The sequence below is a fragment of the Periplaneta americana genome, chromosome 5, assembly GCF_040183065.1.
Source record: "Periplaneta americana isolate PAMFEO1 chromosome 5, P.americana_PAMFEO1_priV1, whole genome shotgun sequence".
NCBI classification, from domain to species: Eukaryota; Metazoa; Arthropoda; class Insecta; order Blattodea; family Blattidae; genus Periplaneta; species Periplaneta americana.
In genome coordinates this window covers 12,386,440-12,458,528 of record NC_091121.1, presented here as the reverse complement: position 1 = coordinate 12,458,528, position 72,089 = coordinate 12,386,440, and the positions used below count along the sequence as shown (strand labels likewise).

At 35.3% G+C, this 72,089-nt stretch overlaps 4 protein-coding genes and 1 non-coding gene across 11 annotated transcripts in view; 3 read left to right on the top strand and 2 right to left on the bottom strand.

Moving 5' to 3' along the window:
- Positions 1–10,039: 10,039 nt before the first annotated feature.
- LOC138699471 (E3 ubiquitin-protein ligase TRAIP-like) lies at positions 10,040–20,838 on the top strand. Its single transcript, XM_069825378.1, has 6 exons — positions 10,040–10,289; positions 11,016–11,228; positions 12,746–12,904; positions 14,860–14,973; positions 16,728–17,073; positions 19,554–20,838. Exons 1-6 carry the CDS (start codon positions 10,177–10,179, stop codon positions 19,941–19,943), a joined length of 1,335 nt encoding a protein of 444 aa, XP_069681479.1. The 5' UTR covers positions 10,040–10,176; the 3' UTR covers positions 19,944–20,838.
- A 6,362-nt stretch (positions 20,839–27,200) lies between these two features.
- On the top strand, positions 27,201–27,274 carry TRNAR-UCU (transfer RNA arginine (anticodon UCU)). Its single transcript has one exon. It is a non-coding gene; the product is annotated as a tRNA-Arg (tRNA).
- A 6,314-nt stretch (positions 27,275–33,588) lies between these two features.
- Positions 33,589–53,655, bottom strand: LOC138699466 (calcium-independent phospholipase A2-gamma-like). 4 transcript variants are annotated; one of them, XM_069825363.1, is made up of 9 exons: positions 53,428–53,655; positions 51,117–51,579; positions 50,884–51,021; positions 47,868–48,022; positions 44,674–44,792; positions 44,367–44,572; positions 41,677–41,868; positions 37,296–37,494; positions 33,589–33,872 (listed from the first exon to the last, which is right to left on the bottom strand). In XM_069825363.1, exons 1-9 carry the CDS (start codon positions 53,481–53,483, stop codon positions 33,616–33,618), a joined length of 1,785 nt encoding a protein of 594 aa, XP_069681464.1. In that variant the 5' UTR covers positions 53,484–53,655; the 3' UTR covers positions 33,589–33,615. The 4 variants fall into 4 exon arrangements, with proteins under 4 accessions (XP_069681464.1, XP_069681465.1, XP_069681466.1 ...); XM_069825364.1 differs by lacking the exon at positions 53,428–53,655 and adding an exon at positions 52,805–53,079; XM_069825365.1 differs by lacking the exon at positions 53,428–53,655 and adding an exon at positions 52,856–53,079.
- A 226-nt stretch (positions 53,656–53,881) lies between these two features.
- On the top strand, positions 53,882–59,284 carry TBC1d7 (TBC1 domain family member 7). Its single transcript, XM_069825367.1, has one exon. It carries the CDS (start codon positions 54,084–54,086, stop codon positions 55,014–55,016), a length of 933 nt encoding a protein of 310 aa, XP_069681468.1. The 5' UTR covers positions 53,882–54,083; the 3' UTR covers positions 55,017–59,284.
- Positions 59,285–62,019: 2,735 nt separating this feature from the next.
- The window catches only part of LOC138699469 (RNA polymerase II-associated protein 3-like), a 25,250-nt gene continuing 15,180 nt past the window's right edge, over positions 62,020–72,089 (bottom strand). For 3 of the 4 annotated variants that reach the window (XM_069825371.1, XM_069825372.1, XM_069825368.1), the window contains exons 6-10: positions 70,809–71,028; positions 67,919–68,305; positions 64,206–64,550; positions 62,313–62,505; positions 62,020–62,234 (exon numbers count right to left, since the gene is read on the bottom strand). In XM_069825371.1, coding sequence (XP_069681472.1) covers positions 62,143–62,234; positions 62,313–62,505; positions 64,206–64,550; positions 67,919–68,305; positions 70,809–71,028 — 1,237 coding nt within the window. In that variant the 3' untranslated portion in view covers positions 62,020–62,142. The remainder of the gene's footprint in view (positions 62,235–62,312; positions 62,506–64,205; positions 64,551–67,918; positions 68,306–70,808; positions 71,029–72,089) is intronic. The other variant, XM_069825373.1, reaches the window with a different exon arrangement.

The window sequence follows — 72,089 nt, the reverse complement described above, 5'->3', positions numbered from 1 at the left end:
CGTGCCCAAACCGTTTTAATCTTCTTTCTTCAATTCCTTCAACAGTGTTCTTTTCTACCTCCCAATTTCTCTAATTTTTTTATTTTTAATTTTTTTCTTTCGTTGATTTCCTCCCTGCTCTCTGCCATAAGTCCATTTCAATAGCTAATACCTAATCGTTTTCATGTATTCTATCTTATGCCCCCTATAACATAACACCAATGACTTGTAAATTAGGATTTTTTTTATTTAAAATATCCCTACTTCAAAGAGCTGAGTTGGTCATACTTCTTCCTTCACTTATTCTTTATTTCAGTTTCAGCCTTTTCCCATCAGCTTCTAAAATTGACTTTAAATATTTAAATTTATTGACCACTTTAATTTCTTCTTCTTTAGTCCCTAGCTTTCCTTCATCTTTCATCTTCAAGGTTAGATATTCGGTTTTTTATCATTTATATTTAGCCCCCATTTTTTATACTCTCCTACCAGTTCTCTCATCATGTACAATGCATCTTCAGTGTCCTGATTTGGTCAGCCACATAAACTAGTTGGTGTAAAAATTGTTGGTTCATTGGAATTCCCATTGTGTTATACTTCCTGGACCAGTTCCTAATGCTATACTCGTAGTTTAAAAAATAATGGTAATATACGTAGAACATTCTTGTAACAATCCCTTTGTTGTATTAAATTCTCTGAATAAACTATTTCCTGTGACATGAAGACATCCCTGTAGAACTTGTACATACATACATACTTACTTACTGGCTTTTAAGGAACCCGGAGGTTCATTGCCGCCCTCTCATAAGCCCGCCATTGGTCCCTATCCTGAGCAAGATTAATCCATTCTCTATCATCATATCCCACCTCCCTCAAATCCATTTTAATAATATCTTCCCATCTACGTCTGGGCCTCCCTAAAGGTCTTTTTCCCTCCGGAATCCCAACTAACACTCTATATGCATATCTGGATTCGCCCATATGTGCTACATGCCCTGCCCATCTCAAACGTCTGGATTTAATGTTCCTAATTATGTCAGGTGAAGAATACAATGCGTGCAGTTCTGTGTTGTGTAACTTTCTCCATTCTCCTGTAACTTCATCCCTCTTAGCCCCAAATATTTTCCTAAGCACCTTATTCTTAAACACCCTTAATCTCTGTTCCTCTCTCAAAGTGAGAGTCCAAGTTTCACAACCATACAGAACAACCGGTAATATAACTCTTTTATAAATTCTAACTTTCAGATTTTTCGACAGCAGACTGGATGATAAAAGTTTCTCAACCGAATAATAACAGGCATTTCCCATATTTATTCTGTGTTTAATTTCCTCCCGAGTATCATTTCGAGTTATGTCTCGTGACGAGAATATCGTACGAAATGGAAATATAAAAATTGGAAATTTATCTTTTGAAGAGGTGGAGAAGTTCAAATATCTGGGAGCAACAGTAGAACTTGTACATAAAATTTTTAACCCAGAAGTTGTAAAGTTCCTTTCATTGGGCTCTCAGAATAATTGGTTCCTCAAAATGCAAATGCTACCAATATAAACTTTGTGTTGCAGAATGATCACTGATGTCCAGTTGGCGGTGTTCGCCAATGTTCTGGGAGTGACACTGTTCCTACTTGTGGTTCTGTACCATTACATTGCTGCCAACAACAACAAGTCTTAATGTTCACATCTGCATCTATGAATGAATGTAAGCTGGTGCACTTCCCACAGAAAATATTCACTTTTTTTTCCATTTGTATATAGAAGTACTAATTTGTTTTCTCTTAATCTTTGCAGGTGTAATGGAGAATGTGTTTTACCTCGTCATATTGTAAATAAATTCAACCATCTTGAAGGACTTGCGTTTTGAATTAATGTTGGTTCTGTTTGAAATTCTGTGTAACAAATATAATGTGAGCTGTTAAGTCTGTGTGTTTTTATTTTATCTGGAATTTATTTTCATATAGCTATTTACTGTACAACCTTTTCAGTAGAATATACTTAGGAAAGAAGTATAGCAAACAAAATAATTCTAGACTTCTGTGCAAAAGGAACAGGCTAAAAAATTGAAAACATTGTTTTTTTAACGAAAGTCATTCGAAATTGTAGAATTTTAAGAGTAGAGTCTAGGCATTAGTGATCAGCTAATTTCTAAGGAAAATGGCCCTTGAAAATAGTGGTATCATTAGATTTCATCAGTATTGCCAGAATGTGTGAAATTCCACAAAATGTATGGAATTTTTATTTCCTTGTGGAATGATTGGCTGTGTGGATTCTGTGTGCAATTCACACAGCTAGGTCCACAAAAATTTCGAATTAATTAAAAAATAAATGTGCATATCAAAATACCAGTACAGTTGACTCTAGATTAATTATCTTAATCTGTAGGAGTAGCTTGGGTCTTGCCATTCTGTTTGAAGGTTTTTTTACTCTTACTTAATAAACTTTCTCCTGGCCATTCGACGTTAATGAAATACTAAACACTGCTCAAGGACTCTGACAACTGTCTGACAATGAATTTGAGAGGAATGGTGTTGGCTTGGAGAACAGATTTTTTTCACGAGTCATGTTAGGAGGGTAGGTGAGAAAGTAACAATAAGCTTAGTCACTTGTCTACTTTCTGGTTTTTCCTGTCTCTCTAATCTGTTCCATATACGACCTGTAACAAATATACTTTCTATTAGCCTACCTAATAAGTTACAGGAGAATGGAGAAAGTTACACAACGCAGAGCTGCACGCATTGTATTCTTCACCTGACATAATTAGGAACATTAAATTCGGACGTTTGAGATGGGCAGGGCATGTAGCACATATGGGATATGATGGTAGAGATTGGATTCACCTTGCTCAGGATAGGAACCAATGGCGGGCTTATGTGAGGGCGGCAATGAACCTCCAGGTTCCTTAAAAGCCAGTAACTAAGTAAGTATTAGCCTACCTAACATTAAATTGCTTAATGTACACTGTATTTAAATAAACAATACTTACAAATGGCTTTTAGAGAATCCAGAGGTTCATTGTCGCCCTCACATAAGCCCGTCATTGGTCCCTATCCTGAGCAAGATTAATCCAGTCTCTACCATATACCCACCATTCTGAAATCCATTTTAATATTATCCTCCCATCTACGTCTCTGCCTCCCAAAAGGTCTTTTTTCCCCTCCAACCTCCCAACTAACACTGTAATGCATTTCTGGATTTGCTCATAATGCTACATCCCTGCCCCTCTCAAATGTCTGATTTAAACAAATAATACTGAATATAAATAGGTTAATAATATATTATATGCACAATACACACATAAGTTTAAACACTATATAAACATCTTTTATGCAATGAAAGATAGACCTATTTTTTTAAGTATTGTAGTGATAATAAAAGTGTGAATACCACAGGAAGACTAGACCAGCATTGGATCTAGAAAGCTGCTATATTTAATTGATTAACATAGCTATATATTCTGCATGATTATAGTGCACAAAAATGTTGTTGTTTTCTAATGCCAGGCATTTGACAATAAAGTCATTTGACCTCTTGCACTCCAATATTTTTCAAGGATATTATCATGACCAGCCACTGACGCACAGATTTTGAGATGTTCTGAATCCATTTCTTGGTTTGAGTTGCACAATGGACAGTTAGGAGACTGATATATTCCAATTCTATGCAGATGCTTGGCCAAACAATCATGGCCTGTTGCCAATCTAAATGCAGCTACAGACGATTTGCGTGGTAAATCGGGAATTAACTGTGGATTATGATACAGAGAGCTCCATTTTTCCCTTGAGATTGTGTTATCAAATTTTGTTTGTTGAAGTCTAAGTATGTAGATTTAATAAATCTTTTCACAGAGTAATATGTAGATTTAGTAACAGGTCTGTAAGTAGCAGTGCTGCCCTTCTTTGCTAAAGCATCCGCATTCTCATTTCCCAGGATTCCACAGTGGGATGGTATCCATTGGAATACAATTCTTTTATTGAATGTTATTAGTTGAGAGAGCATTTTATTTATTTCTGCTATTTGAGACGAAAGTGTGTGTTTAGAGACTATTGATAGAATAGCTGCTTTGGAGTCTGACAATATAACTGCATTTTTTAATTTATTGATGTGGCAGAGAAGATTCTTGAGACTTTCACTTATTGGAGTGATTTCTCCATCAAAACTTGTTCCATACCCAAGAGATCTATAAAGTGAGAAGAGACAGCACGTACCACCTGCACCTTGTTCCCTGGAGATCAAGGATCCATCGGTGTATAAATGAAGCCAATTTTGTGGAGGGTACCTATTATTAATTGTCTCTAAAGACAATTGTTTCATTATTTCATTGTTTACTTCTGATTTCAGTATTTCTTGTGTTATGTATTCTGAAGTCTTGTGTGAAATTTGGTTGTTACATGAGTGGATTTTAATGTTGCTAGTCTGGCAACGCTGGATTTCGTGATTATCCATCAGTTGCAGCCATAGCAATGCGGGAGGTGGGGGAGCTGCTTTCTCTAGATGCTAAATAAGCATATAATAAATGCCTGTGATTGTAAATAATTGATCATGATCACTCTTTTAGTATATATGATATATATATTTCGTCACAGCACTTCTTTACATGTAATGGTGTACCTCACATTTCTGTATCCGGTGCCACCATTAACATGTTATTACAATAACACATTATTTGCAGTACACGTCTACACAAATACTCTCAATTACACTATGTACCTTTTTTGTTATTTGGTCAAACTCTCCTTCAGTATTTCTCCTACATTTCATTTGCTATTCTCTATTTGTTCCTTAATCCTAATACATCTAATATTCCATACTACTTTCACACCCCCTTTATCCTCTAACTACTATTCACTAAAATCTCAATTTCAATTTATCTTCATAAATTATCATATTGAATTATTTGTCCTATTTGTTCTTTGACCTTTTCTCCTGTCTTTCTCTTATATTCATTTACTGTTCCAACGTTCAAATGTTAGTACTAATTTTATGTTGTCACTTGTTCACTTCTCTTAACCCTTACTCACTATTTTCTCTCATTCCTATTTGCGCTCACTTTCACTTTCTCACTATTCTGCTTACACTTAATCCATTGTCACTATTCTCACTTCCTATAAATAGCCTACTCGGCTATATTTTATTCTACACATCTGCTTATACACTTTTTGTCTCCCCTATACTTCTTGATCTTTTCTAGTTTCACTTTATTTGCATTTTTGATCACATCCACATTTTTTTAAACGTATCAAATACCTCTGCTATATCCTCAGCTGTCGCAGGTTCTGACCTTTCTTTACTGTTCGTCTCTGCCTTATTTCTGTTTTTGTCTGTCTTTCTATTTATTTCTTCTTCTATTCCTCTTTTATTTTTTCCCCCACGCTTTCACTTTCACATACTAGATGTCCACTTACACTTGCACCCTTATTCTTTTCACTACTTTCTTCCCTATCATTTCCTGAATCTTGGTTTCTCTTTCTATCACAACTCGCCTTTTTTCTAGCGCCCATGTTACTCTTTTAGTATGCCAAGAAGCTTTTATGCTATCCTAACTTTGCCTGCAGATGGTTGTGTTTTGAATTCGCGGAAAGGTGAAGAACCTTTATGCCTCCACTCCATAGTTTCCAGTTCAATCTCCAGGTCACAGTAGTGAACCCAGGTTTCATACATGGTTACAAACCAGTCAGTGAAATTTTGCTTGTTTCCCTGTATATTGTTAGCAGATGCCAACATATTACAAATATCACTTTTGAGTGAGAGTTAACATTCGCATACGATTACCAAATGTCCAGATTTTGCCGGACATGTCCTGCTTTTTAGGTGTGTGTCCTGAATCTCGCCAGGCATTGTAGGAAATCATAAATTACCCTGCTTTTCTCTCTTGTCAATTCTTAGTGGACCAAAGAGAGAAACTGTCTATGTCTGGCCTCAGTTTGAAGGAGTTATGTTTGTAAAATTTAAGAGATCTACCTCATGTGGATTTTTTCACAACTATTTACTGGGATACAATTCTTGCACATCGCTACAAACATCGGATATGACGTCAGGAATGTGTTCAGACCAGGTATTTGAAATGAAACCGATTCAGAACTACCATTATCGACAGATAATGGAGAGAAAAAAATGGGAGTATAAGGGTACAGTGCATCAGTTATTCATAGATTTCAAAAAGGCATATGACTCGGTTACGAGAGAAGTTTTATGTGATATTCTTATTAAATTTGGTATTCCCAAGAAATTAGTTCAATTAATTAAAATGTGTCTCAGGGAAACGTACAGCACAGTCCGTATAGGTCAGATGCGTTTCCAATTCATTGTGGGCTAAAGCAAGGAGATGCATTATCACCTTTACGTTTTAACTTCGGTCTAGAGTATGCCATTAGGAAAGTCCAGGACATCAGAGAGGGCTTGGAATTGAATAGATTACATCAGCTGCTTGTCTGTGCAGATGACGTGAATATGTTAGGAGAAAATCCACAAACGATTAGGGAAAATACAGGAATTTTACTTGAAGCAAGTAAAGAGATAGGTTTGAAAGTAAATCCCAAAAAGACAAAGTACAGTATATGATTATGTCTCGTGACAGGAATATTGTACGAAGTGGAAATATAAAAGTTGAAAATTTATCCTTTGAAGAGGTGGAAAAATTAAAATACCTGCGAGCAACAGTAACAAATATAAATGATACAGGGGGAGGAAATTAAACACAGAATAAATATGGGAAATGCCTATTATTATTCGATTGAGAAGCTTTTATCATCCAGTCTGCTGTCAAAAAATCTGGAAGTTAGAATTTATAAAACAGTTATATTACTGGTTGTTCTTTATGGTTGTGAAACTTGGACTCTCACTTTGAGAGAGGAACATAGGTTAAGGGTGTTTGAGAATAAGGTGCTTAGGAAAACATTTGGGGCTAAGACGGATGAAGTTACAGGAGAATGGAGAAAGTACACAACACAGAACTGCACGCATTGTATTCTTCACCTGACATAATTACGAACATTAAGTCCAGACATTTGAGATGGGCAGGGCATGTTGCACATATGGGCGAATCCAGAAATGCATATAGAGTGTTGGTTGGGAGGCCGGAGGGAAAAATACCTTTAGGGAGGCTGAGACGTAGATGGGAAGATAATATTAAAATGGATTTGAGGGAGGTGGGATATGATATACTGGATTAATCTTGCTCAGGATAGAGGATAGGGACCAATGGTGGGCTTATGTGAGGGCGGCAATGAACCTCTGGGTTCCTTAAAAGTCAATAAGTACAATCATGTTTGACGCAATTATTGAGCAAATGTTTTGGGCAGCTAATAGCAACTAGCCTATATTTTAATTATGTTCCTTCAAAGCAGTGTAGACTGTTCTTTCCAAAATTCACTGAAGCATTATCAACACAACACCAACTGTTTGTAAAACATAAGTTGTTGCTGTTTAGTCAACTGTCCAAAGACAGGTTTGAACCTCATAAATAACACCAACATCAGCATACATCACTGATTAGCTACATATTCCACAAACCAGACTTCAGATGCATACAAACAATTGTTCTTCCTCTTACATATATCGTCAAGTGAGATTTAAGTACTGCCTGATAATAGATAAGAGGAAGGCCAAAAAATACATGGAAGAGAACAGTTTTGGAAGAAATTGCTAGGGAGGGGAAAACATGGAGCGAAGTGAAGAAGTTGACTACAAATAGGGTCCAATGGAGGCACTTTTTGAATGCCCTATGCTCCTCATGAGGAGATACAGGAGTTTGATTGATTGATAATATATATATATATATATATATATATAATCAGCCAGAACCTCAATCAGAGGTAAAACAAGTTATCTTTTTTTTTATTATTTATAATGGGCAGTTTTTGTAGTTGCAGAATCTTCACCATATAAATTATAAAAAAAAAAAGAAAAAAAAAACATTTTGTTTATATTCCTTGCTTAGTAGAGTAGTAAAGTATCTCAATAGTAATGAAAATGTTTTAGGCCTATTGTTTCTTTTTTATGCATATTTTTTAACGCCAAACATTTTTTTCATTTTTGATATCCTGAAGTATGGTGCCATAAGATATTTTTAATTATTTCTGTCAGCTTTGTTTCCACAACTGTATTTACTTGCTATCTTAGAATCACGAAATAATTATCCTACACAACCAGCTGATAGTTATGAGAATGCTTGACACAGTGATATAAAAAGTTTATTTCCGTCTTAATTACATCGTCTGCTTCCTTACTTACACCACTCTTTAAAAAACTTTTCTGCATTGTTGCGTAAATTAATTTAAATTTAATGTACCGGTAATTACTTAGACGAAAATAGTTATTAAGTAATGGCAAAATTATAATAATTACAGGTAATGTTAAGTCCCGTCTCGATTCGAAGTGGAGCGCGGGATTTTTATGTGAAAATCGGGACACCTTGCACCATAATGTAATAAGGATCGGCTAGACCGCCATCTTTCCGCAACAGAGGTCCAGGGAACATACTTCCCCACTGAAGAGTAGACTGTAAAGAGGCTGACCGCCAATGATAAAATGTACTTAAAATAAATACGGTAATGTATCGTGAATTTCTGGCAAGATGGCTTGCCCGTTGCTGACTACAGAATTCCAAGTAAGTTCTCACAACCTTTCCGTTAGTATGGAGAGTTATTTATTTATTTTTTTTTTTCATTTGTCTATCTGCTATGGACATAGGCAGGCTCCATAATACGTGTAGGCCTATACTTCTATAACTGGGATGCGTCATAAAAATGGGTTACTTATTCGGTTATAAGTAGTAACAGAAGATTTATTTCGAATGTGGGGAGCTGACGAGATGTATTTTAATTGAGTGCGGTGTGGAGAGGTATTGTTGAATGTCATTTTGTCGTATTCTGCAAGAAAGAATGGCGTTACGCTGGCTGTTGCCTGCGTGTGGGAAAGGCATTACTCCACATTCCAACCAGGGCTGATCACGTGAGCTCCCCACGGTACTGGCAGAGTTAAGGCCATAAAACCTTCCTTCTCTTCTTATAAGTACATTTCTAGTTTAATATTATATAGAACTACAACCTGAAATGAATGTTCATTTTTTACTTACATTATCCCATGAGTTGAGGCTGTAGAATTCCCCATTCACATTTTGTTCAGTTTTTAATCAGAGTTCACAAATAAATCGTATTTTTGAGCACATTAACAGGTACCTACACAAATTCTAGAAACACCGGTATAATATTATCACTCGTTCGATTAACATATCACTAAAATTATTGAGGATTAGGAAGTAACGATTCACAACCCGTCTTGAACTCAAATTCGGAGCAGAACTACTACCTCTTTTTTACCCTCTTTCGCACTACTTTTTTTTTGCGTAGGTTTAATTTTAAATATTTTTAGCTAATATACTGGCAGAGTTAAGGCCATAAAACCTTCCTTCTCTTCTTATAAGTACATTTCTAGTTTAATATTATATAGAACTACAACCTGAAATGAATGTTCATTTTTTACTTACATTATCCCATGAGTTGAGGCTGTAGAATTCCCCATTCACATTTTGTTCAGTTTTTAATCAGAGTTCACAAATAAATCGTATTTTTTGAGCACATTAACAGGTACACAAATTCTAGAAACACCGGTATAATATTATCATTCGTTCGATTAATATATCATTAAAATTATTGAGTATTAGGAAATAACGATTCACAACCCGTCTTGAACTCAAATTCGGAGTAGAACTCCTACCTCTTTTTTACCATCTCTCGCACTACTTTTTTTTTTGCGTAGGATTAATTTTAAATATTTTTAGCTAATATACAAACCGTTCCCCTTTTCCTTCTTTATTAAACAATAATTAATTAAACAAATTGATGACATAAAATAAAACTAAGAGCTAGAGTGCATAGTAATTTTTAGCACCAATTCTTTTGCTTAACACTATGTGTCATTTTTTACAATTACCGCCTTTTTCGTAAGGTGCAAACACTTTCGGAGTTGGCTGAATTGATACACAGTTCTACATCCAGCGGGAAAAGTAGGGATTTTTTATGATCGTGAAGGATATTATCTGCTTCGGATAAGAGAAATATTTTTCTGACATATTGGCAACCCTTCTAAGTTGTCTTGTAACATGTTTGATTTGTCTTTGTGGCGCGTTGTGTGTAATGATGCTGTAGCTGCAGAAGATAGTTTTATTTGTAAAGGCTTAACAATTTAATATATTTTTTTATAATCATGCATATAAGTTGTTCCATTTGCAGTGATTTATTCGTTCCCACATCTGACGTTTTTGTAACTCAATGTGGACATTTGTTCCATTATGTGTGTTTGATCCAGTGGATTGAAAGGTAGACATAAACCGTTTGCTTTATTAACCTAGAATTGTGATTTCTTAAATTCTTCTGAATTATTGTGGAATTGAAACTTTTTCGCATTGCTGTGCTTCATGACACTTAGATATTCCCTAAACTAACCCACGAACCTTGTCATATAGGCCTACCTCTGTCTCATGTCACTTAGCCATCCCCTCATTTAACCCATCTAATCCATAACAAAACGCAAATCAAACGTTAGTCCCGTATGCGGTGTGATATCGAAGATTGGCCTTTATTTATTTTATGTGCATTGCGAGTAAGTAAAGGGGAAACTGATTTACATACTTGTCTAGTTTACGTACTCCACTTATCCTACAAATTTTCCTTTATAGGCGTAGATAGCCTACTTACTACATTTTGTGGGAGTCCCTTCTCACTTTGATATGGTGCACGAAACATGTGAAACTGATCTAAGCAAACTAGACGTTTACCCTTTTATTTTCATAAATTATGCTACTATATACAGTATTGTTATTATTATTATTACAAACAACAAGAGCGTGACAAATATGATATAGGCCTATTGCAATACTTTAATGGTACCGTACTATAATGAATTAATTAAATAGTCAGTAAGGTAGATTGTAGGAAACATTTGAATTACTGCATATATACTGTAGATATTTTCTTAAATAGGCCTAATAGAGACAAATTCACATTTTGGAGGCTTATGTAGTGCAACACTTATTCTTTTTCTAGATCACAGTCCTGTCCGGAGTGTAGAAGCAAAACAACTGATAAATCAGTTCACCGATTATATTTTAATGTAGCGACTTGTGAACCTGAAGAAGATGCTAGTCTGTTACGCAATAAGATAGATAGTCTGACATTTCAGATTCGTCTCAAAGATCAAGATATTAAAAATGTTTCCGAAGAAAATAAGAAATTAAATACACAAAATAGTGGACTGAGGTAAGAACAAGACACATCTTAGTATGAAGACAAGTTCGTTAAAGAGCATTTTATGAGACAAACACACAAGTTTCAAATTACGATTAGAGGGGTAAGTCTCAGTACTACAGGTCTACGAGAGATTTTAATTGTAGGCAGTTTTGTTTCTCGTTGTCTCTACAGACTTCAGCTACACGATCAAATTTTTCTTCCAATTCAATAGTACTTTGCAAAAAAACTTGTCAAAGATTCATCACTATTGAAAAGGATTTGTCAAAGACTGTTTCATATTACTAAAGATTTGGCCAGATTTTCAAACTTGTCCTTCAACTTCACTGTAACCTATGTAGGCCTACCTACCAAATATAAAAAATTAATTGTAAATCCTTTAGAGAATAACTAGGTTATATGAAGTATTATTTGTATTAGTTAACTGTACGGTACCCTAAAATGAATATTGTTGTTTAGTTATTGTCCGAAAATAGGTAATTGAACCTCACAAGTGACACCAATAAGGCATCACTCAGGCAACTAAGCCAGGAGATAATGGATTAGGGTGGCCAGTTCCTTTCCCCCTCCATTGCATACATCGTTGACTAGATACATATTACACTAATCAGATTTCAGATTTATACAAACAATTGTTTTTCCTCTGGACTCTCACTTTGAGAGGAACAGAAGTTGAGAGTGTTCGAGAATAAGTGCTTAGGAAAATATTTGGGGCCAGGGAAATGAAGTTACAGGAGAATGGAGAAAGTTGCACAACGCAGAACTGTATGCATTGTATTCTTCACGTATTAGGAACATTAAATCCAAACGTTTGAGATAGGCAGAGCATGTAGCATGTATGGGTGAATGCTGAAATGCATATAGAATGTTAGTTGGAAGACCTGAGGGAAAAAGACCTTTGGGGAAGTCAGACGTAGATGGGAGAATAATATTAAAATGGATTTGAGGGAGGTGGGATACGATGTTAGGTACTGGATTAATCTTGCTCAGGATAGGGACCAATGGTGGGGCTTATATGAAGGTGGCAATGAACCTCCAGGTTCTCTAAAAGCCATTTGTAAGTAAGTATTTGCCTAAATAAAATGTAGGTTAGGATCTTCTTCATTCAAAAAATACATGTCCCCGGTATGGGTACTTAAAATATCTGCCTATCTTTCTTGCAGTTTCCCCATATTATTGTCCTCAAACATCTTTTCTTGACCAGGATGCAGCAACGTTTTTTTTGGTTCTTGGCATCACAATATTTTCGAATCCCAATGTCAATTCTTTCAAACAATTTTATTTCCAAGTTTTTGATCAATTTTAAAACATGTTCTTAGTTACTTTCAAGACAATCAAATACTTTTAAAGTAGAGTATTGACAAGTTCTGAAAAGTCTTGTGAACCATTGAATTTGATGAAAATTTGATTGTGTTTAAGTAGTTTTATACACTGATACTCAGTTTTTCCTCCAATGATTTGGGGGTGACATTCCTAGACATTGCCTGACTGTAGACATTGTTTATTGTCTTTAACTTTCTTTCTTCCAGAGATGAAATAAAATCACAGGAGAAAGATATTCGTACTTTAAAATCAACATTGTCAGCGCAGAGAGAGCAAATCAAACATCTGCAAACTCAGACCAAAGCTATAGAAGATGCTCAAGATGAAGCAAGGAGATTACGCAAAGAATTTAATGATTTGAAAAGGTAGGTCTATTCACTTGTGCTGTCAGATTTACTGCTACTTAATGCAATTAAATAGGCCTATTTTTTATGTTTCCATCAATTAATTCATCATTTTTTTTACATTTATTTTACAACTTCAGACTAATGTTTACCTTCATGTTTCGAACATTTTCAGGTCTGCGAATTGGTGTGTACTTGATCACATGTAATGAAGTTATAATGAAATATATAAATATATATATATATATATATATATATATATATATATATATGACCACAGGTACCTCTATTTCCGGTTTATTACGGGAAATGGTACTACTACCAATCGATTCTTTACATAGGTTTCGGTTATCAGAATTTTTTTATGAACAACCAGTATCATATATATATATATATATATGTACACCAGTGTTTCAGACCCCCGTATCAGCCTTTTTTTCTCGAAAACTATGATATATATATATATATGTGTGTGTGTGTGTGTGTGCGCATTAGAAAACAACAACATCTGTGTGTGTGTGTATATATATATATATATATATATATATATATATATATATATATATATATATATATACATAAATACAAAATATGAAATATTAAATGGTATAAAATTATAGAGTTTAACTTTAAAAACATTAAAATAGGTTAGGTGATGTTATGTAACTGTATGTCTATATATGTCAGTTGGATGTCCATGTTGAGGGCTCTTTGTCAGAATATCTGAGCATATTCCCTCATTTTGTTATGCTGTTGGCAACTTTGTTTCCCTTACCTAAAGTATTGACATCTCATTGTCTGCAGATAGATGATATCATAACATCATGGGTATTAAGGTACGGTCACACAGCACTACTTTTATACTGCAGCTGCAAAAGTTGTGTGTCGTGTTCACACGTAAGCCAAAAGTAGCGTGCTGCACGCTACTTTTCGTGCTGCAAAAGTTGCAACCGGAGGTTGCGAGTCTGTTCACACGCAAGGCGCTACTTTTGCAGCCGCACTCATGCTGCAGGTTTCCATCTCAGTGTTGACTTCTCAATATACATTTTGTGGTTATGTTCGCATTATTAAGAAACTCATGCGAAAGCTTACTTATCTATTATTTGCTTTTCTGTCGTATCTGGTATTCAGAAATTGACATTATTTTTACTATAAAGCTTTTAAAAACGCCTATATACTTAAATGATAACCAACAGTATATTCTCGTAATCAATGTTGGCAATCCTCCTGTTTGGAACTACGCTACGGAAAATTTAAAAAATGAATTATATCGTTACCAATTATGCTCAGACTGTGTTGTGTATGTAATAACTGTTACAAATAATTTATTTTCATCACATTTAACATTAAAATATATCCAAACAATAAAAGTATGATTGACACATTTGGGTGGTAACACTGGTTGCAACCGCAGCAAAAGTTTCAACAAAACCGATATCAAAAATGCTGCGGCTGCAACCCTGAGAACCCTGTTCACACGTCGCTACTTTTAAGTTGCACATAGCATGGAAAAGTAGTGGGCAGCAGGTTCGGCAGCCGCTACTTTTCAGGTTGCACCATTGTTCACACGTCGCAGTACGAAAGTTGTGCAGTTTTTTGTACTGCAGCGCTGCAAAAGTAGCGACGTGTGATCATACCTTTACATACAGACCTCCTGCTTCCCCCCCCCCCCCCTATAGTTCAAACCTAGCTGAAGGTATTAAGTATCCCAACCATTATCTTGGCTTAGAAGATCCACAAATTAATTGCCTCTGATTGAACTTAGTTGCCTCATGGGTGATGCCTTATTGGTATCACGAGGTTCCAACCAGTCTTTAGACTGTTGGCTGAACATACGTACATATACAAGGTCCACAAAGTACAGTTTGAAAATGAGACTTGTAATGTATATGCTGTAAGTCATAGAGAATTGTACTGCATAATTATGTGCATTCTCAGATTTTTAATGTAACATATGAATATTTATTTTGTTTCAGTGTTCAAATAATTGTCCAAGGAACAGTGGCCGATGTTGAAAATATGCTGGAAAAATATGGAGATTCGTATGATTCCGTAAAATCTTTAGCAACATATGTATCAGTTTTGAAAAGGTAATTGACTTATATTTGCATATTAGTATATGTAATAGTTTAATCCTGGAGATAGAGAGAGAAAAAAAAGTGTGTCAGAAAAATCTATTTTTTGTTCTGTAATTCTTACTAGTTATAAATAGTTTAAAAGCCAAGAGATCATATGAGATTTGATTTTCAGTTGGTTTCCTATTCATTCCTTTTTGTATTGCATTAAAAGTGGTCATGTCTTTCAGTAAATGTCTGTAGTGCGGTTCAAAAAAGATTACTTCCTAAAAAGTTAATATGTCTGTCTTTTCAATATTGCCACCTATTGCAGATAGCACCAAAGCAGGTAAAATCACAATGCTATGTGCTGAAACAATAATAATAATAATAGCATTGCAACAATAATAAATATTACTGATTGATCTAGCATTAAAATGTATTTTTTCTGGCAGCTTAAAATTCATTGGTTTGACTAAATGCTTGTATGATTCATATGATCTAACCTAAAAGTTTATTTTGTTTGACCACATGAAACGATTAGTATGAACTCCAAAAACCGAATACACCTTACAAAGTATACTGTTTATTTATTAAATGATTACTATATTACTTATTATTAATTGATTGATTTCAAATAATGCTTGCTAGTAACTTTTGTTTCATGAACATTGGTGCAGCTTCTTTAAAGGCAAACAGTGCTGTGAACATAACAGAAAGTAATTTAACTGCCAGTTGTAGTATTTGTCAGTGTACCGAAATTCGAAACACAGTTGGCAAAAGAAAATTCGACCTGACAACTAGAAAATCACTATAATCCACAATCATATGTAGTAATAAGGGGGAAATGGTTAGATTTCACCCTTGCGTTATAAAGTAAGAAGATTCAGACTATGAGTGTGATACACTTAGCCAAATGTTGTCAGCTTTCCACTTTGGAAACCTGGGTGCAAATCCTAGTGACTGGTGGATAAAGACAATATTTAGACAAGATTTTCGTGAGACACTTCTGTTCTCTCTGCAGTAATTGTACTAATTGGTTCATTAACCATGTCAACTTGGTATAATCACAGTCTACTATATACAGTCACGAAGCTTGAGTTTTGAGGGTGCTAGAAACAATAGACTGTGACGGTACTATTTTGCATTGCCTGTAATGAGGCGATATTAGCGATCCTAGTGGTGAGCAACTATCTAATGTTTGCATATTTGCTACATATTGAGCTTCGTTACTGTATATAGTAGACTGTGGTATAATACAGATCCAACTATGGTGTACCACAGGGAAAATTTATGTATGATAAGTAATTACATATTTAAGCATGTTACTCCAAGAAAGACTTTAGGTCAAAGAACCAACATTTTCATATTGGGTTAGAAAACTATATGAACTTTCGTTTATCCAGTCGTAGATAGGACCTGAATTTTAAGCATCTATTTTCAACAAAATTAGAATCTATTTTTCTCAAAATTAGCATTATTTTTCCAAAATTAGCATCTTTTTTATTCCTTCATGAGCAGTTGTGTGTATATAATATACACAATGCACTTTTCACTTGAAAATTAGCATTTTACTGATAAATTGCTATTAAATAGCATTTTTCTCGTGATATCGCAATTTGATAGGAAATTCGCATTTTCAGTTCTGTTACAAAATCATGCTAAATCACCTTACAGATAAAGAAAAATACTTTCTACCCCACAATTTAAAAATTCATCAACAAGACTCGTATTTTCAGACATGTCATCAATTTTGTAAATCTAGTAATAAGGTTTCTTTTTTATTTTAGAGAAATGCAAGTATCATCAGAGAAAAAACGGGACATGAGAGAGAGATTAAGAACCTGCCAGCGAGATTTAAGTATTGCAAATTTAGAAAGAGACAAATTAACTGAAGAACTAAATGTGAAGACGAAGCAGAATAAACAGTACGAAGACGATATGAAACATATGGAACAAGAGATGAGAGGCCTACAGAAAAAAGTGCGTGATTTAGAGAAAGCCATCTCATCTCCAAGTGGAAAAAATCCTCGAGATAGTGCCCTTCGGAGACTTATCTTGGAGAGCCCCTTACCTGAAGCAGCCAAGAGACCAAAACTGACGGATCCTAATGCAGCAGACACACCAACAAAAGTGGTAAGGCGAAACAGAATTCGGCAATAAAAAAAATTCTCTGCACTTTGCAAATATTGTACAGTAAAACCTGTCTATAATAGATTCATAATTATGTTTCTGTTATAAAAAGGTTTTGTCGACCCACTGGTCTAGGAGTAAACCGCTCTCATCTAGACTCGAGGGTTGCGAGTTCAAACCCAACTGGGGTCAGTGGATTTTTCAGGATACAAAAATCTGTAGTGCAATTCTTCTGGGAGGGACAAGCCGTGTGTCTTGTGTTGGAGTTTTCCAGAACATTAAAGACCTCCAAGCCTAAATTAGAACCTCTGGACCAAATTCCTCCTCTCTCAAGTTAACTTAGTAATATCTTAGTTGCATACTAGGTGGCATTTAAGGTGATGAGCTTACCACTTGTCCCTCTGCCCCTGTCAGCAAATAAGTCTAAGTATATTCCTTGTAGGTAGAGAAAGTTTGAAAATGTTATTAATGGTATTCATTGCATAGTTAAAGTAATTCAGTTTTGTAGAAATATCTTTTTCTTGTTCATAGCTCAGAAGATAACCCAAATATTTAAAACATGAGACCTATTCTACAGGTTTATTATAAAGGCAAATTTTGCTGTGGAGATAATGTTTTCCGATGAATCCCATTACTTTAGTTTTATTAATTGAAATTTCCATCCCGTATTCCTCAAAAATAAAAATTATTTTATTTTGTTTGTAGGGTTGCTATATTTTGTCCTACGGCCTCGTTTTGTAAACATACGTATTCAAAAAATAAACTGTAATTTTGCCACACCAAATTGTATTTTAAGCGAAACACGTATGATTTCAAAGAATGCATGATTTCAATTTGAATCAATTTTTCTGATTTTGTTTCGTTTTTTAGAACATGGCCAGGAACTTCATTTTTGTGGTCTGGCATACCATGAACCGCACATGCGCAATATTGATTTTTACTTTTGTCTAGTACAAAGCATGTGGACCAGAGAGTATATTCTGATACTCTCTGACACGGACACTATTCTTGTGCAGAGGTGAAGGGGGGGAGGGGGCACCAGCTGTTTATAATATTTCGGTTGTTGATTTTTTGCCATTGAATTTAAACGCAAACTTTCTTCAATATTATATTATTATAGTAAAATGGATCATCCTCTGCACATGTGATCAAATGCATAGAGAAACATAAATTTTATGTCAAGGACCATTTTAATGTGTGGCATGTGTAATATTCGACTGAGTGGAGAGAAAAAGAGAGATAGAAAAACACATCAAAACTGCACCCCATGTTAAAAATACTTTTTTTTTTCAGAAAGCCATAATTATTTAACTAAACACTGTAACATTTAGGTTTATATCTTACTTCCATTGGCCCGGTTTCTTCAACCTTTGTTAAATTATAACAGTGTGTTATTCCATTTTAACTGTAAACTTAACAGTCGAAGCATTTCTTCAACTACTGCTAGTACTAATAGGCTGTTAAAGCCTATGTTAATTTAACTGCCCAATTTCATGCAGTTAAATCATTTAACTCTCTGTTAGCATAGAAGCATTCAATATGGTTGGTATGTTAGATGCTGAATTTATATATCTGGATTATTTAGAAAATGATATCCATGGATACATAAACAGAACGGATGATTTCTGTGATTTGACAGACCAGAAGTTCATACAAAGATATAGGCTATTTTCTGCCAAGCCTCACTTTTCGCTTTCAACTTAGATCCGTTTGTTTGTTTATTCTCATTAATTGGTTTATACTGCGAAATAATTTCCAGCAGAAGGTTTCTTTCTAACAAAGAGAAATTAGTCCCACGATTTCTTTTTGGTCCAGTGTTTTCGATTTCATAACAGCAAAACCAATACGCCACTCCACGCTATTGTTATAGACGAGGAAAGAAGCAGCAATCAAACCTGAGAGAATAGAAAGACTTCTATTCTCTCTGAATGAAACAACGGAAACAAGCGAGAATCACAATTGTCAGAGTTCAGAAAACAGAAGTGAGCCTATACTTGGTTATAGGTTATGGTTAAATTCTAGAATCTCTGGTTCTAACAGAGAGTTAACAAATAGAATGTTAAAATGTGAAATGTAAAGTTGAAGAAACGCAATATTTTTAACAGCAATTCATACTTTTAACTTACAGTTAATTAACACTATGTTAGGTGCATTTTAACAAAGGTTGAAGAAACCAGGCCTTAAAATATATAAAATAGCAAAACAGGATTTAAATTAATGTTATAAAATGTTATTTTTAAAAAATATGTTTGCTATAAATAGAAAAAAAAATGCTGTAATTTTACTCTTAACTGTACGCATGTGTTGTGTACCTCACCTCTGTAACTCACACTTGCAGTAATTTTATGTAAGGATTTTTTTTACATCCCACAAGTCTATGACACAAGACCTGAGGATTTACTTTCATTCCAAAGTAAGCAATGCTATGGATTTTTAAAAGATACAGTCATGTTTCATGAATTGTCACTTCTCATTCTTTGCAGATGGATGATCAGATTTACGACCTCATGTCCCCAGACTCCAAAGCATCAGAGCATACAACAGAACCAAGGAAAAATACCTACCCCAGTAAGGAACACCCTAGGATACTCTCGACAAGACCTCAAGCTTCTAACCTCCGGCACCCTTCCGATAAGAACTACAGCATATTTAAGAGGCCAGGTCTTACAGTATCACGTTTTTCAGGATCTGCAAATCCTGAAGCAGCATATGATGGTTTGGGAGGCCATTCTAAAGCTGACGAGTTTCCAGTACCAAGTCTAAAATTTAAATCAGTGCCACTCAAGAAGACGAAATCTTCAACACTACTTTGGAAGACAAAGAGAGTTACGAACGCAACTGTAAAACTAGATAAATTTATTGACATTATGTGAGTGAATTCAGAACAATAGTTCTAGTTCAGAGGACTGTGAACTTGCAATTAAGAGGTGTATTAGGTCGGAGACTATAAGCCAAGAACTGAAACAGTTATTATGATTTACACGGTAAAACCTTACAAAATATTTACTGAAGTCATTTACATGGTACACTCAAAACCTTACGAAATGTGCGTCCATAGGAAAGGTTAGTTTGGACAGGTATTTATATATGGCAAGTGTAACTTCTTTCTACTTGTATACAAAGGCAGTTTCACTATTGTTGGTGTGTGAGGACAGTATAGTCTGAGTAACTGAAAATGTACAAGCTCCTTTGTTTTGATACTCTTTATTTTTATTTTTTGGTTAAGTGGTAAGTTTTTAAATCAATTAATATGAAATCGGTAAGATATGTTGAGCCACAGTACATTGTGAATTTTCAACGTTTGGAGTAATGCTGAGGGAGAAAAAGAAACTTATCAGATGCTGTCCTAAGTCTTACACATGCTGCTGTAATTTGCACACATTTCTCTTCCATGGTAGCTATTGCATATGCAGTTATTGTTCTTATCTATAGAAAATAAGTGATCTGGGCCTGCTTTTATTAATATGAAATGTGTGAGAAAGTTTTAAGACACTCAAGATGACCTAAGAGAAGCAAAAGTTACTTCTAGCTAAAGGGAGTACAATTTTGTACCACTTGAAATTCATTAAATACTTATTAATAATTTACCAGGCATATTGATATATTAAAATGAATTGTAAATCACTTGATATTTGCATGGGCTGATCGATATAATAATAATTCTGCCAAGATTCAAGAACGCAAAAGTGCTTACATTATGATGGAAGTTACACTGGCAAGGATTTATGTATATTATTTGCATTAATAAACATTTTTACCAAAGTTTTATTTTATTGTAGCATTATTTATACAATCACGCATTAGAGGCTTTCCTTTCTTCTGCTCTCTTCTTTTGCTCCGCAGGCTTCAAATTGTGTTTCTTTGCAAATCTCTGATTTCGAAGAAATTTTGCATCAACCTGAAATTGAGAAATACCTTTTACATTTGACCTGTAATGGGGGTAATTGAAGAATTTAAGGGGCTAGGTACAGCTTAAAGGAGTAAAATTTTGGAAATATTAAACATTTTTTCTTCTCCATTATTCTATCTTGTACAATAATGAAAATTAGTATGTGTAAAACACTGTCTTGTTATATGATAAAAACATGTTTTTACGATTTTTAAAAAATTATTTATTTACTGGTATTTATTTTTTTTCAAAGTTCACTGTGCAGTAATGAAGCATTTCCCTCATAACTCAAAAAGTATCCAACATTCTGTAATGAAATTTTTTGTGTGTATTTATGCATGTCATATCTACAATATAATGCAGAATCACTTCTCTACATTTGATAGATTGTCTGATAAAAAATAAATTCATTAAAAAAAAGGTCAAATATCTAACACACAATAAAAAAAAATTGTTAAGGAATGTAGTTGAAAGAGCATGATATTGTAAACATGAGTTTCAGCAATAAAATAAAAGAAAACATGAAAAAGTTAACAAGTTTATGAGTTATGAGGGAAACACTTATCACTAGAGCTAGGATTTATATGTAGTTTGAGTTAAGAATGAAGCCGAGTATAGTTGAGTCGATGTGATGCTGGTTAAGAAGGTTTTAAGCCTGGTTGAAAAGACTCGAAATGCAAGAAAAGTCACAAGGACTAGACAATGCAGCTTATAAACCCCCCCCCCCCACTGTTTTATCAGTAGCAGTTGAGAGGATTAAAGACCCTTAGCGGGTAACTAACGGAAGTACTGAATGACAAGAATGGCAAATAAGAGTGGGGGGGGGGGCATGGCTTGCATGTTTATAAACTATACCGACTAAAAATATTAGCTATTACTACATACGAATCCTAGCTCTACTTATCACTGCACAGTGAACTTTGAAAATATATATATATAATATATTTTTAATCATAAAACTATTTTTTTTTCATACAGCAGAAGGATAGTGTTTTACACATACCAATTTTCATTATTGTAAAAGATACAGTAATGGAGGAAAAAAAATGTTGAATATTTCCAAAAATTTTACTGCTGTAAACTATACCTAACCCCTTAAACTTACCCTCAAAATTTCCAAAAAAATTTTATATGGTAACATTTTCTTTAATTTATTTCTTGCTTTCCACTGTGGCATAACGGTAGTGGTCATTACTGCTAACTGAATTTCATGCCCAGTAGGGAAATGAAACCAATCTCCCTCCTATGGGAAATAGAGAAGTGTCCCTTGTCACCTTGCACTGCCTTTACATCAATGACCCACCTGATGTGTTACTTACAAATGGCTTTTTAAGGAACCCAAAGGTTCATTTCCGCCCTCACATAAGTCCGCCATCGGTTCCTACCAAGATTAATCCAGTTTCTATCATATCCCACCTCCCTCAAATCTATTTTAATATTATCCTCCCATCTATGCCTTGGCCTCCCAAAACGTCTTTTCCCCTCAGGTCTTCTAACACACTATATGCATTTCTAAATGTGTACGCAATTTAAAACAGACCAAAGAAACACAATGGTCAGCACATGCTTACTGTGCTGCACAAGTCAGAACAGGCACAAAGAGAAGCTGGGAAAATTTCAGTATATGGATTCCTCACTGACAATTGAGACAGGGAGATCAAAAACCCACTAACCCCAAGTTTTGACAAAATTAAATTATGCCGTGGTAAGAATAAACATGAGTATATAGTATATACTGGACTTTTTTTAGTATATACTCTTGTTAGTAAGAATAAAAACATTTGAGTACCTACTCATTTTTGATTACATACTCATAACATGGAAGCATAGTAGAATATACTCAAGTGTCCATCTTGTACAGAATATATACTCAAGCATGATAAGAATAAAAGCTAGTATATTCTCATATTTATAAGTTCGTTCTCATATTATTCTGAGTATGGTTTGTAGCAGGCTCAATTCTGAATATTTGTTGATTTGTGTTCAGTTTAAAGTTAAATAAAAAAAAATGGCAGAATTTATGAGCGATGTAGTACCTCATGGAAAAATAGAGAAAAAGACGTGAACTCCAGAAGCCTTTAATGCTTCACAAAAGTGAATGTGAAATTGGTTAAACATGTATTTGTTCTTCATAAAAAAACATAACCTATAAAAATATGAATGGCTATCAAATTATAAGGTTAGATTGTATTGTTAAATATAATTAACAATTACAGTTTATTTTGTAAAATTTGAATTGCAAAATGCAATTACTTGTAACTTTAAATTATATATAAACTCTCTATAATAAAAAATAGAATTAGCATAACTGGAATTCTAGAAATGGATTGTAATCGCTATCCAACATCCCATAATGACAATTTCGCAGTAGTATTTTCTTGTTTCCTGTTTATTAACGTCACTTATCTGATTCACTCTCTTTTTCATGTTTATTTATTTATTCATTTATTTACTTATTTATTTGTTTATTTAATTTATTTATTTTATTATTTATTTACTTACTTATTTAATTATTTATAAAAAAAAATTGAGCATCACAGTGCAATGTGGTCAAAGAGGATAGGTAACACAAGTACATACTAACTTTTAAACGATCAAGAAGGCTGTAGAAATGAGTATATATTCAGTCCCCTAACTGCCCATTGTGCAACTCAAACCAAGAAATGGATTCGGAACACCTCAAAATCTGTGCTTCAGTGGCTGGTCATGATAATATCTTTGAAAAATATTGGAGTGCAAGAGGTCAAATGACTTTATTGTCAAACGCCTGGCATTAGAAAACAACAACAACATATTCACGTTAGGTAGAATGTCTTTATTCTTACGAATATGAGTATGTTCTAGTGGTTACGAGTATATAATCACAAGAAGTGCTCATACTCAAAAGTATAAACCTTGAGGAAGTACTTAAGCTTTATTCTTATTACCCATGGGCTGGATGATGCTTTTTAGTTTGTCCCGCATGCGTGGAAGGCAAGAATACACTAATATCGACATTCATCTGCATTCTGGGGGCTGTTTTAAAACTCGTGGAAGTCAGAACTCCACTTACTCCATGGAATAAGAGAGTTTTTGCATTCCAAGCTTAATTTCCCGGTAGGTGGCAACACTATCGCTCAACCAGCTGAGTAAAGTGATATGATACGGTATTCAGAATGTCACAAAAATCTATGAAATCCATGTAAGACTATTAAAGGCACAATATCTAGTCGATTAACTTCCAGAAACCCAATACAGATGCACCATTCCCCAGTCAACTAAAGTACAATTCAGCATTGCCATTGAAAGAAGAAAGGAAAAGGACTTGCAAAATTTAATGCACCTTATTTCTGAGGAAAGTAGGATGAATTACCAAACTCTGTTTGCGGATAGTAATAATCTAGAATCTAAATGCACAGGAAGAACATGAGAGTGAGAGAAAAAACAGAATCTGTAACACAAATGAGACTGTGTTAACATTTTAATATTGTTTGTGGTTTTATTTGTATATTTTGATGTGCTTTATGGTAATTTGTGATTTTCTGCCTCATATAGCCTATTTGAAATTTACAAAAAAATGTAGCAATGTTAATCTTAATAATAAACTTCCATTTTCTCATATATTCCAATGTTTCATGTTATCTTTTTTTCTTCACATGGCTCATATTTATTCTTACTTACTGGCTTTTAAGGAACCCGGAGGTTCATTGCCACCCTCACATAAGCCCATTGGTCCCTATCCTGAGCAAGATTAACCCAGTCTCTACCATCATATCCCACCTCCCTCAAATCCATTTTAGTATTATCTTCCCATCTACGTCTCGGCCTCCCCAAAGATCTTTTTCCCTCAGGCCTCCCAACTAACACTCTATATGCATTTCTGGATTCGCCCATACATGCTACTCACTTTTCTTAATTCATACACTGTGGAAGTCAGAAAACCACTAACTCCAGCAGTGTTTATTTCAAATTGTGGCGTAAGATAATGTAAAAATTTAGGTTTTGAAGTATTTAATTGGTAAAGAATGTAATTTTACACAATATTAATAGATAAATGTATAATACTTAAAGTTAGTAAGAGAAATAATAAGTTTTTTCTCTCTCCTGTAAAATTTGGTTTATTGGAGTTAGAAGTTTTTTATTTATATTTTAAAATACTAAAAAGAGCAGATTTGACTGCGTTTGTCGAATGCGCAACATAATGCTTACGAAAAGGCATTTTTCAGTGCCAATAATTTATTTTGTGTGCACAAGGTTGGAATTTTAAAGAGGGAAAGGAAGGAATCCGTGTTCTGAAATTTATCCCAAGACGGGAGACTTTGTTGAGTACACTATATCTTGGACATGAAGAAATTAATCACAAACATGTTATTCTATAGACTAGTCAAAAGTAATACTTACACCCCTAGTTGATTCATGTCTGTACCGCTTTGGTTTCTTAATGCCATTTCGATGAGCTTTTCTATCTGTAAAAAACACAATGATAAAGTAACATTACTAACAAGAACCGTTATGTCGTTAGTTATTTCATTGTAACAACGGTGAAATTATTCAAAGCCCATAATCTGAAAGATTCTGGTTCCCGTCGCTCACTGAGTATGCGCATTCGACACCTCGTAAAGAACTTAGCTGCACCAATTTTCCTTCGATATTTATTGTATTTAATTACAGTTTGTGTAATACACTACATATGTGGCCGTTGTAAAAATTGTGAGGTGTAAAATTGAATTATTTTCTTCATGAACGTCTGCCAATGGAAAGGGTTTGGGGGGGGGGGGGAGTTTACTTCTGTAAAGCCTTTCAATTTTCAATCTGGAATGACTTTGCTCACCGGTAGGCCAACTCAAATCTATACATGCATTTTCACTTCGTGATCTATTCCGTTACAATTTCACAAAATGCCGATGTGCTCGAAATCTAGACAGACAATTTTATTATTTTTATCATAAAGAAAATGTAGCATGGAACTATACAGGCCATACACATCCGGAAACGTTTGAAGTTAAATGCATCTCACACCGGACTTCTCTACTCCAAGATATTTTAAAAGATATTCCTAAAATAACCCCAATCACAGGAGATTATAACCTCCAAGCACAGGTCTAAGAGTTTTCCCTCAAATTACTTACTTTGATTGTGATTTGTGTGATTCTTGGATTTGGCCATCCTTACAACCTAACTCAATCTGTAATTACAAGATAAAATACGCAATTATAAGAACAAATTTTAAAAAATACTCATCGTGTAACGTGCACTGAACAATCATGTCACTAAGGTTAAGCACAATAATCACATATACACCGCAAAGAAACAATTTTATGAAAATGCGGTGTACTAAATAAAGCTAGAAATAATGTAATGTCACCTATTACTCGTAAATATAATTAAACATTCAAGATGAATTAGATAATTTACGATAGTAAAATCACCCATACCAACGGACTAAACAACACCAACACCGTAAGAACCGGAACCGGAAATGTGCGCTGTAAACGAGAAGGAGAAAAACGTTCTAGCATGAAACCAAAATTACCTCCAGTTTAGGATATACTTATGAAATCAAAGTAACTTCCTGGAAAATACCAATTCATTTTACTGTTAGTAAAAGAAACGAATTTTCTTATCTTATGGAGTTTTAGACGTAAATAATAAATATAAAATAGTTCTATTAGTTAAAGTTGCAGTGCTACCAACAGTATTAACATGGATAAATATAATAGGATGCGAAACTGCGGTCAGCACCATCTGGCAGTGGGGGGCTGAAATAAGTTGACCAGCGCGCAACGTCGTAGGTGGTGAACACTAGAACTACGTGTTGGGTACATTACCCAGAGTTCTCTATTTATCCGTTCGAGATATTGCTCGAGGACGAGAGATAAGATGGCAGACAGGAACTTGCTAAAATTGAACATAAAGTGATATTACGTGTGTGTATAAGCAGTGCATGTTAAACAGTGATGTTTATGGACGTTGTAAAAATACTGTTGTTGAATGTATATTGTAAAGTAATACTAATATAATAAATTGAACTATCTAAGTACTTCTTGCAGACTTTTCAATTGCGCTGTACAATAAATACCCAAAGAATACAATCACAATTATCTAACCTTTTGCTTTATTTTTTTTTGTCTGTGTCTGGTTATATTTTAATTGGGTAGTGTAAAATAGATCGTATCTTTTATCTTCCTGTTGGCTCCTGTAAGAATTTTCAGTAGAAGCTGCTGTGAGGAATAAAAATGTAAATGTTTTATTTTAAACTGTCGCCCTGGTTGGCTCAGTTGGTATAGCGCTGGCCTTCTATGCCCGAGATCGCGGGTTCGATCCCCGACCAGGCCGATGGTATTTAAGTATTCTTAAATACGACAGGCTCATGTCTGTAGATTTACTGGCATGTAAAAGAACTCCTGTGGGACAAAAATTCCGGCATACCGGCAACGCTGACATAACCTCAGCAGTTGCGAGCGTCGTTAAGGGGAGACTCCACTGAAAAATTCAACTTTTTTTCTTTGGTACCGATTGAAACCAAATTTTGACACCATGTTTAGTATATAAAAAGGTAATAATCCCCAAAATTTGAAGACTCAATCTTAGCTGGTTCCCTTTTTATTTAATTTTTTTTGTAATTTTTAGCAGTATCAAAAAATCCCACTTTCTATTATAAAACCTTAATTTTCATCCTCAATTTTTTTTAGGTTTATGCACAAGGAATAGTTCAACAGTCCTATGCATTCATTTGTTGAAAAATGTTATTTATTTACTTCCTGATATTTTTTAAAATTTTGAAATAATTTTTCGCTCTATAATTCATGCATAAAAATTATTAAAAAATAAACGAACAACTTATGTTACAATATTGATGCACAGAAGCATGCAAATATCCCCAAACTACTTGCTGTAAAAATTTCATTTAATTTGGTTAATATTTAGTATGAAAAAGTTGGTATTGAAATGAAAAAAACAAACTTACAGAAAAATGGATTTTTGTAAAATGACTATTTCTATGAGACACATACCCATTAAAATTCTCCTGCACCATATGTTTTTCCTTCCTGCTCCAGTAAGGCTTCTTCTTCATGCAATTTCATCTCCAAGGTTGCCTTTCTCTTGAATTTTTCCTTGTGAAGACTGCATCGTACACTCTGCTTCACACGTCGTCGATCCCTCGATAAGCAGATCTTCTTCTGGGAAGATGACAAAGGAGTGCTGAGTTCCCTGCTCTGTTCAGTCTTCAAACACCCCTTGTTAAATTGAGATACAGCTTCCACAAGACCCAAAAGTATCTTCTTTTGTGAAACAAAAGTTTCTTTGGGGCATTTGGACCAAATGACACTGTGTAAGCTTTCATTTGCATTTTGAGTCATGCCACCAGTACATCTTCCTAATAGTATGTCTGAGGCAAGCCTCTGATACACTGGCATTATTTTAGCCACAATAGATGTACTAAGTGGAGTATGAATATTGTCTCTATGACGTCCTGGAACTTCACCGAGTGCAATACATTTATTGTAAAAGCACCATGACAATTTACCTTTGGGACACTTTTTATGTTGTGGGTTTTCATCTGTGCTCATGCAATGATACAGTGTGGCATATACAGCTGTTTTCATTTTGTCGACATCAGGAACGTTATTGACAATTGCTGCCCTGTAATAATTTGTCAACTTCTTTATTGTCGACTCCTTGAGACTGCCATGTTGTTTCCCTCCCAAAGTTACTTTTTTTTTCTTCCAGTCTTTTACCATATTACGCAGACCAGTGCCCACACGCTTTGCAATATGGTTTACACATTCACGCTTTTCAATGGTGACATCTCCATAAATTTTCTGTGCCTTGAGATGTAAATGGGTTTTTGCATCTCCATCTGACACGAGCACAGTGTACCGGAACCCTGCTTCTTCTGATCGCCTCCACAGCTTCTCTGCTGCATGCATCTCCATTGCTGGGGACGAACCAGAGAAATTTTTCTCACATGTAGATATATGCCCTTCATTCCAAAAGAAAAATTCTGGACTGTCTTTGCCTAATAATTTTTCTGTAATAACACAGGCATGGCAGTATTTTGACATAATTTCAAAATCCACAACTAATCCAGTCAGGACATCAATAACACATCCTATGCCATAATTACTTTTGTGTCCTCTGGTGTGCCAGGTACCATCATAACTATCGGATATGTCAATTATTTCCTTTCCTTCTAATTCTGGATTTTCTTCAATATGGGCAAGCCTCACCCGGTCCCTAGCATCTTCAAGTGTTCTGTTACCAAATGAAGCAGCTTCTTTGCACACTAGTTCCAGTAACTTGTAATAATTGCTAGAACTCATCACATTCATGCTCATCCCTATACAGAACTGTTCCATGGCCCCATAGCCCTTCCCAAATCTTGAAAATGACTGCACCATTTTTTTATTTACATCAAATGCTCCCCTTGTTTTAGCATTCGTGGTTTCTAGTCTAGGGCTTGAAAAATGTTCATCCAACACTACATCACAGTTTGTACATTTTATAACAAGTCTGAAGGCAAACCCATGCTGCTCCCTTCTTTGTAACACAACTGTATATTGTGAACACTCATTACATAAGAGTTTGGAAAATAGAGACCTCAGTAAATCCATGTGTATAAACATATAATCACAATCTGAATGTGGTGTTTCATTTGTTGGAACTTCTGTTTCTAAATCAATTCCAATTTTCTTGGAGGTTGTACTTGGGACTGAACATGGTTTCTGCTTATTTTCTAAATTTATGTTTACACATTCATTAGGCAATGTTCTCAACTTCCAACGTTTTTCTGCCATTTGCTTGGCTTTGGCTCTCTTGGATATCTATCCACTTGTCACACCCATTTTGTGGTAATGTTTATATATCTATGTTATATACACGCTATGATATGATACGATAATACTATACACTATTTACACACACTATAGACACTAATTTTCACTATTTACACAATAACTAAAAAAAAAAAAAAAAACAAGAAAGAGAACTTCAATGTTACTAAATAAACACGAGAACATGCACAAAACATGCACAATTCACTGTTTACTACGATATTTACAACTCTACTATAATAAATAATGTAGTAATATAATAAAACTTATTCCAACAAATGGCAGTTTACACAAATCAACCGCAGAAAACGAAAAAAAAAAAAAAACTTTCAAAACAACTTTTGCATGACCATCACACAAACGTTTTGTTTATATCTGTAATGCAGATTTTTCTCACTAGAAACCGCCACATACGTCTAGAAAGTTCAGGAACCAACATTGAAACAGAAAGTTACTAGATTTGTGAAGACATATCAGTATTCATGGAAATAAAGTTAAAATTATTTTTGACAGCTCTCAACATGCCACGCCCCCTTGCAGCCCATAACTTAAATATTTTTTTTTTACATATTTCTAATTCGAATAAAGCCAAATCCTTTTGTGGTATGAAAGTACACATTCTAAAGTTGCAAAATAGCCAATAAAATTTTTTTGAAAAAAATTGAAGTTTTTGAGTGGAGTCTCCCCTTAAATAAAACATAACATTTATTTTAAATTGGGTTAGTTTTGAATATCGATGAGAGTGGGAGGGAATACTTTCTGCAGTTTAACATTTTCGTCACCAGGTGCGCTGCTAAATGCATGGAGTAATTACTCTTTTCGCTACTTGGTGCGCTGCTAGATGTAATAACGCTCCTCCTCCAACAGGTGGCAGCTAGATCATTTTCTACAACAGCGCCTCTAGTATGTGTTACGGCAAACTCGGTAAGTTTCGCATCCTATTATATATTCATCCATGATGTGGTCCTTGAGGGGTCTAAAGAGCAATCAGCGATGGTGGGGGGAGGGGAGGCGAATAAACCAGTAACAATTTATAAAAGCTACTTGTATTTTGCGTTAAATAAAACAACCGTTTCCTTTTAAAATTGACAAATTTCACATTATTGTACATAACTGAATCATTTTCTTTTAAAATAATTTATAAGAAATTTCACTTTTTTTTTTCCTTATATGGATGAGGGACCCAAAGGCTTGCACTGCAGCCTAAAGCTTATTATGCTTACAGCTTCTACTCTGTGAATGATTGGGTAGCCGAATGGCCATGCTCTTGTACAAGTACAGCATGTCGCATTGTGAACTTAACCGGGCTATGGTATGGATGATGATATGTGTATTAATGATGGCGAACTGAGTCCAAGGTCGAACGCCAAAAGTTACCCAGCAATTCTGCTTCAATTGGTTGAGAGAAAACACCGAAAAACCCCAACCAGGATTTGAACCTAGGCCCGCTTGTTTCACGGTCAGACGTTGTTAGTTCACAATGGTGGACCAAGCAAGTATTTAGTGTAAATAAATTGTTGCAGTTTTAAGCGAATTGTTTGAAATTAAAGCTCACAGATTTACATTTAACAGAAATATTCAAAATAACTTCCTGGAAATTACTAATTCATTTTACTGTTCGTAAAAGAAATGAAGTGACATTGCAGGGGTAGTGCAGTAAACTGTCTTTGCTTCACTCCCTCCCTCGCATCCTTGCCTTCTGAAAGATAAATTGTAAGGAATTGTGAACAGGAGAAAATTTTGGGGCTGAAAAAGATATTAAATGATAAACAACATTAAGATATATGGATCATATGTGGAGACAAGGTGTGCACTCATTTACCAGAAGAGATTCATTTAGTATATTTTAATTTTTATTCTTTGCACCATTTTAAATTCAGCATTGCCCATTTGCCATATCGCCTCTGTCTGTATGACCAGATTCCATGCAAAATTCTGGCCAGAGAAATTTAGATGAATTTCTATATGGATCAAGATCGAAATAAAGACAGCCATAACAATATATCGATTGCAAGGCCTCCAATCCCGTTAATACTCAAGACATAAATGAAATGGACGACAAGAAGCTTATTTTGTTATTTTTTCTTCCAGAGCTAATACATTTAAAACTACATCCTTCTCACAGTTACTCATTTTATATCCAGGTTTAGTCTAGAACACTACAAGGAAGTAAAGTTCTCACTCTACTCTAATAGCAAAGATAAGATAACTGCCTCCCATTGGAGGTAGCCCAGAAGGACTCAGTATACTCTGCTACATGAATTTTACAATATTAAATGTTTACATAAATTTTGTAGAAAGAAAATTAAAATAAACATATATGAATTATAAAGTGAAGAAAAAAAAAATTAAACAGAGTGAATATGATGACTCAGAATTTGGCAAGAGCATTTCAAAACTGAAGTTATGATGTCAGCAGTAAATGTTGTGGTAGTTCAAAAGTCTTCCTGAAGCTTTCAAAGAACTTGGGAATCACATCACGGGCTCCAATAAGAAGACCAATCACCTCAATGTCTTCAAGCAGGTATTTTGCTTTGAAGTAATCAACTGTTGGCAGATAAATGTTGATCTTTTCTTGATTGACATCCTCCGGCTGGCTACTCCCCATTTCAATCCTTATGGTAGGATCAATTATATATCCTTTCTTGGTAGTCTGGGAATACGCTATGATGTCAATAGTTTAGAGGAGCCATTAGTAGCAAGGCAAAAAACTTCCTCTTCTACTATCCAAGACTTTTTTCTTAAAGCAGTTGCAATTAAGGATCGAACATGATGGTGTCTGGCATTTCGGAGGAGTAAACCTCTGTTACACTGACCTTGGACGTGGGCAAGAGTTTCAGTCTCTGGGCAGCCATGTCTGCACCGGGATCCATCCAAAGAGCGACTAGGTACTCCTCTAACTGCTGCTAAATTGGCATTCATTTTGAGGCAGGTGATTAAATTCGGAAATGCTGACAAGTGAGCAAGACTACAACAAAAACCTGAATGGGCCGAACGAATCTGTTCCAGTGAGTGAGTGCCTACCTTAAGAGGAAAGTGGAAAATAATGAAGATAGGAGAATGCTGGGTTTGCAGTGAAACACCTGAATTTGGGCAGAAAACTATGAATGAATCAAGAAATTCTCATGGTAAAACAATATCAAGTAAAAATTGCCAGACTTGTCAATGTTTATGTTCATAAAGGTGACAATATATTATGTGCTCTCGTTATACATCAATAGATGTAAGTACTGTACACACAGGTATATTTGTGAATAAGCCAAGATTGGTCACGTGAGATGCATGGTCTACTCAATATCACAGCTATATAAATGTAATACAAGAACTAGCAGCTCAATGTACAAACAGTGATACAGCACTTATGATGAAGAGAATTACAATTATTTACATAAATGTATATAAATATTAAATACTATTTACAGAATGTTAAGTATAGCAAAGTTGGTCATTCTAATATTGTTTCACAATGTGACGTGAATATCTTACCAAGTAAAATACGAACGAAGGTTACCGACTCCACTAGCTCGAATTCATAACGTATAGCAGGTACACAGCTCATCGCTTATTTTTATAATACAGTATGAATTCCAAATTTATACATAATACAAGTACTTAGCGCGATAAGATTTTCTGAACCAAAACAACACGCGATTCAAAACTTTACCACAAAGAGAATAACCACTGTGAATATCACACACAATTTCTCTATACTGAAAGGTGGGATGTCCTACAATTCACTTCAGTGGCAGTATATTGGCTCTATCACAGGAAACTAAAATTGGACATTTACCCACACATTTATTTCGGGACTTGACACGGTCCTTTCGCAATGAATGAGTGATTTTATTTTAATCCTAGTAGCTCTCTCTGAAGAGTGATCCAGTTGACGGCTCGCTGTGTTATAGTTGCTGGCTGCACCAATGCTTTGGCTGCTTCTTGAAACGTTTCTTCATTACGACGGTAATACATGACTGCATCTTGCTCCAGCTGGCCGATTTTGTCTGGTCTGATTTCATCCATTGTCACCATTTCAGTCACGTAAGGATTGAATCGGAAGTACACATTGTTAGGCAGTAGGTCATTAAGCATCGTGTGAACAGCTGTAATCAAATTGGAAAAACTTCGTTAAGACACGTGTATGGATTTTCTGGGAAGTGGTTTTCAAAATTTACAGGATTACAATAATCAGCATTGGATACGTGGAAGAAATCACCAAAGCAGCGGCGGAATTTCAGGGAGGCAAGGGAGGCTGTACCTCCCCTAATATTTTACCAGGACACAATATGGCAGTAATAATTTCAGCTGAATTAAGATCACAGACAAGTTACAGCAAATGACGAACATTTTTCCTTTTATATTAATTTTACTATTCACTACGACTAAAAGATGTACTGTAAGTTACGTAAAGTCGACCACATCCCGTTGGTGATGCCCGCTCACTATACTGTAGATAGTACAAATACTTCGTACTGAAAAATAACAGCGCTGTAACCTGTATAGTCGACATCTAGCAGCCAGCTGTGTCTATGTCAGAGCGGGAGAGAGGAGTCGGCTACATGACGCTACTCCCCAGTAACCATGACAACAGCAGTTCAACCAATAAGATAACTGGTTAGAAGAGTGTTTAAACTTGACTAGAACACGCGAGGGGAGCTGATTTGGAGACGTCCTACCCACTGCTGACAACTGTACTGCTTATAGTCACAGCTGTTTCGGCTGTATTGGGAAGCTCTCTCTCTTTCTCTCTTCTTGGTTTTAGAAAATTGAGTCACGTGTTGTTAGTTTTCTCTCCCTGCGTAAAAGTTTTCATTTATGTTGTTACATTTTCTCTTGTTTGCAGGTGTTCTTGTTATTTCATTCTTTTGTGTTACGAGATGTATTTACTTATACAGTATTTTAAATATATCGAGGGTTTAGAAACAAATGCAGATTTGCCTCTAGCTTCTTCTAGTAGCAGTTATTCAGTATGTTATGACCTATTTGATCGGTTTGCGAAGAAAGAGGAACGTCGAGTTAATTTTCTGTAAAATTAGACTATGTAATAGTAATGAGCAAGCCCCGGATTCTTAGGTTCGAATCAATTTTGTTGCTATCTCGTTACTCTCGAAATATTGCTTTTCTTTTTCGTTTTATGTAGCAAAGCGTAACATTCTTAAATTCAATATGACTTAAAAAGACCTAATTCGTAGGTTAGGACTTGATGTGTCCTAAAAAGAGAGGCAATCTTTACCAAGCTGTTGTAATATATTAACAGTATGTTGTTTATTTTTATTTTTTTCCCGTAAAATCATATAAATTCCTAAACATAAGATTTAAAATCCTAAAACATAAATTGGAAAACCTAATTTTAATTTCTTATAACCTATAACTTCTGTGCTTGGTAATGAGGTACGTCACAGGCCTCATATTTTTATATTCTCATCATTCACGTCTTGGCCTCCCCAACTTTCAAACCACCGTCCGCTACTGCACCAAAGTAAGAAACTGATGAAGAAATCCACTTTATCACTCTAAGATTAAATAGACCCCAACCAAGGACAGCAGTAGGACTTCTAATGGGTCACTGTGGTCTGAGCAAACATCTGCACATGATGGGAATCCTCAAGGAAAACTCTTTCTGCAGACTTTGTGGAAAAGAGAATGAAACACACAATCTTCAAATGTAAAGAATTAGTCAGGAGGAGGTATGAACATATGAACTTCTGGCAATTATTAACTCTGAGGAGGATCTTCCTGAAAAGAATCTCACGAACAGACTCTTGAACCTAATACAGGGTAAAGATTATTATTATGATCTGTTCAACTAGAACCAATAAAGATAGGAAATAATACAACAGACCTTCAAAGTTTCAGTGTTACGGAGTTGTCACCCGATCCTATATTTAAACATATCTGATCTAATCTAACATATTAACTATTAATTCTATTCTACACAGCCAATCTCCGATTAACTGTTAAATTATTTAACTTAATAAATAACGACTTTATTTGTATTAACATTTTAAATAACGATGTTATTGTTCCTGATTGCTAGTTTCGATGTTTTTTTTCATCATCTGCTGAATCCTAGTCTGAGTAGGATTCAGCAGATGATGAAAAAACATTGAAACTAGTCAATCAGGGACAATAACATTATTATTTAAAATGTTAATACAGTAAAGTCGTTATTTATTAATTTAAACTATTTAACAGTTAATCAGTGATTACACAAGTGTTAAAAGTGTGTATATAAGAATGAAAAATATCCAGTCTATTGCATACTATCTATCCAATCAATCCATCCATCCATCCATCCATCCATCCATACATCCCACAAAGGGGTAGGAATGGGGTGAAGGTAGAAAAATTATCTACCCAGATGTGCAGATATTACTACTTAAGGAAAAGTATGTGTTGAAATTTTAAATGAGTCTGGTTCTTGAAAAATTACACTGAGGTACATGCATTTATGTATGTCATATTAACCACGGTGTCTTATAAGACATTACCTGGTACCACAGAATATTTGACTCTACTGGGTGTTCATTTCAAATTGTGTCATGACGTCACTGTTGTGAGTCAGTGATTTGAAGTGAGTTTCAGCTTTTATGTCAGAGAAGTTGTCTATTAATCAAGGCGTTGAATCTGAACTTGAGAATGTGTACGGTATAACTTGAAAGTCGTAGCAACAGATGGCAGTCTGTATGGTCTGTGTGCTACCATAACCTCTTTCGAACTGTGTTTTGCGCGGGCAAGTCGTACACAGGGTATTTGTTATCATCGGTTGCATACGGCAACATTCCACAATACAAATCAAATGTCCCATGTCCATGTTGACCGTCGAAGTTAATGTCAACAAATACGTAAGTAATCGTCTTAACCCTCTCCCCATATCCCGACAGTAAGAAAAAAACTCACCTCAGTACGTGTTTCCAAACAGTTCACATTCCTGCCACTACAGGTGTTACCGTACGTATCGGTACGTACTCTTCAGAATGAACACCGTACTTGCTAGGCAACGTCTCTGGCACATAGGTAATATGGTTCTGTGGAAGTGTAGGAAGATTGAATTCTCTAGGCTCAACGACTAGCCACATGACGGCATACAGTGAGCCATGACACACTTTGAACTGAACACGCAGTATAGGCAAAGTACCTTATAAACAGATAGTTATTATAATATTCAAATATATTATTTATCCAATGTAGTATGTTAAATGCTTCTTACAAAAATTAAATTGTTTCATTACTTCTACGTGCGTGTCTGGAATACAGTACATACTGATGTCAGAACTTTTTTATTTACCTAATTTACAGAACTAAGAATAAAAATGTGGTGGTACTGAAAACCTTTCAATTTATGTTTCAACAGTAAGCTTAGCAACATATAATACACATGTGATTTGCAAATGAGTATGCTAAAGTTGTTTAACTGATACTGTTCTCAAAATTTCACTGAGAAATGTGAACCAATGTAAAGAAAAATAAATATTCCTGGAGCGATAAAATTTCAGACTTTTTCAAGCACAATTTAACCAACTCACCTTCTGTATCTGTTGCACTGTCAAGTATTTTGAAGAATTTCGTCTTCCAGGATGAAGAATTGACGTCCTCGCTGCGTATTGTTGGATTTGTTCGACCAGTACCTAAGGACACTACACACTGTATAGAGCAGCCAGGCCACAACTGTTTTGCCTCGTGGAGTGCCACAGCAGTAGGATTGTTCACTAAGAGACCGCCATCCTGAAATAAAGAAAATGTATTGTTATTGTTGACTAGTGTTGCCAAGGCAACTGCTGCTATAAATTTGTTGAATAATTTCGAAGGAAAAATTGTTCCGGGGCCAAGTATCGAACCCGGGAGCTTTAGTTAAATGGTAGAGCGTTGGTACGTTTAACCAAAGGTCCCGGGTTCGATACTCGGCCCTGGAACAATTTTTCCTTCGAAATTATTCAAATCAACTTTACACGGAGTTATACCTGAAAGCTTGATTTGCATAATACACGTCACTGTTCATTAACAGAAAACCACAATTTAAGTCACACAGAGTTAGTGTGCACTCAATGTTGGTTGCTTTGACAGTTGTCAGCCCACTTTGAGGTCTGTGGATACAGAGGAAAAATTGGATCGGTGTCTGGTAGAGTTCCCGGGTAGCTCAGTTGGTAGAGCGTTGGTACGTTTAACCAAAGGTCCCGGGTTCGATACTCGGCCCCGGAACAATTTTTCGTTCGAAATTATTCAAATCAACTTTACAGGGAGTTATACCTGAAAGCCTGATTTGTATAAGTTTGTTGTTATCAGTTTGTGGTTAAATTACAGGCCTATCAACTTTCATGCAATGCATGAGTCACCCGCAAATAGCTCATGACTTCTGCTCTCCCATATTGATATGATAATAAAGGTTTGCTTTCCAGAAATTGTGGATGTATAACATGGTAAAAACTGTAGACACTGAATATGGATAAAATCCACTGAAGAGTTATAACAAACTGCTGTCCACAAATAGATGGACGGACAGCATACCCAAACCATTATTTATTATTATTATTATTATTATTATTATTATTATTATTACTATTATTATTATTATTATTATTATTATTATTAGTGTTGTTTATTTAACAGTCCGAAGACAGATCTGAACCTCACAAGTTATACCAACAAGACACCACTTATGAGGCAACTAGGTTAGGAGATAATGGAGTGGGGTGGCCAGTCCCTTTCCCCCTCCATTGCATACATCCCCAATCAGCTACATATTATACTAAGCAGACTTCAGATGTATACAAAGAATTGGATACTTTAAAGTAGAAGGGTGCAAAGTGCCAAAATGAAACATTGGAGATAAGATAAAAAAATGTAGCTATAAGAATAATTGTACACATATTTGTGTTATGTTTTTTTTTTTTTAATGATAGAAAACAGCAATAGTACAGTGTTTACTCATTAATAATAGTGGTATGTAAAGCCATTTCTCCATATTTAATTATATAACACAGATTGTGAAAAGGGTTAAGTACAGTTGCAGTAGAATGGTGCAAAGTGCAATACCTATTTGTTCCTATTCTGGAGCAATTTTTACTCACAGATTTGCCTGTAGAACTGCCTATGCTCCTCATTTGGAAGATAGGAAGTCTTTGCTAGTAGATCCCCCTTCTTTTCTTCAGTAATTTCCCTATTTTATGCTTTAACTTGAAACAATGCTGATTGCACATCTTTCATGTTTCCCCCCCCCTTTTTAAGCACTTTAATGGTATGCACTGCTTCATTATCATGGGACTATTTCACAGAAACACTACCTGCTTTATTAACATCATACTGAATGCAACATGCCTTAGAAATATTCAAGTTCTTGATGGAAATTAGTTGATCAGCAACATATTGCATATTAAGGAAATATGACTCTAGCATTGAAACGGTTTGAAATGGTTTTACAACTTTAGAGTCTTGTACGATTTTAAGCAGGTGACTAGGAATGAAGGCTTTTGTCACTTTCTGTCGTTTTTCAATCAAAGCGAAATCAGAATCGCATTGCAAGAAACTGTGGCCGCTTGTTCTATGTGCTCAAATAAGCCCATGGCAACTAAAAAGAGACACATGAAAACCATTACCGGTACACGATTTTTGTTTTCAGCTGCACAGTTATCAGATTCTTCTTGTTTGTTATGTCCATATTCATCAGCTTTAGTACACACGAGGCAATCTCATTGGCACCTCTATTCGCGATGCTTTCATCCCACATACACATATAAGACTGCATTGTATCACATACACAAACTCCAAAGTTATAACGTGAAAGCTGAGATCTGTTAAACATTTCGCTGTGTGTAAGTTTGGGCACAAACGTGACCTGTTGAAGAATCCATTGCATTCTATGATGCAGCTCAAGAGGGTGCTTATTGTCTGAAACTGCATGGTGCTGGCAACGTAACATCTAATATCTTGCTTAAGAAACACAAGTAGATGTATCCTCTTTCATACATCATCCTCCGAGGTACATTGCACTTTTCTGCATAATAATTTCGTTTTCTATGATTTTAGCACTTTGCACCTTTCTACTTTAAAGTATCCAATTGTTCTTCCTCTGGCACATATCGTCAAGCGACATATACTGTCTGATAATACATGTACATATCAGCCAGAATCTCAATCAGAGGTATTTTATTATTATTATTATTATTATTATTATTATTATTATTATTATTATTATTATTATTATTATTATTATTATTATAAAACTACTTGAAGAAAGACGAGCAGCAGTGCAGAAATTTGAGTGCTCTTTACTGGGAGGCAAGAAACAAAATAGATTAAATGGTTCCAAAAGTGACCATTAGAAAACAACAACATTATAAAGCTACTTTTTTGTTATCTGGGATACTGAAAACACGGACTTGCACAAGAAATTCAAAATCATTTTTTTTTTTTGCAGCATCATATTTTCTCTAACGAGACAGCAACAATTGAAGGGGTGAAACTGAGACAGTCCAAAGCCACACTTTTAACAAAAATGGTTTTTGGTGCTAATTCACTTCTTATACATACGAGGCAGCTACTAGTAAACTATTATAAAAATTACTCAGCAAATGACGTAAGCATACACCGAAGAAATTGTGATACAACACCTAATAGCACTGGACTCTAAATCTTTAACACACTCTCCTGCAAAATTTTGTCTGTGGCTTAGGACTATATCATTTTCACTCCTTCAAATATTAATAAAAACATAATGTATAAGGCAGCTGTTTTTAATTAATTTTCTTCAAGGGCCATATAAAAATTTTACGGTTTAGATGTGGGCTAGAAAACTATGGATTTTCTAATGCAAACATTTTTACATATCTTTTGAACATATTTAATTGTCTGAAGACCATGTTAATGGGAGAAATAGACACGATGTTCACAGGGGATTTAATCTACATTGGAGTGTGAGAAACAGTGAATAATCTTAAACCATCTTAAAAGTGACTGTGTAACAATCTATTTCTGTGACAATTTTGTATACGACTGATTACAAAGAGGTTTGATCCATATTATGTAGGTTGACGCTAGAGATGGGATAAACTGTTCTTTTTAAGAAACAGTTTCGACTGTAACTGTTTCATGAACGAAACTGTTCCAAAATAACAGTTTCAAAGAAACAATTTCATAAGAATATGTTTACAACATCAGTGCCAAGTGTTCCAACTGTTTCAACCTCTCATCTGCTTCGGGAACATGTTTCAAGGTCCTTGAATCGTCTTTAAATCACCTGTTCAGTGTATTATGACGACGAAAGATAGTTTTCGTAGGTTACTGTTAAGGGTACAGTAAATAACTACAATTCAAAATAAATCTATTTTAGTAAAAATAACGCATATAACCCTAGGAGAGTTTAATAACGATGACATTAGTCGATGATATTTTTCGCGGTATATTAATAATTAACACTGTGTCAGGGCACTATGAACATATTCTCCATCAATGGACAGCTAATAATTAATATCAGATTTATTAGGGAATTTGATTCGTACAATTAAATTGCGCGATCCTACATAGGCTACTGTTGCACGAAGGCCGTATAGAACATGGATAATATAATATTATATCTACTTTCGATTGGAGGTCAATGATAGCGCTACACATGGCCTTTGCAGGCAACAAAGAAGAGGAAAATTGTTTAGAAACTGAACTATTTATCTGTTGGAACCATGTGGAACGTTGAAGTTATCACTGGAGCAGTGTAACACTCTTTGGAACAGGTTATATCACGAAACTGTTTCGATACGAAACAGTTTCAAATAAACTGTTCCAGCTTTTTTACCCATCTCTAGTTGACGCAAATACTGCCAAAATTCACTATTATAATTTCTTGTTATACTTTTAAGTATACTTCTACTACATCATAACATGTACCATAAGTGGAGGTAACAAAATGATACTAACCTGATGCAGCAACTCGCCTAATCTGCATTCCTCGAAGTACGATGGAGCTGCCGCTGATGCTCTCACAGCTTCCCACAGAGTGTAGTTGCTGCTTCCCATATAAGGTGACTGCACTTTGTAAGGTAAGGAGTAGTTTCTAAACACGTATGCCGACACTCTCGGCAAGTTAACAACGGCAGAGATCATGGACAACTACAACAACAATAATAAATATTACATATTATAATATGTTGCTATTACTAGTATGTTACGTTATTTATTTATATGCTACAGATTATCTTCAAGGAAGTAAAAATAAAATAATAAGACAAAAGCATTGAAGGAATGCCAGGTTACACAGTTCCTAAGTAAAGTGTTGTCCTTTCAATCATTTAAATCTAGGCACGTTGTATATAAGACAGTAATCAAGGAAGAGAAAAAGGAAATGAACAAATAAATGTGATATTATTTGAAAATGTTGTTTAACGCATTTTTATGTTTTGTGAAAGACAGTGCTAAATCAAATCTTATTGTAAGCTGATTTCACTATAACATAACAGTGATCATAGCTGATACTTCAATAATTATGAATGAAATTGTAAGATGTAAAGTTAAGCCATACCCAGTGAACTGAATTGTACCTGGGCTCCCATTAACATGAATATGATTGTTTGACAAAAATATAGGAAGTTATATAACAGAGCAGATTTTAACAGCTTACTTCTTGGATAGATTAAAACAAACAATTCTAATACCATGTTAGTCCCAAATGAATACTTTTCCCAGAAAATAAATCCTCTGAATGTTAACACTGTTTTACTCCATGACATTACGATTTTTATTCTTATCTTTAGAGAAACTGGTAAATAATTATTTATCCCTTTGCAGTTCTGAAATAAAATGGACGACTTTCTTGCAAATTAAATAAAGAGATTAACGTTTTTAGTTCGTTAAAAAATTTAAATATTAGTTTAATTAACGATGCTCGCAACTGCAGAGGTTATATCAGCATTGCCGATGTGCTGGAATTTCGTCCTGCAGGAGTTCTTTTATATGCCTGACATGAGCCTGTCATCGACCTGGGCCGGGATCGAACCCGCAACCTCGAGCACAGAAGGTTAGCACTATACCGATTACGCTACCAAGGTCGATTTAGTTCATTAATATAATGACTTTTTATCAACTATTAGGTTATTCAGCGTCAATGAGATTGGTAATAGCGAGATGGTATTTGCCGAGTTGAGGCAATATATAGACAGGTAAATCCCTCAGCCAAATGAGGTGGCTAAGATTAACACATATCATTATTTCCTGCAATTAGGAAGTCTGGCAACCCTGCTGCAGTGACTAAGGTACAGAATGTTGCTATTCAGACCCGAGTTCATGTGAATTCCTAGGTGAACCGGCGATGCGCTGTTGCCAACTACGCAGACCTTCAGCCAAATTTTCTAATTACCATGCACTTAATTACAAAATACATAATGGGATAGGTTTTCTTTTTATTTTAATGTATTCTATTGGTCTCCCCTTTCCCTGTAAATAGTACATTATGCAACGAGCGTATAATGATAGTAATTAAGAAGCGAGTATGGATATTTATGAAACGAGCGCAAGCGAGTTTCATAATTTTCATACGAGCTTCTTAATTACCATTATAGGCGAGTTTCATACGACTTTTTATGCTCGACCATATTTCTAACTTGATATTACCGGTATTCAGATTATACATTTTATTTGTATCTGACAAGATCGGAAGTGACCTTGTTCTAGGTCGTGAATTGTGAGATGTGCGCTGACGCGAAAGTATTGATTTTTTCCGAGGAACAATAATGTCATTGACCTTGACGTAGTCCCGTTAAACTTGATAATATTATAACCTTGATTACTGAATTCGACATTGAAAAACGAGATGACAAATTGAATTTATTTGAATATTATTTACAATTAACGCTAATTATTATAGTAACAGAACATAACCTTCTGCGACAGTATTGGATTTCCAGCCTCTGTGACTTTTCGCTAATTCTCTTTCGATTGCATATCCGAGAATAATCGATACTTGCGGTTTTATAACGGTACAAAGCTGACTTGTCATTGGCTGAACACATGTAAGCTGAGTTATCATTGGCTGAAGACCTGTACTTTAATGAGTAGGTGTACTTTAATGACATGCATTAAAGGACAGCTACCAGGTGTATAATTAGTACATTTCGGCATGATCGAGCATAAAATAAACTAAGATACTGAGCTGATCATCTAAGCTCTCTGATACATGGAGCAGTCAAGAGGCAATCCCTCCACCATGCTTGAGTACTGTTGGTCAATTACCAGTATCTTCGAATTATAAAGATGGTTAAAAGAAAAACCTCTACACCATAACGAAGAAGTATTCTACTGTTCCCTCAATCTGCATAGTTATACCACTTCCACCCTGTATATTTTTAATGTAAACTCAGGATTGGGCACCAGCTCATATGATTAGAAGCAGTTAGATGATCAACTTATATCTTGCCTTTTTTAAGAACATATTTAAAGAAAACAACAAAATTAGCAGTAACAGTTCAGTATTCTCTAGATGACTCACAAATGAGCATAAGTTGATCTCATTCAGTTGCTGTATTTGTAAATTAACATACTCTTTTTTTGCGCATCAACATGTTTGTCTATCATTTCGTGTACTGAGAAGTATTTAAAAATCATGCCAAACTTACTTTAGGCATTGAAGGGTCCCGTGCTGTCCTTATAAGTGGTGTCTCGCCAATATATTTCTTCAGCAGTTGTTCCCACATTACAGTGTCGTAGTATGAGTGGCTCCATACTAAGTTACTTGTACCCCAAAATGCACTCTGCGTAAATATTTTGGTACTCAATTCCTTGTACATGTCCGATAATTCTGACAGTGTTTTCTTTTGCGGCACTACAAGGAAAAAAACAGGCGAACTTTTAGAACCATGCTTACCGTATTATGCTACAAAAAATATGTAATGACTATTTCCATCAAATAAAATTAAAGCTTACCAAGAACAGACAGTAAAATAGCTCCCGTGCTTACACCACAGATGTAGTCAAACATCTCATAAATACGTTTGCCACTAAGTTCTTCAAGCTTTTTCAATAGTTCTATGGCAAGTACACCCCTGAAAATTAAATGAAGAAAAATATTGTATCAAATTAAATCTTCGTACTTCAGCAACAATTTCCAGTTCAATTCCTAAATGACAAAATTATAGTGAAATAGGAAATATTTATGGAGGAGTTTGCACCATGAAATATATATAGTCATCTTATATTACACCCTACATCATTTTAATTAGCTCTGATGAAGAAACTGCATGGAGCTTTATATTGCACTCCAGCTATCTTGCCTCTCTCTCTCTCTCTCTCTCTCTCTCTCTCTCTCTCTCTCTCTCTCTCTCCCCCTTTTTTTTTATTGTTTAATACTATTCCCCAATTATGTTTATTATTTTTTTGCAATTGTCTGTGTCAATTTCCTGATATATTTTTTTACACCTCTTCAATTAATGCTTATTAAGTCCACCACTTGAAGTAACAGCTTGCCTGATCGTGAAACAAGTGGGCTCGGGTTCAAATTTTGGTTGGGATTTTTTCAGACATTGGGATTGGACCTTGGAGTTTTTAGACTCATTTCGCCTTCATTTAAATTTAATTTAATTAAAATAAATAGTTACTGACAAGTTTTGAAATAAAAGACCAGTCAGTAGCTACATTAGTGTGACTTAAGGCGCATCTATACAGTTCAACTTTTCTTTCAATTTTAAGCATTCAAGTAATGCAGTAGTGTCAGAGTTGTAAGCTCCAATACTGGTTGTGGAGCTAGATCAGAGCTTGAACTTGCTTATGTCTGTGGAAACACCAGAGCACGCAACCAGTCTAGTGGAGCGCTCCGCTCCGTTTAGTCCCTGTCTGACATCGCTGATTAGTAACGCATACAATAGTGCACAAAAAGCATTCAATTGCTCATGTCTTTTTTCACTAAAAAAATTAGAGTGCATGTTACAACTGAAAGCTATTCATCACTGATTGGTATCTTGTGCGTTATTTCATTCAACAGTAGCATGCGGCGAGCAGTTGATTGATCTAGTAAAATGAACATTGTTTAGTTTTTTGATGATGGACTTTTAAATTGAAAATGGCGGCAAGAACGAGTGGCTTTATTAATCCTTATCGCAAATACGAGTGCCTATGAAGTGTTCAAACACAGTTTTGAGAATCAGTTAGACTCAATATTGGATTGATATTTAATATTTATTAATATGTACGAGGGGGATCCAGGAAATAATGACCGTTCGCGCATAACCACCACGCAGCTGACTCCCCTTCCTTGTTTGAAGGTCAACTGGCTTCCTTAACTTGTGTTCTCATAATGTTGTGAGTACTGGTTGCAACAAGTCGCCATTGTGCATTTTGTGTTACTTCAAAATGAACGACGTGATTGATAATCCCGCCGACTGTGAGGTGAGGAGTGTGATTCGATTTTTGAATGCCCGACATTTGAAACCTGCAGAAATTTACCGGCAATTGAAAGAAGTGTATGGTGATACTGTAATGAATGAAAGAAATGTGAGAAAATGGTGAGAAATGTTCAACAATGGGCGAACAAATGTCCACGATGAAACTCGACCCGGACACCTATCACTCATCACAGAAGACCTGAAGACTAGAGTGAACGACAGAATCTTGCAAGACAGGCGCACATCACTCGACGAATTGCATATTGCCTTTCCTGACATTTCTCGTTCTTTGCTTGGTGAAATTGTGTCGCAACATCTTGGCTACCACAAAATCTGTGCACGATGGGTTCCACGGCAACTGAGTGACCAACACAAAACTCAGAGAATGGCCTCAGTATGGACATTCTTGATGCGATATCACACAGATGGAGACGCCTTTCTTGATCAAATTGTGACTGGTGATGAGACCTGGGTGTCTCACAACACCCCAGAGACCAAGCGCCAATCACGTCAGTGGCATCATCCCTCATCACCCAAGAAACCGAGAAAATTCAAACAGACTCTCTCAACACAAAAAGTCATGGCTACTGTCTTTTGGGATCGCAAAGGTGTTCTTTTGCTGGATTTCATGCCAAAAGGCACTACAATCAATGCAAATCGTTATTGTGAGACTTTACGAAAACTACGGCAAGCCATCCAAAACAAGAGGCGAGGAATGCTTTCGAGAGGAGTTGTGCTTCTTCACGACAAAGCCCGCCCGCACACTGCTGCTTCAACTCGAGAATTGCTGGATCAATTCGGTTGGGAAATCTCTGATCATCCGCCCTATAGTCCAGACCTTGCTCCTAGCGATTTTCACCTTTTCACTAAGCTGAAAGACTTTCTGGATGGTACGCGTTTTGGAAGTGATGAAGAGTTGAAGAAGACAGTGAACACCTGGCTTAATGAACTGGCGGCAGAGGAGTATAACACGGGAATTCTAAAGCTAGTGAACAGATACGACAAATGTTTAAATGTAGGTGGTGATTATGTAGAGAAGTAAAGGAAGCTTCAGTTATGTAACAGACTTTGTTTTTTCAAATAAATATATATATTTTTTTAATCATTACAACAAAACGGTCGTTATTTCCTGGATCCCCCTCGTATATGTATGAGAAGATGACACTCAACAAAGCACACTATGCAGACACAAAATCTGCATACATCTTAATTGAATGTGCATTTTCAACATGATTCTTTCAAAATTCTTCCCAAACTGCATGCGTACACACACGGAAAATTGAACCATGCAGATGCAGCTTTACACTTTTTTTCAGGACATCCATTATTTTACCTCACGTGCCTAATAAATTTTTTGCGTCACTTATCCAATATCATAAGTATATTTCAGTGAATATGATGATGAGGCATTGTCACAACACTAGGAAATCTAACAATGGAGAAACGGATCACAAGGACTGAAGAATGAATATAAAAATAAGAGTCAAACAGCAAACATGGAGTTGTATCTTTCACCACAACTGGCTGCCACTTTCAAACCAAACGGCACGTATTATTTATACCAGAGAGGAAGTATTGCTTGCTTATTTATATTTAGCTTTTAGTACCTAAAAATCCGGTCCCTAATTATAAGCTGAGAAGTTGTAAATCACTTCTCTACTACCTCTGAGTGTATCACGAAGTCCGGCATGGAGATTTTGTCTTGATTTAACTATAAGTGTGGAATAAAAGAATTCTTACCTTATTCCTCCCCCATCAATAGCGAGAATTCTAATTCCTCTCCCAGGTAAAGGATCAACGTGACCAAGCACTGCTAATGTTTCACGCAAAACAGATAGTATGCAGTCATCATCTGTTTCTCTACGCAGCCGAAGTAAGAGGCGAATTACTCCTTCCTGTCACAAAAATAAATGCAGAATACATAGATACAATTGAAATGTGATTAAAGTCATTGCGACTAACAGTAGTTTCTTTTTCTTTGCCAAATCACATACAAGTATATTCTTGATGAATGACTAACAATGGTATGATTTCGACCATTGCTCCATCGCTATAGTAGAACTGCAAGGAGAACAGCTTTGGCACAGTTCTTGGCATTGTTGTAAGCATCATATAAAACTGCTGTAAACTTTAATTGTCTATATTATTATATTATTACGATGTACCGAAGTACATATGATATTTCCATGCAGAAATTCTGCGTCATCATATGATGAAGGATGAATGGAACGGAGAAAAATTCTCTCTGGGCACCGGGATTTGAACCCGGGTTTTCAGCTCTACGTGCTGATGCTCTATCCACTAAGTCACACCGAATTCCTATCCCGATGCCAGATTGAATTCTCTCAGTTCAAGTTCCACCTCTTAGGTTCCCAACCCTATGCACTGCGTCAGAGATGTATGACAGAGGCACAATGTCCAACACAATATGTGCAGAGGTGCACTCATCATGAGTGACTAAGTGGCCGGGATCCGACAGAATAAGCACAGTCTTAAATCACTAAGTGATTATTTTTCGCATATCACATATTATTACTATGTACCAAAGTACATATATTTCCATGCAGAAATTCTGCGTCAACATATGATGAAGGATGAGTGGAACGGAGAAAAATTCTCTCCGGCACCGGAATTTGAACCCGGGTTTTCAGCTCTACGTGCTGACGCTCTATCCACTAAGTCACACCGAATTCCTATCCCGATGCCGGATTGAATCCTCTCAGTTCAAGTTCCACCTCTTAGGTTCCCAACCCTATGCACTGCGTCATAGATGTATGACAGTAGCACAATGTCCAACATAATATGTGCAGAGGTGCACTCATTATGAGTGACTAAGTGGCCGGGACACAACAGAATAAGCGCCATCTTAAATCTTAAATCACTAACTTAAGTGATTATTTTTCGCATATCACATATTATTACTATGTACCAAAGTACATATATTTCCATGCAGAAATTCTGCGTCATCATATGATGAAGGATGAGTGGGACAGAGAAAAATTCTCTCCGGCACCGGGATTGAGCATCAGCACATAGAGCTGAAAGCCCAGGTTCAAATCCCGGTGCCGGAGAGAATTTTTCTCCATTTCACTCAGCTTTCATCATATTAATTGTCTAGTCGTACTTACACCTAACATGTACTGGCGAACTAGACCACATTATAAATAATATTTGAAAGATTAATTATGTATTTGGTCACTAAAGGTGTAACTTTTTAGATTATATTTTTTTGTATTTTTACTGGAAATGAAATTCTCAACTTCTGTCTCACATTCAAACACTATATCTACAAGAAGAGTATGTGTCCTTTTTCCACAGATTAATTTTATTCATAAAATATCTTGACAGGAAGAAGATCAAACTTTCATTCTAGTATTGAAAATGAATAGGCCTACAAACACAAAGGCAACAATATGGAAATATGTTAGGTACATGGGATGTGGAGTTGGCAGAGAGTGGTTGGCATGTCGCACATGTGAGTTGCACTCGACCACCGACAGTGACAATTCTGTGATCATTCTGTGCGTGATACCGACCACACACACCGACAGATGTCGACAGCGACTTCAGTTTGTGATCCGTGTGAGTTACTATCTGTTTCCATTACTAATTCCTGACTGCCCACAGCACAACCATACATAACTACAAAATAATCGCAAAGTTGTCGTCCATGTGAGTTGAGCTTAAATGTACATGAATTTTTATTTCGAAATATAATTAACTGAAATTGTTAATGCATCAGTTATACACCTGTCATCCTGTGTATCAGCCAGACAGGCTATCTCTACATCATTGTCCCCCTACTTTGCAGATTTATGTGTAAAGTTGTGTAATTCCATAATCCTTGTATGTTGATCAATAGACAGAGAGTTAAGGTACTGTCACACATTGCTACTTTTGCAGAGCAACTTTTGTACTGCAGCTGCAAAAGTTGCGTGTCATGTTCACACGTAAGCCAAAAGTAGCGCGCTGCACGCTACTTTTTGTGCTGCGCAACCCGAGTGCTGCAAAAGTTGCAACTGGAGGTTGCGAGTCTTCACACACAAGGCGCTACTTTTGCAGCCGCAGTCATGCTGCAGGTTTCCATCTCCGTGTTGACTTCTCAATATACATTTTGTGGTTACGTTCGCATTATTAAGAAACTCATGCGAAAGCTTCCTTATCTATTTGCTTTTCTGTCGTATCTAGTATTCAGAAATTGACATTATTTTTACTATAAAGCTTTTAAAAACGTTTATATACTTAAATGATAACCAACAGTATATTCACGTAATCAATGTTGGCAACCCTCCTGTTTGGAACTACGCTACGGAAAATTTAAAAAATGAATTATATCGTCAGTAATTATGCTCAGACTGTGTTGTGCATTTAATAACTGTTACAAATAATTTAACATTAAAATATATCCAAACAATAAAAGTATCATTGGCACATTTGGGTGGTAACACTGGTTGCAACCGCAGCAAAAGTTTCAACAAAACCGATATAAAAAATGCTGCAGCTGCAACCCTGAGAATCCTGTTCACACGTCGCTACTTTTAAGCTGTGCGCAGCATGGAAAAGTAGCGGGCAGCAGGTTCGGCAGCCGCTACTTTTCAGGTTGCACCGTTGTTCACACGTCACAGTACAAGAGTTGTGCAGTTTTTTGTACTGCAGCGCTGCAAAAGTAGCGACATGTGACTGTACCTTTAGTCTTACATAACAGATGAATAAATGGAAATACCTTTAACTTTACAGTCTATTACAAGACTCTTACCTTCGTGGCAAGGTGTCTTGCTTCTGGATACTGATTCAGATGGCTAGCTAGATCTTCCAAACGTTTTAACCTTGAGAGATTACTCTCAGCACACGCCACTGACGATATAACATGTCTTGTTCTGGAATTGATGCTAATCTACAAGTATAAAGCATAATAATTGTATTTATCGTCAACGAGTAGTAGCTATGCAGTAGGATAGCACACTATGCAGTAACTAATTTTCAACATACCTTTGACACAACTTCCTTTCCTGATTTCTGTCTGGGTAATGATTCTTCAGAGGTTTCATTTTGATTTAAATTGTTTTTTAACTTCAAACCTGTTAATACTTGTGGTAAACCGTAACCTTTATCATCCTTTGTTTCAAGCGGTTTTGGAAGAGAACTAGAACTTTCTTTATCATGTTTTATTTGTTTATCAATAGAAGTGGTTTCTGAATCAAAATTTCTTTTCGGCTCTGATTCTACTGATCCATACAATGTAGGTAACTTTTGCAATAACGAAACCCATTCTTTATTCAGAATAAAGAAAACCCCCTTTTCATTAGAAGATTTTGATACATATTCTCGTAATTGATTTAGTAGCTTCCAATGACTGATAGACATGTTCTTAAGAGAAGAACCTCCAACTGACATTCTTTCACTCTCCTCCGAAACTGCTCTATTTGAGTGGGCACTTGGTGTAGAAAAACATCTGAAAATAAAGTAAATTGTTTTTGAGCTGCAAATTCACAAATCACAAAGCATGTCAATTTTGTATTATAAATAGAGAACGCACACAAATGTGTACGAGTAGTTGGTATTCACTAATATTTAGCATTATCGAGAGTGGGCAGAATCCCGTTTTAAAGGGTGTACCCAATTTTTCTGTGACTACTTTCGTTGTCTCTATAAAATGTATGTGTTCCTTTTTAAGTTGTCTTTATGGTTAGAGTAGATTGCACAAAATGCTACACAAACAAATGCAGTTATTTACTTTGCAACTTCATGTTGACAAAAAGTGCACCAAAGAGTGACAGACAATTCAACACAGTTCAGTCCACAATGCAATTTTGGAAGACATTTGAAATAAAAGACATTTACTAGAAATTATTTCTACAACAGAAAATCTTGCAGATGACATAATGACATCTGAAGAGGACAAAGACAACAAACAAAACTAAATTTCACAAACTACGAATGAAACATCCGAATTAACTGATGAAAACAAGAACGAAAGTTCAAATAGAAAAATGTACTGAGACTACAACTACTGAGGAACGTTTTGAGATCTCCTGCATTATAGTCACACTTGAATCCAGAAAAAAAAAACGCTTAAAAAGATTGAGAAATAAATTCCTGGTACACGCGAAGAGACTCGCACAGCAAATCTTGGAATGAGTGATCAGACGATTTGAAGAATGGCTCAAAGATGGTGAAATTGAGATCAATGTAATGCATTGTATGTTAGAGGTTAAAATAATTACTGTAAGACTTATTACTTTGTTTTAGTCTACATTTTATACCTGAATACCTACGTATACACTAGGCCTAAATAAGACAAAAAAATTCAAGCTACTCGATTTCAAGAAATGCAAAATTTCAACATATAAATAACGAATCGTTTTATTGTAACAGTTCACCAATAACCTTTAGCATATCATTTAACTTAGCAGTGTTTCCCTATTTAAACATTAAACAATTAAAGGTAAACAATATATCATATGACTAATAATAAAGAGAGACATACGCACATTCGTGCAGATAAGTTTCTCTTGCTTCAAGTCAATCATCTGGTGCACCTAAAGAAATTATATCTATCGCAATGTTTGTTACACAGAAGACATACACAATTTTCTTCTGGAGAGTGGAATATATATGTATATGACTAATCACAACACTTAAAACACAGGGTCACAATCATTTAAAATAATGCTTACTTTATTATACAATACGTATATTCGCATGCCTCTCTTTAACCTTACACGTACCAACTTCTATTGACACAATTAATGTTGTTCGGCTCAAGAATAAACATAATTAAGACAATAATTATGCTTTCGCACTAAAGTTCTCTTAGGGAAAAACAGAATTAGACATTCTGCGTATCACTCAAACTAATACAAAAATTACGGAGTTCGTCAGGTCTGTTGCCTTTGACAGAAATAGCAACATGAATCGTCATACCGACCAATCGCGAAGGTGCAATCTGACGTCTATTCTGCGAATGGTGTTGTGATCTATGACGTAAACCGATCAGGCCATTTCAGGTCTGCCAACATCACTTATAACATTACGAATTCCTAGTTCTTTGTTTACAACAAATTACTTAAATTTCATTTAAAATAGGTAACGCATAGTAATTTGCAGTAATACAAATGCTATAATATGATAAAAGTAAGTTTCATTTAACGCATTATGAAAATATATTGTCACTTGTTACAATGATGAAATCAAAACGTGAAATTGTTCAAATTTTAGGCCTACTCTTCATATTTTTGAGGATTTGAGAATGCTATAAATGTTGCATGATATAATGAAAATCATATAATATTATATTTACCTTTTAGTGACACAGATACACCTGTGACAGCGATTGAGACTTTTGCTGAGTGACATTAACAACGTACAAATCTAAACTCCAAGCGTCGATAACTTGTGTCTTCTCTCCTTTCTTCTTCGAACGCAGGACTGTTTATGATTCTGCGGTGCTCACAGTATTTAACTAGACAAGCCTTCTGTCAATAACAACAGCGAATAACAGTGTAAAAGCCAACATCGTACTACTCCTACATACATAACTCCTCCCGAGACCTTGAATGAATTTTCAAAACAACGTGTGACGTCGATATTACACGCATAACTTGTACGTATTTTAAGCAGTTATGTCGTAGTGGGGGTATGTGTAAGCAACGTCGTTTCTTAATAAATACGCATTTGGTGTCATAGTCTATTGTGCAATTTGATAATGCATAATTTGATTCATCATATCACCATATCAGTTGATAAAAATTAATCACACTTTAGGTACTTTTACCTGATGTGTCGCCGAATAATTTCATAGCTAACGCTTTTACGTACTTATGATTCACCGTAAGTACTTGTAATAAAATTAAAATACAATAAGATTAAGTTTGTTATAATGTTTATACTGGTCAGAAATTATTTTCAATAAGCCCGCCGCAGTTTTCTTTTGTTCTGTTTGTCACTCACTGGAATATGGCGACTGACGAACGTAACTTTCGCTCGTCTTACTACGAAAAAGTAGGATTTAGAAGTGTCGAGGAAAAGAAATCGCTGGAAATTCTACTGAAGGATAATAAGACGTTAGATAAAGTAAAGTTACAACAATTCTGCTTGAGATTTACAGTGCCTGGTATATACAGGAACTTAGTATGGAAAGTTTTGCTAGATGTAGTGCCAATACATGTTGATAGCCACAAGTTTGTAATGCAACAAAGAGAACAGGAATGTAATGATTTGGTATATTATTTGAAGTTTATGAGAATTGTTGACGACCATACACCCAAACCACAGTTATTTCTGTTGATGTGGTTATTGGAAACTGGAAAACTGAAATATGACTGGACCACACAGATGGACAATCACCTTTATCAAAGTTTGTGTTCCATATCGCAGTCTCTTTTAAATGTATTTGAAAGTGATGTGGATATATATTGGATTTCAAAAGGATTTTTCCAATTCGTTGACAAATTCTACAATGATGTACCAAAGTTAATAGAATATACAAGAAACTTGTTAGAAAAAGAGGATCAGGTTCTCTTTAACCATCTTCTCGACATTGGTGCTCTCAATGCCATTCCATTACAAAATTGGCTTTGTTCATGTTTTGCTGGAGTAATAAGTGAATCGTCATTAGGAAAGATATGGGACAAATTGACTGGCGGTTCGTGCAAGATTCTTGTTTTTGTTGCTGTTGTTATATTAATTACATTAAGACGACATTTACTTAAGTGTTTGATGACTGAAAATGTCTTGAAGTGTTTGAACACTATAGCAGAAGAAATGGCAGAGGTTATAGTGAACAAGGCTATTGAAATGTGGCAACAATATGGAAGTCTCCTGACTCCAGGAACAGGTCCAGATAGTCTAAAAACTCATTTACCAGTTAGTCGACCCAAACCTGTGTAGTAGGGTTGCCAGAACTTAGAAATACTAAAGATTGACACCATTTTTCGGCGTTAGATCTATTGATATTCATTCAGAAAGGCGAGAGAAGGTTGTATCCTCCTTTCATGAAGGTACGAGTAGTAAAACTACTCCAACGGACTTCAGATACAGGCTACATTTAATTTAAGTTTTGTACCGGTAATGTTAAGATTATTATGAAACATGAATGTTACTGTTTATTTAAAATCTTGTATTTGCGAAGTTTATGAATATTCCTACATTTCGCACTTTCGATTCTTTTCTAGTATTTAATAATAATTTTGAATCAACAAAAGCCACCCTAAATAAGGGTTTGATAGATCGGCCTACTAATCAATTCACAATGAACAATGATTAAAAACAATTAAACTCTTGGCAAGACAATCCGTAATTTGCCTTTTGAAAAAAAAATATGAGATGCTTAATGATTTGAAAATTATTCTACCATTTTTGCTCGGTTTTCATCTTGGAATTTTGAATTCGGACACAGTCTGTAACAAGTTAAAACATTAAGATCTGCTAGGATATCTCAAAGAAAACAAAGAGGAATAAGAGCTTATTATTGACAAACTCAAACCACACTTCCAAGACAGTGTTCTATGGTTTTCTGAAGTAAATAATTTGTACTTAAAGTATTTAACAGAAGTAATTAATTATAATTATAAGAGTTCGAAGTAATTGATGCAACGAACCTATAAAATTATTCATTTTTTCGTTTCAGTAGACTGTATCGCAACTTAATTATCACAATAAAGAGCTCTGTAATTAGACACTTTCTTATTTTAGTTTTTCATAACTTGCTTAAACAATACTCCAGCACTTTAAAAAACCAATATAGTAGGCTAATGGATAAATAAAATTAATCTACGAAAAATGTTTTAAGAATTTTAAGTGTATTTACTCGTGCCAGAAAATAGCCTCCAAATCCTTTTTACTGTTGGAATTCAAAGAGTCCATTCTGGGGCACATAGTGCATAAAGCAGCCCATTTCATATCGCCCCTGTTATGTAAAAAGGGTCCAAGTGATTTTTCTAAAAAAAATTAAATATACGGTACTAAAAACTATCAGTAAACTTTAAACCCTGAAACATGTCATTGCAACTAAAAATAGTCGTTATTTTGTATTAATGTAAGTCTGATAGTTCAATGGTTGATTTACAATAAAGAGAGAAGTTCGGCTCAGATAAGTTTCTTGCTCATACTGTAAATTAAAGATTTGTTGGTTGTCCCCTTTTTACAAAAGAGGGGTGATATGAAGCCATTCGAAAAACCAATTATTTAGGCAGGCGCTTTTCTTTGTTGAATTAATTCATATGTTTCAACAACAATGTTAATACACCATCTGCTTGAATGCATCTGATGGCTGCTTATACTGCCTGCTCATAAGACCATTCTAACAATCAGCATATTCCGAATCTCACCAGTCCGGTGGACAACAATGACGTCACGCTGCAGCGAAATAGGAACAAAACTGCTGGAAGGATCGATGGCTGTCATGGCGACTGTATGAGTTGTTGTCTGTGCTATGCTAGCAAAATTTTGCGAAATTTCCATAATGCCATCTCGTTCAAAGAAAAGAGAGCATAAACAATTTATTTCTTGAACCGGTAGTAATAACTGGTCCGTTGACATGTTTGCTCATAAGCCATTAATAATAATAATAGAAAATGCGCACAAGTGTGCAGAATAGTTAGTCTATACTGAGTTCAGTCACTGTTTTGGTATTCTTCTTGCAGTTCAGAACGTGATATTTGCCACATTTTTCACCACACAGTTTGCATATGCAGTTTTCAGATACTTCATGGAACCTATCTATGTTGCACACTTTATGGTGGAATCCGTGTACCGCCAGTCTGGTAACAACGTTCCTCATTTGCTGATTAGCTCCTTCCCAGCTTCTGTTGGTCATGGCACTGGTGGTGTAAAATTCCTCTTCTACTTCCTTCCTCTTCTGCAGGATCTCGATTAGTAGATTCTCGTAGGCCCCGTAGTTGGCAGCAGCAGCGAGTGTCGTAGGTCTTCAATCAGGTAGGGTTCTCTGGTGAGCAGGTATGTGAGTCTGGACGGTGTGTATTTCGACACACTGAGCACCTTCTTTAAGTAGGTTGCCTTGACGTTCTCCCAGATTTTGAGGTCTCTCTTTTTCAGGCGCTCCCATATTATATGTATTCCATACGTCGGTATGGGTACTATTTTTGCCTTAAATATTTTCATCGCCGTGTCAAGGGTGAGTGACTATGTGGTTTACGTCATTCATTGCTCTAATTGCCGAGATCGCCTTTTGTTTGATGTGCATGTTTGAACGTTGTTCCAGAAGTTTGGAAAGTTACCCCAAGGTACTTGTACGAATTAATGATTTGTAACCTCCCGTCTCCAATCTGCATTATGTCTTTCTCTGATACTCGGCCACCTTTCCTGAATATCATCTGCGCGGTTTTTTCTTTGTTGATGAGTCCATTTGTCTCGGCCCACTTTTGCAGATTATGTAGGCATTCCTGTACGTCTTCTGGCTTGCCGGAGGCTAATACCATATCATCTGCATATATATAAATTCTGGTGGAGTTGCTGTGGCTTATGGTGTTTCTTATTACATCCGCGGTTGCAAGGTTGAAGAGCAGGGAGCTAAGAGGATTAACATATTGTTTTTACGTTGTGCTCACTACAAACAATACAGCAGAACTAAAGCAGAATACACCGCCATGACACAACAGTGCACGATGTCATTCATCTAATTCCCGCCCTATACAAGAACCAAACAGATACACTGATGGCGGCTGATGGAGACTGCCACTACCTCTGCAAGCTGATGGCACCGGTGCGACACCGGTGGAGCATCAGTGACTCCATCTGTGAAATTCGGAACACCGTGATGTCATCAGATTGCTCAGCGCTGAGATTCGGAATACGCTCAATGCTTTCACTGAAATGATAGGTGGCAGCACCAAATATACTGTATTCATCTGTATGTCTGCTCCAGACTATGGGGCGGGGGGGGGGGAGAAACGTTGTTCTATTTTGTGCCAGTGTGACATACTGAAATGTGTTCAGAATAACAACCGTCAGAAACTCTTGTGGATAAATTCGTGAAACCTTTACTTAAAAATGTAGGGAAGTACCACACATAAAAAGTTTTCCAGTTTTCTTGTTCTTTCAAGAGCAAAGAATGTAATGGATTTACGAAGAAGAAGAAGAAGAAGCTATTAGGGTCGCGAAACAAAGTAATATTTTAATCACATACTACAAACATAAAGCATAGGACCTATATCAACGAGAGACTTTACTGGCCGTTAGGAGCTGCCATCTAGCGACAATTTTTTTCTATTCATGTTATATGTATGACAATTGAATGAGCAGACAGTATATAAATAAATATAAATTTAGCTTCCATTATGAAAAGGTTGCCAGATTTGACAAAGCGTATTACATATAATTTGGAAACACACCTAAAAGGTAAAATGATACACATTAGAAACGGTTAGGGAATCAGATATGCAAAATGTCAGAAAAATTTATACCTAAGTAGCGTTTGTGCTCATTTGCAGTTAAGAAAGGGGGGATATTATCAGATAGGTTAGAATGATTTGAATGCCGCGAGAAAAATAATAATAATACGGAGTGATTGGCATTGGATGCAGACAGTGATATAGTAATTCCGAACAACATGATTTGTCTATATTGTATTGTCTGTATATGTCAAAGCACAGTTTCATGGAATATTATAACATGTATAAGTTTATTGTGACATGTTACATTAAGTTAGACTTGAAACAGAATTGAGACTAAATATGTGGAAGTTTTTAAAAGTCTGCTGTAACCAATTCAGTTGTGCAGTTTGTGATATTTCAAGGGAAAATAGTTCGCGTACTGAATAATAGCCTGTATAAACATCTAAAGTTAATTGTTTGTTAAATGTATGGACCATGTTGTCATTCAGTAATTTTCAGTATAAAGAAACTTATAATCATGTGATATTTGGTGCATGTTATGTTTTAACATACTTCAGGACATGCTTATTCATTCCATAAATTACAAACAAAATTTGTTCTTGACAGAACACGTGGAAATGATACATTTGCCACAATTGTATCAATAGACCTTACTAATTGTCAAGGAGTGAATTAATCTACAATGGATAAGCATCTTCACATATTTCACTGTTATCTTAAGCTGAAAATAGCTGTACTCACTGAAAATTTCTGACTGACTGTTGTACTGTGAATAAATCTCTACTAGAACTTTCCCAAGTTGTATATTCCATGCGTTATTTCATATTTATTTTCAGAGGTTGCAGTAAATTCAATTGCACTATTAAATATAAGTACAATGAATCCTTTAATCCATCATATTTGAAAACTTTCTGTGGTCTCAAACTCTTGCAGATTTTCTGTTGCTACTATAACATAGACAGTTGGTAAGTTCACATTTTGCTGTCTGAACTGATTTGAAAATCGGAAGTTAGAGGTAAGTAAATGCAGAGATGTTTTGAAGATTTACAATTGCTGTGAAGGAAAACATCTACAAAGAATTTTTTTTTTATTAATAAAGATTAAATCCTCTCACTATACCTTTTGGCACCAGAAAAGTAGGGAGACCTCATCTAAGATGGCTGGATAAAGTGTAGAAGGATAAATAATGGCAGCAGGTGTTAGAAGATTGAAAACAAAGGTGTTAGATCGAAGGACATGGAAAAGCATCGTTGGGGCGGTCAAGCCTGGAACCCGGCTGTAGAACCGAAGAAGAAAGACTAAATTAAACGCAGAATAAATATGGAAAATGTCTGCTATTATTTGGTTAAGAAGTTTTTGTATCTAGTTTGCTTTCAAAAAATCTTAAAGTTGTAATTTATAAAACTGTTATATTACCAGTTCTGCATGGTTGTGAAACTATGACTTGAGAGAGAAACAGAGGTTAAGGGTATTCGAGAATAAGGTACTTAGGAAAATATTTGTGGCTAAGAGGGATGAAATTACAGGAGAATGGAGAAAGTTACATAACACAGAACTGCAAGCATTGTATTCTTCATCTAGCATAATTAGGAACATAAATCCAGACATTTGAGATGGGCAGGGCATGTAGCATGTATGAATCCAGAAATGTATAGTGTGTTAGTTGGGAGTGCCAGGACGTAGATAGAAGGATAATATTAAAATGAATTTGAGAGAGTTGGGGTATGATGCTAGGGACTGGATTAATCTTTCTGAGGATAGGGACCAATGGTGGGCTCATGTGAAGACGGCAATGAACTTCTGGGTTCTCTAAATGCCATTTGTAAGTGATGCTTAATTTCCCTCTCCAGCCAGCAGTCATTTCTGATCACCAGACAGGATACTGTATTAGCTTTGTTTGCAAATGTGATATTCTCTGACTTCACTGATTCTTGCTTCAGACTCTGAATATATGTCCAAGTGGAATCTCAACCCTATTTGCGTTCTATTCCTAGATCCTGTATATTTACTGTATTGGCCCGAATCTAATAAAACTTTTTTTTTTTTTGCATAAAAGCAGTGCCGCGAAAACCAGACTCGTATTATAATCGAGGCCTAAGCCATTTCAAGTGTGAAAGAAAGAAGTCTACTTATATGTCATGCAGACTGTATTATCAACATATCGTGCAGCGTCTTCTTCCGTGATGCATACAGGACTGGACCTGCTGCTCTGTCAAGGTCACACATTCAATCTGATCTACCCTTTTCCGATTTTTGTTTCTGTACCATTACCATATTCTCTCTCATACATTGGTTAAATTTATTTTAACGTGTTTAAAGTTTGTTTGGAGGTTTAGTAAATTCATGTAAAATACGAAAACAAAATTCTATAAATAATTATAGATGACTGCACAAAGATGCAGTGCGCGCTATTTATTCAGCATTCACAATCTAACCACCAATGAGATACTGCATTGGATAGTAATGAGGGATTTGAAAGAAATTACGGTACTACAGGAGATAAAGGTACAATTTATTAGTTTTCTTTCATTCTATAATATTTTTAATGTGTAGAAAGTGTAAGGTGGAAAAATTCAAATATCTGGGAGCAACAGTAGCAAATATAAATGACACTTGGAAGGAAATTAAACACAGAATAAATATGGGAAATTCGTGTTATTATTCGATTGAGAAGCTTTTATCATTCAGTCTGCTGTCAAAAAATCTGAAAGTTAGAATTTATAAAACAGTTATATTACCGGTTGTTCTGTATGGCTGTGAAACTTGGACTCTCACTTTGAGAGAGGAACATAAGTTAAGGGTGTTTGAGAATAAGGTGCTTAGGAAAATATTTGGGGCTAAGAGGGATGAAGTTACAGGAGAATGGAGAAAGTTACACAACACAGAACTGCACGCATTGTATTCTTCACCTGACATAATTAGGAACATTAAATCCAGACGTTTGAGATGGGCAGGGCATGTAGCACGTACGGGCAAATCTAGAAATGCATATAGTGTGTTAGTTGGGAGGCAGGAGGGAAAAAGACTTTTGGGGAGACAGAGACGAAGGTGGGAAGATAATATTAAAATGGATTTGAGGGAGGTGAGATATGATGATAGAGACTGGATTAATCTTGCTCAGGATAAGGACCGATGGCGGGCTTCTGTGAGGGCGGCAATGAACCTTCGGGTTCCTTAAAAGCCAGTAAGTAATAAAGTGTAATATTTTTATTTTCCTAAAAAGAACATCTGAAAACTTGGGGGTCATATTATATTTGAGGTCGTGCTAGATTTGGGCCAATTCGGTATTTTTCATCCCACCTGTAGAACAAAACTTTCCCGAGCATATCTGTAAATTTGCCCTAAAATTCTAGGTTATTTCAAAATTCCTTTTAGAAAAGGATGAATAATAGCATTACCAAAAAAGCGCTGGAGTTGATAGAGGGAAAAGCAGATGCTGGACCAGGTTAAGAGAGACATCAAAAAGTAGATGGAACTCAATTGTGGAAAAGTTGGGAAAAATGAAGACATAAAAAAACTCGACCCTTGAAAGAGGGCACTGGTATTAATAATCTTATTTATTTACCAATATAATATTACAGTTATTCACTTGCAATGGAAATAGTCCAGAACACTGGAAATGTTTGTGTTCATTAAAAAAAAAGTAACGCACTTTTAAACATTTAACATAATTCAAACTTCTTCTTGAGATGAATAGTTTCCTCTCGGGAGCATTCGCCTTGCTCGATGGCATATTCTAATATTGTGTTGATCCCTACACAAAAACAAATTTATTATTGTGCTATGCTATAAACAGAATTTATTTTACTAGCATACTGAAGATACATCTTACCTGCTTTATCATTTTCAGACAGAAACATGGCTAGGGCACTGAATCTTCGAACATTAGACAGTCCCTCCAGATAGGGTAGAACAGGCTCTTTATGTGGAAGAAACCCCAGTTTAATAGTCGATATTATGTCACTGAGGATACCGCTCTCTAGCGAATCTCTGAATATTCTCGGAAATTCTATGCCAGGAATTTGCTGAAATCATTTGCATTAAAAAGTGATTTTAGTAACAATACATGAGATTCAAAATAACAACATATGATAAAATATTAGAGTATGTCAACAGGTTCCATTAAGGAAAGTCAGCTATCTTTATGCTGTCCATGTTAAAAACATTCAATATACAGCAGAACCTCTGTTATCCGTGGTAATGAAGGGGGTGGACTGAACGGTTAATCGAAAAAAACGGATAATGCGTACCATAAAAAATGTTTACAAATTAAGTGCATAATACACAATTTTGTAATTTCCTTCGTGGTCTGGTGTTAACGTGCTATGTAGTGGATCAGGAGCTCATTAAAAGTTCGGTTGTCAACGACGGGTGCTTAAGGGCTAAGGATTGATGTTTGATGATTGTCTGTGGAAAGATAGGAATACGTGAAGCCTCGTGTTGTAGATTTACGTACTTTATACTTTTTATCCTTTTTTTTTTTTTTAAATCGCGTACAGTTGTAATGCCAATTTTCTACTCTGAAGCAGCATTAACCATAATTTCTTCTTTCCCAAACTTTTCAATTATTTGTATTTTTTTTTTGATAATTAACACAATACGTTTTCTTTGACAATTGTGAAAGACATTTACATAGACGTTATACAGTACGTCCATTCAAATAGTAGGAATAAGTACTGAATAAATTGTACACACATTTGTGGAAATTCTTGGGGTAATTTCTTTGGCAGCAAGTAGTGATTATTTTACAAGTAATTATGTTTGTTGCCGACGGCGAAGCATTTCTACTACATACTTTGTAGTTAGAGTAAAGGCTTGTAGTAATCTTCTATAGAAACAAAATTAGAGTACTTCATATTTTTTCTCCAGCAAAAAGAAAATAGGAGCTAGAAAAAAAGTCGGATAATCCGACAATCGGTTAATAGGGTGATGGATAATCGGGGTTCTACTGTATGACCCATTATCTCAACAATTAACAATAACATTGCACTGAATATTTTATAGTTGATTTACATACATTACTATCCACTAACCTTCGAAACATTGTCACTTTTTTTTTTACATTAAGTTCAAATTATACTTCACAATGTGATTGTTCAGTCATCCTCTAGAAGTCATCTAGCAAACTGATAATTAATGGAATGTTGACGATTATCTCATTTAATGGTGTGCTTGTCACCATGAACGAAGTCCAATGAACTGGGTTGTCCCATGTCTAGGGGTGTGATTTTATGGTGATTATTTTACTCTGATTTCGCTTATTAAAATGGTTTGATTTCGGTGAATATTTAATAAAAAAAGAAGCAATTTCGTGGATATTTCACACTCTAAAAAAACTTAAACATAATAAAATAGCAATTTTAAAATTATCAATGTTCCGTCTCTACACAGGTCATGATTGTTCGGCAGCATATCTCTACAGAATCTCTCTCTACCCATCACCATACTGTCCACCATGTAAAACCAATGAAGTAATGAATAAGGACTATCTTCTCAAGTGTCAAGTCATCACAAACATCTCAAGTGTCAAGTCATCACAAACATTGATGCAGATGAAAATTCTCAGTTAGAGAAATATTATTAGTATGCAACACGGCATATGGAGGACATCCAAAGCCAAGAGCATTAGCAAACCACAACAAATTTTAAGGCAATATCATATATAAAGTAAGTTTGTAAATAATGCTTCGGAAATATTAATTATAAAACTGACGAATTTACAAACCTTCAGATACAAATAGCCGAGTTCAGGATCTGATTTTATTTTCTTCCAAGCAACTAAAAATTGAACTGAATTATTTGGGACAGGAGGAATTTCGGTGGATTTCTCTTCTGATGTAACTTTTAATGTTGCAGAACTTCCCTCTTCTGATAACAGTTCCACTTTATTTCCTTCATCTCCTTCACTCGAAAGGTTTACTGTATTTTGTCCCCTTGCACACACAGGTTTCTCATTATCTAGCAGAACATCACTAGGTTCTTCTTTACTGGATGAAGCAGTAACTATTGTTCTCGTTTCTTTACTTGAGGAATTATCAATTTCTTTAATTTCAATTCTTTTTAAAGGTTTCTGGAAATAAAATTGGAATTAAATTAGTACAATCGAGATCTGAGTACTTATGCTGAGTTTGTGAACAATTTATTATGAATTAACATGATCATATTTAAAGGATTTTAGATACATAACATAAGGGGAAGGAGAAAGATATGCAATGTTAACACACTATTTAATTTATATACGGGTGTTCATTTCAAAATGTGTCATGACGTCACTGTTGTTGGGTCACCGATTTGAAGAGAGTTTCAGCTTATATGTTAGAGAAGTTGCCTATTATTTAAGGCGTTCTTCAATCTGAACTTGAGAACGTGTATGGTATAACTTTAACGTCGTAGCAACAGATGGCGGTCTGTACGGTCTGTGTGCTACCATAACCTCTTTCGAACTGTGTTTTGCGCCGGCAAGTCGTATGCAGGATATTTGTTATCATCGGTTGCGTACGGTAACATTACACAACACAAATCAAATGCTCCGTGTCCATGTTGGCCGTCGAAGTTAATGTCAACAAATACGTAAGTAATCGTCTTAACCCTCTCCCCATATCCCGACAGTACGTATTTCCAAACAGTTCACATTCCTGCCACTACCGGCGTTACCGTACGTATCAGTACGTACTCTTCAGAATGAACGCTGTGCTTGCTAGGCAACTCCTCTACCTCATAGGTTATACACCTCTGTGGAAGTGTAGGAAGATTGAATTCTCTAGGCTCATCGGCTAGCCACATGACGGCATACAGCGAGCCATGACACACTTTGAACTGAACACCCAGTATAGGAAAAGATGTAAGAGAATGACAGATAAATTTAAGGAATAACTATATCATGGAACACTATAAATTCACTTTTAATTGCAGAACAGATCATAATGCTTAGACCATGAAATTGTTTTACAAAGTGTTATCTCTGTCTCTTTTTTTCTTTAATGAATTTGCTCATTCATATCATATGAAGTGGGACCAGAGTGAATTATGGCAGGCAGAGTGATTATGTACTACCTCCATGTTAATTATAGAATCAGTGCACTCATTAGAACCAGGTACATAGCTGCTGAAGCTGTAACTCTGTTAACTAGCTTTTTATTTATTCCCCCTGTTAAAAATTTAAATTTTACAAAAAAAAAAAAAAACATTTAATTATCTGTGAAGAACAAAGACATTTTTGGTTTTTAAGTTAAGTAACATCTTAGAGCAAAATTAATTAGCATCAAACTTAACATTTTTTTTACTGGCTTATTTTACGATGCTTTATCAACTGCTATGATTATCTAGCACAGTAGTGTCAGAATTGTAAGCTCTAATACCGGTTGTGGAGCTAGATCGGAGCTTGAACTTGCTTATGTCTGTGGAAACACCGGAGCACGGGACCAGTCTAGTGGAGCGCTCCGGTCCGTTTAGTCCCTGTCTAACATCGCTGATCTAGCACCTGAGTAAAATGCAGATGATAATGCCAGAAAAATGGGTCCAGGATCCAGTGCCAAAAGTTACCCAGCATTTGCTCTTAATTGGTTGAGGGAAAACGAAAAAAACTTCAACCACGATTTGAACCCAGGCCCACTCATTCACAGTCAGTTAAGCTAACTGCTGTTCCACAGCAGTAGACTTTTCGATCAAATAAAGATTTTAAATTATTTGAGGCATAATATCGCTATCATTCCCGGAGTGGCTAACCGGGAACTGTTTGACAAGCCACCCTGCATAGTCAGGAGGCCCTTGCCCTTCATGGGATTTCGTGGCTAATTCTAATCTAATCGTTATATGGTGGGACCAGTGATGTGCAAAATAAATAAATTAGTAAATAAATAAATAAATAAATAAAAAGTATAAAATAATAGGCATAATGAACCAAATATTATGAAATGTTATTAAGCTTCCATGATGATTATATTTAAAAGAAAAATGTTTGGTTTTATGTAGTGTAGTTGAACTTAATAATCTCCAAATTTCCAAAATTTCGAAACTACTTATGGTACACTTCCCATTATCAGGGTAAAATAGCATCAGACCTGAAGAAACACATACTATTGGGCCCATTATGTCTACTAATCCTAAGGCTGGTATTACACTATCAAAGCTCTTTAACAAAGATCTTTTATAAAATATATGGCAGTGTAATGGGTTTTCTTTTATAAAACTTTCTTTGATAAAAGATCTTTTATAAAATGTAAGTGCATCTTGTTATCTTTTATAAAAGATTGCACCCCAACTTTGGCTACTAGCAACAGGCATCTATAATGAACACCGATCAAAATACCCCTCATTTCTCGTGAAAAACAACAACTGAATAGACTGCAGTGGACTTTATGTTGTCAGCATACGTTAAGAAGAATGATAAAAGATTGCATAGCCTGAAATCAATACGAAGAAACGTAAATATTGTTGGACTGTTACTAGGACCAAAATGCTGATAATGAGAATAATCTTTGATAATAGTACATTATGCAACGAGCCTATAATGATAGTAATTAAGACGCGAGTATGTTTGTTTATGAAATGAGTGCAAGTGAGTTTCATAATTTTCATACGAGCGTCTTAATTACCATTATAGGCAAGTTTCATACGACTTTTTATACTCGACCATATTTCTAACTTGAAATTATTCAGAAGTATTCATATTATTCGCATCTGACTGAAGATCGGAAGTGACCTTGTGCATAGCTCGTAAATTGTGAGATGTGCGCAGATGCGAAAGTATAGATTTTTTCCAAGGAACAATAATGTCATTGACCTTGATATAATTTAGAGAATAACATGAACTAATTTTGATATAACCTGGAAATTGTTTTAGAATTGAAAAACGAGATGACAAATTGAATTTATTTGAATATTATTTACAATTAACGCTAATTATTATAGTACAGAACAGAAAGGCAAATGCGGGTAATATTTTGGCGAATCCTCGGACCTCACTTCATCTCACTACATCTCGCCAAAATATTGTAAAAAATTGCACAAAATTGTAAAAATTGTAGAAAATTACTAAATTGTAAAACTATAAAAATTTGTAAAAATTGTAATTGTAATATTGTAAAATTTTGACTTGTTCCACATCTTAAAGCTTCATTGCTCATGTAAGATCTATGGAATAAAATAAATGAATAAATGAATGAATAACCTTCTGTGACAGTATTGGATTTCCAGCCTCCGTGACGTTTCCCTCGTTGTCTTTCAATTGCATATCCGAGAATAATCGAAAACCTGAACTTTAACGAATAGGTGTACTTTAATGACATGTATTAAAGGACTGCTACCAGGTGTATAATTACTACATTTCAGCATGGTCGAGCATAAAATATGTTATCATATTGTTTTTTAAAGAACTTTGATAGTGTCATACCAACCTAACAATGAAGTTGATGAAGGTGACAATGCCGTGATACTTACTTTAGACCGTAAGTGAGGTGGTTTATGAATTGGCTTTACCAAATTAACTTCTTTTGTGGGCCATACATATTCTTTCAACACACTACTGCCTAATCTGCTGTCTCCACTCCCTCGATCCACTATTTCTTGATTGGCTGAACATTTGGCTTGTTTCTCTATTGCTGCTGTAGCTATTGGACTTTTATCATCAGCAGTTTGGGGAATGACTCTGTTTTCTTCTTTCCTGTCTTTGTAAGCTAATGTATCAATTTCATTGCCAGTTCGTGATTCTATCCCTAGTTGGTCATCAACTTCCTTTTTACTTTTGGGTGCTGATGTGATTCCTTTTTCTGTTTTCTGACCAACAGAACTCTTACTGGATACTGTTGTACTGGACTCTTTCCCAGTCTAAAAAAAAAAAAAAGTGAAGTATTATATTTTTACTGGGTGCATGCACGCACAAGTACACACACCTCGCATTAGTAAATACAGGGTGAACTGTAAGTAGTGTCATTAATTTCAGGGGGTTATTCTTTGAGATATTTCAAACAAAAAAGTTTAAAACGATTTTGCTCGTTTTTGCTTACTTTTAGTTTTGTCCTTTAAGGGGAAAGAATGGTATTTTTTTTAACTTTTTTTATATTTGGTGTAAAATATTAATTTTTTGTATGTAGAGAGCTCATAGCTGTGGCAACTCAACCAAATAAAAATATTTTGAAAAAAAAAAAAAAAAAAAAAAAACTAAATAAAAAAATTATTTGGAGGCCCGAATTTGAAAAAAATATTCCCAATGCAGGATTGTACTAAAACCGATATATCTAAACCGTTTTTAAAGATAGATTCAAACAGTGTTTTGCAATGTATTTGCAAAAGCATGTTCTACAAACTGTCTGTAACAGAATTTTGATATTAGTCCCTACGTTTGTAAAATAAACAATTAAAATTTAATAACAATTTTCTGATTTCCTTTCTCACAAACAAACGGACATATTTTTAAAATGAAATCAATTAACAAAATTCTTTTACAGAGAAAAGTTTCTTAATAGTCTAAAGAATGTGTGTTCTAAATTTCATCATGTATCTTTAATAGTTCAGAAATTATATCCATTTTCGTCTGGCAATGCAGCAAAAAAAATGAAGTTACTGGAAACCAATAAAAGAAGGCGTGTGATTTAAAAATCCATAGTGCAGGAAGTTTAAAAATGACGTCTCAACATCCGATAAGGGCACAAATACCCACAAAATGTTATGCAATGCATTCCACACATATCAAAGCGTATTTTAAAGGAAAAAAAAATTTTTTTTTTTAATTTAATTTACTGGAAACAACAATAAACGTGGGCGAGTGATTTAAAAATCCAAAATGCAGGAAATTTAAAAATGACGTCTCAACATCCGATACGGGCACAAATACCCACAAAATGTTATGCAATGCATTCCACACATATCAAAGCGTATTTTAAAGAAAAAAAAAATTTTTTTTTTTTTTGAAAATTTAATTTACTGGAAACAACAATAAACGTGGGCGAGTGATTTAAAAATCCATAATGCAGGAAGTTTAAAAATGACGTCTCAACATCCGATAAGGGCACAAATACCCACAAAATGTTATGCAATGCATTCCACACATATCAAAGCGTATTTTAAAGAAAAAAAATTTTTTTTTTTTTGAAAATTTAATTTACTGGAAACAACAATAAACGTGGGCGTGTGATTTAAAAATCCATAATGCAGGAAGTTTAAAAATGGCGACTCAACATTCGATAAGGGCACAAATACCCACAAAATGTTATGCTATGCATTCCACACATATCAGAGAGTATTTTAAAGATTTTTTTTTTTTTTTTTTTTTTTTTTTTTTTTTTTTTTTTTTTTGGAAAATTTACTCATTTTCACCAAAAAATACCATCCTCTCCCCTTAAATGTGCAGAAATTTGATCTGAACAAATATAACATTGTAAAATTCCTTTTCAGAACGAAAAGTTTAGTCTGACTGGAGTAATATTAGTTTACAGTATGACAGTTGTTTAAATATCTTGAGCACATAGACATAATAATAATAATAATAATAATAATAATAATAATAATATTTATTAATACTATACACTTGAGCTACATTAGGCATTGCAGCCCGAAAGAGCAGAAGCTCGTGCTCGGGCGCAGTTCAGATCAGTTATACAAAATATATCACAAAATTACGAGAGTTCATTGAGCACAATCACATTAATAAATGGTAAAATACATACAGCATGTAATAACAGGGTCTATATACAAATAGAAAATACAGAAGTACATGAATATTAGAGTAACAATTTTAACTCAATTAGCTTAAAAAATTAAATAATTAATCTGATTTGTTTCTTAAATCTATGTGTGTTAAGTGTACTTGGCTCAGGGTAAGCTCTAATTAATGTATTATATATTTTGGGTCCAAAATTTCTGCTGTGTTTTAATCCAGCAGTTGTGTGGCATTTGGGAGTATTTAGAAAGAAACTGTAGTTTTGTCTCGTCTGGTATTCATGAGGATCATATTTAAATTTATTGTGGTTTTTATGGAAGTAAATCAGCAATTTTTGTTTATAAATTTGTTCTAGATTTGATACGCCAAATTCCTGAAAAATTAATTTTGTTGGGTAATCAAAAGGTTTATATAGACAAATTTTGATAATTCTTTTTTGGAGCAGATTTAAAGGATGGAGAGTCGATTTTGCCATTCCTCCCCAACCTAAAATACCATACTGAATTATTGATTGAAACAGAGCTAAGTACACAGCACGCAGAACACAAACAGGTAAATAAGAGCGTAGAATGGAAAAATTTGTGGATTGTTTTACGCAATCTGTTACACAGAAAGGAGGAAAGGAGGAACATGTGAATATTTAAATGGTTTGGAGCTGGAAGTAAGACTTACCTTTGCTTTAGGCTGCGTATTTAATTTCTTTTCTAATTTCAGTAACTCCCCTTTAGACTGCACATTCTTCGGTTCCAGTTCCATCACTCTCAAGAGATCCACTCTTGCCTCCTGTAACTGCCCTAATGCTGCCCGAGCCATTGCACGCCGCTGATAGGCTTTCACATAGTTGGGATCTAGCTGCAGTGCTGTTGTGCAATCCACTTCTGCTGACCTATTACTGAAATAATAAAATAAAGTTGGTGTCTTACATCTTGATTAGAAGAAATACATTTCAAACAAACAAATTTCAAGTTCCCACATGAATCATAAAAAGAATAAGTAACAGCGAATAGGCAAAACATCAAAATTCAAAATGGAAAGGATCATTCAAAGATCCAAAATTAATTCCTGATCTACCTCGAAAATCTGCCGTGGCCATGTTTAGATTGATTACTGGTCATGATTGCCTCAGTAAACACCTCCATTGTATTGGAGTACTGAATTCACCTAATACAGTACTTACTGTGCACCAGAGAAGAGGACATGGAGATAGAGCAGCTGGCTAATTGTGAAACTCTTAGGACATTTGTGGACCTTCCATCAAAATACTGGGAAGCAACAAGGATGATGACTTCATTGTTAAATCCAGAGCATTAGATACATACATTTCAAACAAATGAGCTTCAAGTTACATATTTGATTAAGGCTTCTTTCAGTTTTGTTTACCATTTTCCTGTCATTTATATGTTGTTGTTTTCTAATGCCAGGCATTTGACAATAAAGTCATTTGACCTCTTGCACTCCAATATTTTTCAAAGATATTATCATGGCCAGCCACTGAAGCACAGATTTTGAGGTGTTCCGAATCCATTTCTTGGTTTGAGTTGCACAATGAACAGTTAGGGGACTGATATATTCCAATTCTATGCAGGTGTTTGGCCAAACAATCATGGCCTGTTGCCAATCTAAATGCAGCTACAGACGATTTTCGTGGTAAATCGGGAATTAACTGTGGATTTTGATGCAGAGAGTTCCATTTTTTCCCATGGGATTGTGTTATCAAATTTTGTTTGTTGAAGTCTAAGTATGTAGATTTAATAAATCTTTTCACAGAGTAATATGTAGATTTAGTAACAGGTCTGTAAGTAGCAGTGCTGCCCTTCTTTGCTAAAGCATCTGCATTCTCGTTTCCCAGGATTCCACAATGGGATGGTATCCATTGGAATACAATTCTTTTATTGAGTGATATTAATTGAGAGAGCATATTAGTTATATCTGCTGTTTGAGATGAAGATGTGT

Excerpts from the sequence above, each read along its gene's own strand:
- LOC138699471 (XM_069825378.1), top strand. The coding sequence starts at position 10,177 with ATGCATATAAGTTGTTCCATTTGCAGTGATTTATTCGTTCCCACATCT. Across the intron at positions 10,290-11,015 it reads TTGATCCAGTGGATTGAAAG|ATCACAGTCCTGTCCGGAGT; the intron begins GTAGACATAAAC and ends TTCTTTTTCTAG. Across the intron at positions 14,974-16,727 it reads TATGTATCAGTTTTGAAAAG|AGAAATGCAAGTATCATCAG; the intron begins GTAATTGACTTA and ends TTTTTATTTTAG.
- LOC138699466 (XM_069825363.1), bottom strand. The coding sequence starts at position 53,483 with ATGTCACTCAGCAAAAGTCTCAATCGCTGTCACAGGTGTATCTGTGTC. Across the intron at positions 44,793-47,867 it reads ATTGATGGGGGAGGAATAAG|GGGTGTACTTGCCATAGAAC; the intron begins GTAAGAATTCTT and ends TTTAATTTTCAG. Across the intron at positions 37,495-41,676 it reads TAGGCGAGTTGCTGCATCAG|GATGGCGGTCTCTTAGTGAA; the intron begins GTTAGTATCATT and ends TCTTTATTTCAG.
- TBC1d7 (XM_069825367.1), top strand. The coding sequence starts at position 54,084 with ATGGCGACTGACGAACGTAACTTTCGCTCGTCTTACTACGAAAAAGTA.